At 45.0% G+C, this 72,089-nt stretch overlaps 1 pseudogene; it reads left to right on the top strand.

Moving 5' to 3' along the window:
• Positions 1–17,003: 17,003 nt before the first annotated feature.
• Positions 17,004–30,382, top strand: LOC120022263 (annotated as a pseudogene).
• The last annotated feature ends 41,707 nt before the right edge of the window (positions 30,383–72,089 follow it).

Genomic DNA, 72,089 nt, shown 5'->3' with positions numbered 1-72,089 from the left:
TCCATTGTACACCACAGTCAGCAGTCTCCTGATTCACCCCCCTCCTGTGTCTTTCTAAGATTAGCACAGTCTCGGTCACACAGTACAGCGCCCACAGCGCCCTTTTTAACACACACACATTTCACACTGCTGTTCATATCTTATGCTCCGATACATTTGTTGCATACACACATATTTCATACACACACATATTTCAGGCTGTGGCCTCATGGTTAGACAGAGCACTGGTAAGAGTGAGAACAATGGAAAATGCAGGTTCACATGAGTCAGTAATTCAAACTTTAATGCATGAGAAGCCCTACTAGCTTATAGTTAGTTAAGCATGTCAAAAAAAAACTTATAAAACCCCACACTAGCTACTCTACCAGCAGCATCCTAGTTATCCTAGCTAGTCGGTACAGCTAGGTAAGCTAGCTACTCTACCAGCACCATCCTAGTTATCCTAGCTAGTGGGTACAGCTAGGTAAGCTAGCTAGCTACTCTACCAGCAGCATCCTAGTTATCCTAGCTAGTCGGTACAGCTAGGTAAGCTAGCTAGCTACTCTACCAGCAGCAGCCTCGTTATCCTAGCTAGTCGGTACAGCAAGGTAAGCTAGCTAGCAACTCTACCAGCAGCATCCCAGTTATCCTAGCTAGTCAGTACAGCTAGGTAAGCTAGCTAGCTACTCTATCAGCAGCATCCCAGTTATCCTAGCTAGTCAGTACAGCTAGGTAAGCTAGCTAGCTACTCTACCAGCAGCATCCTAGTTATCCTAGCTAGCCGGTACAGCTAGGTAAGCTAGCTACTCTACCAGCAGCATCCTAGTTATCCTAGCTAGTCGGTACAGCTAGGAAAGCTAGCTAGCTACTCTACTAGCAGCATCCTAGTTATCCTAGATAGTCGGTACAGCTAGGTAAGCTAGCTAGCTACTCTACCAGCAGCAGCCTCGTTATCCTAGCTAGTGGGTACAGCTAGGTAAGCTAGCTAGCTACTCTACCAGCAGCATCCTCGTTATCCTAGCTAGTCGGTACAGCTAGGTAAGCTAGCTAGCTAGTCTACTAGCAGCATCCTAGTTATCCTAGCTAGTCGGTACAGCTAGGTAAACTAGCTACTCTACCAGCAGCATCATAGTTATCCTAGCTAGTCGGTACAGCTAGGTAAGCTAGCTAGCTACTCTACCAGCAGCATCCTCGTTATCCTAGCTAGTCAGTACAGCTAGGTAAGCTAGCTACTCTACCAGCAGCATCCTAGTTATCCTAGCTAGTGGGTAAAGCTAGGTAAGCTAGCTAGCTACTCTACCAGCAGCATCCCAGTTATCCTAGCTAGTCAGTACAGCTAGGTAAGCTAGCTAGCTACTCTACCAGCAGCATCCTAGTTATCCTAGCTAGTCAGTACAGCTCGGTAAGCTAGCTACTCTACCAGCAGCATCCTAGTTATCCTAGCTAGTCGGTACAGCTAGGAAAGCTAGCTAGCTACTCTACTAGCAAGATCCTAGTTATCCTAGCTAGTCGGTACAGCTAGGTAAGCTAGCTAGCTACTCTACCAGCAGCAGCCTCGTTATCCTAGCTAGTGGGTACAGCTAGGTAAGCTAGCTAGCTACTCTACCAGCAGCATCCTCGTTATCCTAGCTAGTCGGTACAGCTAGGTAAGCTAGCTAGCTACTCTACTAGCAGCATCCTAGTTATCCTAGCTAGTCGGTACAGCTAGGTAAACTAGCTACTCTACCAGCAGCATCATAGTTATCCTAGCTAGTCGGTACAGCTAGGTAAGCTAGCTAGCTACTCTACCAGCAGCATCCTCGTTATCCTAGCTAGTCAGTACAGCTAGGTAAGCTAGCTACTCTACCAGCAGCATCCCAGTTATCCTAGCTAGTCAGTACAGCTAGGTAAGCTAGCTACTCTATCAGCAGCATCCCAGTTATCCTAGCTAGTCAGTACAGCTAGGTAAGTTAGCTAGCTACTCTACCAGCAGCATCCTAGTTATCCTAGCTAGTCGGCACAGCTAGGTAAGCTAGCTAGCTACTCTACCAGCAGCATCCTCGTTATCCTAGCTAGTGGGTACAGCTAGGTAACCTAGCTAGCTACTCTACCAGCAGCAGCCTCGTTATCCTAGCTAGTCGGTACAGCAAGGTAAGCTAGCTAGCAACTCTACCAGCAGCATCCCAGTTATCCTAGCTAGTCAGTACAGCTAGGTAAGCTAGCTAGCTACTCTATCAGCAGCATCCCAGTTATCCTAGCTAGTCAGTACAGCTAGGTAAGCTAGCTAGCTACTCTACCAGCAGCATCCTAGTTATCCTAGCTAGCCGGTACAGCTAGGTAAGCTAGCTACTCTACCAGCAGCATCCTAGTTATCCTAGCTAGTCGGTACAGCTAGGAAAGCTAGCTAGCTACTCTACTAGCAGCATCCTAGTTATCCTAGATAGTCGGTACAGCTAGGTAAGCTAGCTAGCTACTCTACCAGCAGCAGCCTCGTTATCCTAGCTAGTGGGTACAGCTAGGTAAGCTAGCTAGCTACTCTACCAGCAGCATCCTCGTTATCCTAGCTAGTCGGTACAGCTAGGTAAGCTAGCTAGCTAGTCTACTAGCAGCATCCTAGTTATCCTAGCTAGTCGGTACAGCTAGGTAAACTAGCTACTCTACCAGCAGCATCATAGTTATCCTAGCTAGTCGGTACAGCTAGGTAAGCTAGCTAGCTACTCTACCAGCAGCATCCTCGTTATCCTAGCTAGTCAGTACAGCTAGGTAAGCTAGCTACTCTACCAGCAGCATCCTAGTTATCCTAGCTAGTGGGTAAAGCTAGGTAAGCTAGCTAGCTACTCTACCAGCAGCATCCCAGTTATCCTAGCTAGTCAGTACAGCTAGGTAAGCTAGCTAGCTACTCTACCAGCAGCATCCTAGTTATCCTAGCTAGTCAGTACAGCTCGGTAAGCTAGCTACTCTACCAGCAGCATCCTAGTTATCCTAGCTAGTCGGTACAGCTAGGAAAGCTAGCTAGCTACTCTACTAGCAAGATCCTAGTTATCCTAGCTAGTCGGTACAGCTAGGTAAGCTAGCTAGCTACTCTACCAGCAGCAGCCTCGTTATCCTAGCTAGTGGGTACAGCTAGGTAAGCTAGCTAGCTACTCTACCAGCAGCATCCTCGTTATCCTAGCTAGTCGGTACAGCTAGGTAAGCTAGCTAGCTACTCTACTAGCAGCATCCTAGTTATCCTAGCTAGTCGGTACAGCTAGGTAAACTAGCTACTCTACCAGCAGCATCATAGTTATCCTAGCTAGTCGGTACAGCTAGGTAAGCTAGCTAGCTACTCTACCAGCAGCATCCTCGTTATCCTAGCTAGTCAGTACAGCTAGGTAAGCTAGCTACTCTACCAGCAGCATCCCAGTTATCCTAGCTAGTCAGTACAGCTAGGTAAGCTAGCTACTCTATCAGCAGCATCCCAGTTATCCTAGCTAGTCAGTACAGCTAGGTAAGTTAGCTAGCTACTCTACCAGCAGCATCCTAGTTATCCTAGCTAGTCGGCACAGCTAGGTAAGCTAGCTAGCTACTCTACCAGCAGCATCCTCGTTATCCTAGCTAGTGGGTACAGCTAGGTAACCTAGCTAGCTACTCTACCAGCAGCAGCCTCGTTATCCTAGCTAGTCAGTACAGCTAGGTAAGCTAGCTAGCTACTCTACTAGCAGCATCCTAGTTATCCTAGCTAGTCGGTACAGCTAGGTAAGCTAGCTACTCTACCAGCAGCATCATAGTTATCCTAGCTAGTCGGTACAGCTAGGTAAGCTAGCTAACTACTCTACCAGCAGCATCCTCGTTATCCTAGCTAGTTGGTACAGCTAGGTAAGCTAGCTAGCTACTCTACCAGCAGCATCCTAGTTATCCTAGCTAGTCAGTACAGCTAGGTAAGCTAGCTACTCTACCAGCAGCATCCTAGTTATCCTAGCTAGTGGGTACAGCTAGGTAAGCTAGCTAGCTACTCTACCAGCAGCATCCCAGTTATCCTAGCTAGTCAGTACAGCTAGGTAAGCTAGCTAGCTACTCTACCAGCAGCATCCTAGTTATCCTAGCTAGTCAGTACAGCTCGGTAAGCTAGCTACTCTACCAGCAGCATCCTAGTTATCCTAGCTAGTCGGTACAGCTAGGTAAGCTAGCTAGCTACTCTACCAGCAGCATCATCGTTATCCTAGCTAGTGGGTACAGCACAGTAAACTAGCTAGCTACTCTACCAGCAGCGTCCTAGTTATCCTAGCTAGTCGGTACAGCTAGGTAAGCTAGCTAGCTACTCTACCAGCAGCAGCCTCGTTATCCTAGCTAGTCGGTACAGCACAGTAAACTAGCTAGCTACTCTACCAGCAGCGTCCTAGTTATCCTAGCTAGTCGGTATAGCTAGGTAAGCTAGCTAGCTACTCTACCAGCAGCATCCTAGTTATCCTAGCTAGTCGGTACAGCTAGGTAAGCTAGCTAGCTACTCTACCAGCAGCATCCTAGTTATCCTAGCTAGTGGGTACAGCTAGGTAAGCTAGCTAGCTACTCTACCATTAGCATCCTCGTTATCCTAGCTAGTCGGTACAGCTAGGTAAGCTAGCTAGCTACTCTACCAGCAGCATCCTCGTTATCCTAGCTAGTCGGTACAGCTAGGTAAGCTAGCTAGCTACTCTACCAGCAGCATCCTAGTTATCCTAGCTAGTCGGTACAGCTAGGTAAGCTAGCTACTCTACCAGCAGCATCATACACTGCTCAAAAAAATAAAGGGAACACTTAAACACAATGTAACTCCAAGTCAATCACACTTCTGTGAAATCAAACTGTCCACTTAGGAAGCAACACTGATTGACAATAAATTTCACATGCTGTTGTGCAAATGGAATAGACAAAAGGTGGAAATTATAGGCAATTATCAAGACACCCCCCAAAACAGGAGTGATTCTGCAGGTGGTGACCACAGACCACTTCTCAGTTCCTATGCTTCCTGGCTGATGTTTTGGTCACTTTTGAATGCTGGCGGTGCTCTCACTCTAGTGGTAGCATGAGACGGAGTCTACAACCCACACAAGTGGCTCAGGTAGTGCAGTTCATCCAGGATGGCACATCAATGCGAGCTGTAGCAAAAAGGTTTGCTGTGTCTGTCAGCGTAGTGTCCAGAGCATGGAGGTGCTACCAGGAGACAGGCCAGTACATCAGGAGATGTGGAGGAGGCCAACAGGCCAAGTAGGAGGGCAACAACCCAGCAGCAGGACCGCTACCTCCGCCTTTGTGCAAGGAGGTGCACTGCCAGAGCCCTGCAAAATGACCTCCAGCAGGCCACAAATGTGCATGTGTATGCTCAAAAAAACAGAAACAGACTCCATGAGGGTGGTATGAGGGCCCGACGTCCACGGGTGTGGGTTGTGCTTACAGCCCAACACCGTGCAGGACGTTTCGCATTTGCCAGAGAACACCAAGATTGGCAAATTCGCCACTGGCGCCCTGTGCTCTTCACAGATGAAAGCAGGTTCACACTGAGCACATGAACACATGTGACAGACGTGACAGAGTCTGGAGACGCAGTGGAGAACGTTCTGCTGCCTGCATCATCCTCCAGCATGACCGGTTTGGCGATGGGTCAGTCCTGGTGTGGGGTGGCATTTCTTTGTGGGGCCGCACAGCCCTCCATGTGCTCGCCAGAGGTAGCCTGACTGCCATTAGGAACCGAGATGACATCCTCAGACCCCTTGTGAGACCATATGCTGACACAAAAAAAAAAAAAAAAAAACTCCTACCACCATAGGGAGAGTGCGTGGAGGAGGAACAGGGCTCTGGAAACGCACTGGAAGCCTGGTGCGTGGTGTAGGCACTGGTGGTACTGAGCTGGGGCGGGAAGGTGGCGCCGGATATACCGGACCGTGCAGGCGTATTGGCTCCCTTGAGCACTGAGCCTGCCCAACCTTACCTGGCTGAATGCTCCCCGTCGCCTGACCAGTGCGGGGAGGTGGAATAACCCGCACCGGGCTATGTAGGCGAACCGGGGACACCATGCGTAAGGCTGGTGCCATGTAAGCCGGCCCAAGGAGACGTACTGGTGGCCAGATATGTAGAGCCGGGCTTCATGGCACTTGGCTCAATGCTCAATCTAGCCCTACCAGTGCGGGGAGGTTGAATAACCCGCACCGGGCTATGCACACGTACAGGAGACACCGTGCGCTCTACTGCGTAACACGGTGTCTGCCCGTACTCCCGCTCTCCACGGTTAGCCTGGGAAGTGGGCGCAGGTCTCCTACCTGCCCTTGACCCACTACCTTTTAGCCTCCCCCCCCAATAAATTTTTGGGGTTTCTTCACAGGCTTCCGTGCTAGCCGCATACCTTCATATCTCCAGTCTTGAGCTTGATTCTCCGGCTTCCAGCCACGTCTCATTGCTGCCTCCTCATACCATGCTCCTGGGCTGTGGCTGCCTCCTTCCACTCACGAGAGCGGCGATATTCTCCAGTTTGCGCCCAGGGTCCCTTTCCGTCCAATATTTCCTCCCATGTCCACGAGTCCTGGTTCTTTTGTTGCGCTCTCCCACGCCGCTTGGTCGTATTGTGGTGGGTGGTTCAGTAACGGCTTTCCTCCTCCTCTTCATCCGAAGAGGAGGAGCAGGGATTCGACCAAAACGCAGCGTTTTGAAATGACATGATTTTAATGAACAAGACGAAAAAAACACGAAACGAAATACACTTGAATAATTAACAAAATAACAAAACGGAGTAGACAGACCTGGACATGGAACTTACATAAAACACGAAGAACTCACAAACAGGAACAGACTACATAAACCGAGACAGTCCCGTGTGGCGCGACAAACACTGACACAGGAGACAACCACCCACAAACAAACAGTGTGAAAACACCTACCTTAATATGACTCTCAATCAGAGGAAATGAAAACCACCTGCCTCTAATTGAGAGCCATATCAGGTCACCCTGTTACAAACATAGAAACACATAACATAGACTACCCACCCAAACTCACGCCCTGACCGTCAAAAACATACTAAATAACAGAAAACCGGTCAGGAACGTGACAGAGGCAGATATATATTACTACTGTTTAAAACCTAGCAGTACTACTGATTTCTCTGAGAGTGAGGCAGATATATATTATTACTGTGTAAAACCTAGCAGTACCACTGATTTCACTGAGAGTGAGGCAGATATATATTATTACTGTGTAAAACCTAGCAGTACTACTGATTTCACTGAGAGTGAGGCAGATATATATTATTACTGTGTAAAACCTAGCAGTACTACTGATTTCTCTGAGAGTGAGGCAGATATATATTATTACTGTGTAAAACCTAGCAGTACTACTGATTTCTCTGAGAGTGAGGCAGATATATATTATTACTGTGTAAAACCTAGCAGTACTACTGATTTCTCTGAGTGAGGCAGATATATATTATTACTGTATAAAACCTAGCAGTACTACTGATTTCTCTGAGAGTGAGGCAGATATATATTATTACTGTGTAAAACCTAGCAGTACTACTGATTTCTCTGAGAGTGAGGCAGATATATATTATTACTATGTAAAACCTATCAGTACCACTGATTTCTCTGAGAGTGAGGCAGATATACAGCATTTTGCAAAAAACATGAATATTTGTCTCTCTGAAATGAAGCCATCAAGGGATAGTTTAAAAAAAAAATACATCTTTGTCATTGAACAACCCCATGAGATGATTAGATAGTGATAAAACACCAATCTCTTTAAACATTTAACAAAACAATAAAAGCTAATTTACAACATTTCTGAAAATGGATATATAGCGTTTTGGAATGAAACTCTTCATATGTTTCCACATCTGAGCTCAGAGTAGATGAGAGATGTAATGTTTGTCTCTGTTGTGTTGAAGTCCAATCAAGCAGGAGAGACCAGCCTCCCCTGTACCCAGCTGTGTGTCCATGAAGAGTGGCCTGTCTATGGCTGAACCTATATACTTTAGAGAGGGAGACTTTTCTACTGAACAAAGGTAAGAAGAACTCATGGGTCATGGTCAGTGAGTTAAACAACACATTCCCTCCCTGTGTGTGTGTGTGTGTGTGTGTGTGTGTGTGTGTGTGTGTGTGTGTGTGTGTGTGTACTCCCTGGATGAGGATATGTAACCTGGTCCCCCTGCACATTGACTCAGTAGTGGTACTCCTTATAGTCTCATTATTACCTCAACTACCTGGTACCCCTGTACATTGACTCAGTACTGGTACTCCTTATAGTCTCATTATTACCTCAACTACCTGGTACCCCTGCACATTGACTCAGTACTGGTACTCCTTATAGTCTCATTATTACCTCAACTACCTGGTACCCCTGCACATTGACTCAGTACTGGTACTCCTTATAGTCTCATTATTACCTCAACTACCTGGTACCCCTGCACATTGACTCAGTACTGGTACTCCTTATAGTCACATTATTACCTCAACTACCTGGTACCCCTGCACATTGACTCAGTACTGGTACTCCTTATAGTCTCATTATTAACTCAACTACATGGTACCCTGCACATTGACTCAGTACTGGTACTCCTTATAGCCTCATTATTACCTCAACTACCTGGTACCCCTGCACATTGACTCAGTACTGGTACTCCTTATAGTCTCATTATTACCTCAACTACCTGGTACCCCTGCACATTGGCTCAGTACTGGTACTCCTTATAGTCTCATTATTACCTCAACTACCTGGTACCCCTGCACATTGGCTCAGTACTGGTACTCCTTATAGTCTCATTATTACCTCAACTACCTGGTACCCTGCACATTGACTCAGTACTGGTACTCCTTATAGTCTCATTATTACCTCAACTACCTGGTACCCTGCACATTGACTCAGTACTGGTACTCCTTATAGCTTCATTATTACGGTCGGTCACATTTGAGAGTCAGGCAGATATATAGCATTTTGCGGGAAAAAAACATGATTATTTGTCCCTCTGAAATGAAAACATCAAGTGATTTTTAAACAAATACATGTCTGTCATTGAACAACCCCATGCCATGATTAGATAGTGGAAAAATACACCAATCTCTTTCAGAAATGCTTTAAACAATAAAAGCTAATTTACTAACATTTCTGAAAATGGATATATAGCTTTTTGGAATGAAACTCTTCTTATGTTTCCCCATCTGAGCTCAGAGTAGATGAGAGATGTAATGTTTGTCTCTGTTGTGTTGAAGCCCAATCAAGCAGGAGAGAAGAGCCTCCCCTGTACCCAGCTGTGTGTCCATGAAGAGTGCCGGGTCTATGGCTCGTCCTATATCCTTTAGAAAGGGAGACTTTTCTACTGAACAAAGGTAAGAAGAACTCATGGGTCATGGTCAGTGAGTTAAACAACACTGTCTCTAGTCATTTCTCCTCTCCCAATTTTTTGTTGTTGTTTTCACAATCAATTGCTAATCCTTTTGTCCATTTTCATAGTCCTTAAACAATATTAAACAAACACAACATTTCCTCCCTGTGTGTGTGTGTGTGTGTGTGTGTGTGTCTCCCTGGATGAGGAGATGTAATCTCTATCCTGATAGTCACTTTTACCCCTACCTACATGTACACTACTGTTCAAAAGTTTGGAGTCACCTAGAAATGTCCCTGTTTTTGAAAGAAAAGCTATTTTTTTGTCCTTAAACAATATTAAACAAACACAACATTCATGGTGTGTCTGTCTCTGATCCTTCCATATTTATTACCGTGTGTTTATTTACAAACACGCGGTAATGGGGGGAGCAGGAAAAGGGGCTGAGCTGGACCCAAGGAAAGAAATAATAAGTATCCACAAACACCCCTAAGCTAGACTAGCCTACTTCACCAACAGCTAACTAACCAAAAATACAGGGGGTGGTCCAGCCAGTTCTAACTAGTGTTTATATACAAAGTATTCCTACGGGTAATGTATGCCCATGGGCGACTTATCTAGTTACCCCCTTTTCCCACCATCAAACAAACACTCAAACACCATCTCTGATCCAAGATGGCGTAGCAGTGTTTCGTTTCGTCCTCTTGTGTACTTTTGTATTTTTCGTATTTTTTGTATATATTTTTTAAAAAATCTATCTCTTTTCGATTTTTAATTCGATTATACCTTCCGGTAACCTACCTCACCGAATGTGATACGGAATCGCTATTATTTTTTTTACTTTGGAACACATCAAAGAATCACCAGTATCTAACCAGCTAATCAGCTACAAGCTATTTAGTCATTTTTAGCCACTGCTAGCAGCTTTTACCTTCTGCACAGACACCAGCCCTGTTATTAGCCTGGATATTACTCACCAATTTACCAGCATCGGACTGTCTTTCCACAACAACGCCGGATTCCTGCCGTAATCCCTGAGCCACTACTTCTGATCCTCACAGCTAGCTTGCAGCTAGCGCCACTGCCACGAAGCTAGCACCAGTTAGCAAACAAAATTCTACAATACCTCTTTCGCCATCTGGCTTGGATTCTCTGTCGACACGGCGCCCCGCCGCACCACCACGTCTGGTCTGCCAACGAATACCCCATCCGCTTTGCCCTCAACCGGCCTCCGTCTGAGCAGACCCCCTCCGTCTGAGCAGACCACCCCCGGGCTACTAACTTTAAACGCCGCGTGCTAGCGTAGTGGCGGCTTCCCTGCTCCATCTACAGCTGCCCCCTGGACACTATGATCACTTGGCTACATAGCTGATGCCTGCTGGACTGTCCATTAATTCACGGTACTCCATTCTGTTTATTTGTGTTTTATCTGTCGGCTCTGTGTTTTATCTCAGGCTCTGTGTGTAGTTAATCCGACCCTCTCTGCCTAGTCATCGCCATTTTACCTGCTGTTGCTGTGTTAGCTGACTAGCTGCTGTTATCTCACCTGTTGTTTTAGCTAGCTCTCCCAATCAAGGCCTGCAATTACTTTATGCCTTACTGTATGTCTCTCTCAAATATCAATATGCCTTGTATACTGTTGTTCAGGCTAGTTATCATTGTTTTGGTTTGCAATGGAGCCCGTAGTTCCACTCCCCGTACCTCTGAATTCTCCTTTGTCCCACACATGCGGTGACCTCACCCATTGTGACCAGCATGTCCAGAGATACAACCTCTCTTATCATCACCCAGTGCCTGGGCTTGCCTCCGCTGTACCCGTGCCCCACCATACCCCTGTCTGCACATTATGCCCAGAATCTATTCTACCACGCCCATAAATCTGCTCCTTTTATTCCTTGTGATGTGGAGGTAAACCCAGGCCCTGCATGTCCCCAGGCACCCTCATTTGTTGACTTCTGTGATCGAAAAAGCCTTGGTCTCATGCATGTCAACATCAGAAGCCTCCTCCCTAAGTTTGTCTTACTCACCGCTTTAGCACACTCTGCCAACCCTGATGTCCTTGCCGTGTCTGAATCCTGGCTTAGGAAGGCCACCAAAAATTCTGAGATTTCCATACCCAACTATAACACTTTCCGTCAAGATAGAACTGCCAAAGGGGGAGGAGTTGCAATCTACTGCAGAGATAGCCTGCAAAGTCTGTCATACTTTCCAGGTCTATGCCCAAACAGTTCGAACTTCTAATTTTAAAAATTAATCTCTCCAGAAATAAGTCTCTCACTGTTGCCGCCTGCTACCGACCCCCCTCAGCTCCCAGCTGTGCCCTGGACACCATTTGTGAATTGATCGCCCCCCATCTAGCTTCAGAGTTTGTTCTGTTAGGTGACCTAAACTGGGATATGCTTAACACCCTGGCAGTCCTACAATCTAAGCTAGATGCCCTCAATCTCACACAAATCATCAAGGAACCCACCAGGTACAACCCTAAATCCGTAAACATGGGCACCCTAATAGACATTATCCTGACCAACTTGCCCTCCAAATACACCTCTGCTGTCTTCAATCAAGATCTCAACGATCACTGCCTCATTGCCTGTATCCGCTACGGGTCCGCGGTCAAACGACCACCCCTCATCACTGTCAAACGCTCCCTAAAACACTTCTGCGAGCAGGCCTTTCTAATCGACCTGGCCCGGGTACCCTGGAAGGATATTGACCTCATCCCGTCAGTTGAGGATGCCTGGTCATTCTTTATTAAAAGTTACTTCCTCACCATATTAGACAAGCATGCTCCGTTCAAAAAATGCAGAACTAAGAACAGATATAGCCCTTGGTTCACTCCAGACCTGACTGCCCTCGACCAGCACAAAAACATCCTGTGGCGAACTGCAATAGCATCGAAGAGCCCCCGCGATATGCAACTGTTCAGGGAAGTCAGGAACCAATACACGCAGTCAGTCAGGAAAGCAAAGGCCAGCTTTTTCAAGCAGAAATTTGCATCCTGTAGCTCTAACTCCAAAAAGTTCTGAGATACTGTAAAGTCCATGGAGAACAAGAGCACCTCCTCCCAGCTGCCCACTGCACTGAGGCTAGGTAACACGGTCACCACCGATAAATCCGTGATAATCGAAAACTTCAACAAGCATTTCTCAACGGCTGGCCATGCCTTCCTCCTGGCGACTCCAACCTTGGCCAACAGCTCCGCCCCCCCCCCGCTGCTACTCGCCCAAGCCTCCCCAGCTTCTCCTTTACCCAAATCCAGATAGCAGATGTTCTGAAAGAGCTGCAAAACCTGGACCCATACAAATCAGCTGGGCTTGACAATCTGGACCCCCTATTTCTGAAACTGTCCGCCGCCATTGTCGCACCCCCTATTACCAGCCTGTTCAACCTCTCCCTCGTATCATCTTTGATCCTCAAGGATTGGAAAGCTGCCGCGGTCATCCCCCTCTTCAAAGGGGGAGACACCCTGGACCCAAACTGTTACAGACCTATATCCATCCTGCCCTGCCTATCTAAGGTCTTCGAAAGCCAAGTCAACAAACAGATCACTGACCATCTCGAATCCCACCGTACCTTCTCCGCTGTGCAATCCGGTTTCCGAGCCGGTCACGGGTGCACCTCAGCCACGCTCAAGGTACTAAACGATATCATAACCGCCGTTGATAAAAGACAGTACTGTGCAGCCGTCTTCATCGACCTGGCCAAGGCTTTCGACTCTGTCAATCACCATATTCTTATCGGCAGACTCAGTAGCCTCGGTTTTTCTAATGACTGCCTTGACTGGTTCACCAACTACTTTGCAGACAGAGTTCAGTGTGTCAAATCGGAGGGAATGTTGTCCGGTCCTCTGGCAGTCTCTATGGGGGTACCACAGGGTTCAATTCTCGGGCAGACTCTTTTCTCTGTATATATCAATGATGTTGCTCTTGCTGCGGGCGATTCCCTGATCCACCTCTACGCAGACGACACCATTCTGTATACTTCTGGCCCTTCCTTGGACACTGTGCTATCTAACCTCCAAACGAGCTTCAATGCTATACAACACTCCTTCCGTGGCCTCCAACTGCTCTTAAATGCTAGTAAAACCAAATGCATGCTTTTCAACCGTTCGCTGCCTGCACCCGCACGCCGGACTAGCATCACCACCCTGGACGGTTCCGACCTAGAATATGTGGACATCTATAAGTTCCTAGGTGTCTGGCTAGACTGCAAACTCTCCTTCCAGACTCATATCAAACATCTCCAATCCAAAATCAAATCTAGTCGGCTTTCTATTTCGCAACAAAGCCTCCTTCACTCACGCCGCCAAACTTACCCTGGTAAAACCGACTATCCTACCGATCCTCGACTTCGGCGATGTCATCTACAAAATAGCTTCCAATACTCTACTCAGCAAACTGGATGCAGTTTCTCACAGTGCCATCAATTTTGTTACTAAAGCACCTTATACGACCCACCACTGCGACCTGTATGCCCTAGTCGGCTGGCCCTCGCTACATGTTCGTCGTCAGACCCACTGGCTCCAGGTCATCTACAAGGCTATGCTAGGTAAAGTGCCGCCTTATCTCAGTTCACTGGTCACAATGGCTACACCCACCCGTAGCACGCGCTCCAGCAGGTGTATCTCACTGATCATCCCTAAAGCCAAAACCTAATTTGGCCGCCTTTCATTCCAGTTCTCTGCTGCCTGCGACTGGAACGAATTGCAAAAATCTCTGAAGTTGGAGACTTTTATCTCCCTCAACAACTTTAAACATCTGCTATCTGAGCAGCTAACCGATCGCTGCAGCTGTACATAGTCCATCGGTATATAGCCCACCCAATTTACCTACCTCACCCCCATACTGCTTTTATTTATTTACTTTTCTGCCCCTTTGCACACCAGTATCTCTACTTGCACATGATCATCTGATGATTTATCACTCCAGTGTTAATCTGCTAAATTGTAATTATTCGATTTATCGCCTACCTCCTCATGCCTTTTGCACACATTGTATATAGATTCTCTTTTTTTTCTACCATGTTATTGACTTGTTTATTGTTTACTCCATGTGTAACTCTGTGTTGTTGTCTGTTCACACTGCTATGCTTTATCTTGGCCAGGTTGCAGTTGCAAATGAGAACTTGTTCTCAACTAGCCTACCTGGTTAACCTGTCTAGCCCCGGGGTGCCGCTAGCGGCACACCCCCCCCACCCCCACTGAAAAGGCAGAGCCGCGAAATTCAAAAAAAATATATTTTTTAAATATTTAACTTTCACACATTAAAGTCCAATACAGCTAATGAAAGACACAGATCTTGTGAATCCAGCCAACATGTCCGATTTTTAAAATGTTTTACAGGGAAGACACAATATGTAAAGATGTAAATCTATTAGCTAAACACATTAGCATAATCCACCATTTTTTCTTTGTCCACCAACACCAGTAGCTATCACCAATTCGGCTAAACTAAGATATTGATAGCCACCAACCAAGAAAAAACCTCCTCAGATGACAGTCTGATAACATATTTATGGTATAGGATAGGTTTTGTTAGAAAAATGTGCATATTTCAGGTAGATGTCATAGTTTACAATTGCACCCACCGTCACAAATGGACTAGAATAATTACAATGAGCAACGTGTTTACCTAACTACTAATCATCAAACATTTCGTAAAAATACACAGCATACACTAATCGAAAGACACAGATCCTGTGAATACAGACAATATTTCAGATTTTCTAAGTGTCTTACAGCGAAAACACAATAAATCGTTATATTAGCATAGCACATGTGCAAACATTACCCCAGCATTGATTCTAGCCAAAGAGAGCGATAACGTAAACATCGCCAAAATATATTAATTTTTTCACTAACCTTCTCAGAATTCTTCAGATGACACTCCTGTAACATCAACTTACAACATACATATACAGTTTGTTCGAAAATGTGCATATTTAGCCACCAAAATCATGGTTAGACAATGAGAAAAGTAGCCCAGCTGGTCAGAAAATGTCGTGCGCCATATTAGACAGTGATCTAGTCGTATACATAAATACTCATAATTGTGACTAAAAAATATAGGGTGGACAGCGATTGATAAACAATTTAATTCTTAATACAATCGCGGAATTACATTTTTTAAATTATCCTTACTTTTCAATACAGTTTGCGCCAAGCGAAGCTAAGTCAAAAAAGATGGCGTCCTAAGCCACTAACATTTTTCGACAGAAACACGATTTATCATAATAAATTGTTCCTACTTTGAGCTGTTCTTCCATCAGAATCTTGGTCAAAGAATCCTTTCTTGGGTCTAATCGTCTTTTGGTCGAAAGCTGTCCTCTTGCCATGCAGAAATGCACATTGCGTTCGGCATGAACTGGAACGGTGCCCAGAGATTCACAGTGGCTCAGAAATAAATGTCCCAAAATCGCACTAAACGGATATAAATTGCTATAAAACGCTTTAAATTAACTACCTTATGATGTTTTTAACTCCTATAACGAGTAAAAATGTGACCGGAGAAATATAACTGGCTACACTAATGCTTGGAAAAACAGTAGGTCGGTATCCTTCGCGCGCATGACGCACCTAGAAAAGAGCTCCTACCTACAGGATTTTTTCATTTATAGTGGCTGTGATTGGGCAATCGATACCATTCAAAGCGTCATCACGTAAAGGCATCCAGGGGAAGACGTAAGCAGTGTCCGTATACTCATAGGAATAACAGTGGCCTTAAAACTGACTCCAGAACAGGGGCCAAAATGTGTGAAATCTGACTCCATGTCAGGGAAATTGCTGTAGAATGAGTTCTGTTCCACTTAGAGACAAAATTTCAACGGCTATAGAAACTATAGACTGTTTTCTATCCAATAATAATAATAATATGCATATTGTACGATCAAGAAGTTTGTACGAAGCCGTTTCAAAAATTACACGATTTCCATAAATAGTGACAACAGCACCCCCTAGCCTTAACAGGTTTTAAATAAAGGTGAAATAAAATAAATAAATAAATAACCAAAACCAAAACTCACAGGTGGGGACAAAGTGACATGTAGTTGCAAACCAAACAAGAGATAGACAGAGAGATCTACAGATGACAGAGAGATTGAGCTCTAGAGAAAACAACTGATAGGGTTTTTAAACCAAGGGAAAGGGAATGTGATTGGGTAGGAGAAAAGGAGCAGGTGTCTTTTGATTAGCGACTGATTGATGACTGATTGGGGAATGATGATTGTCACCTGTGAGTAGGGGAGAAAGAGAGAAAATAAATACACACAGAACACTTGTATCCGTAACAGTCCTATTTCAGTATTTAAAAAGTGTGTGTGTGTGTGTGTGTGTGTGTGTGTGTGTGTGTGTGTGTGTGTGTGTGTGTGTGTGTGTGTGTGTGTGTGTGTGTGTGTGTGTGTGTGTGTGTGTGTGTGTGTGTGTGTGTGTGTGTGTGTGTGTGTGTGTGTGTGTGTGTGTGTGTACTCCCTGGATGAGGAGATGTAATCTCATGTTTTGTCCACAGAAACCAACAGGAGAGATCAGAGTCAGAGATTCTCAGTGGTCAGTCTTCCCAGAGTCATCACACAGACCTGGCCTCCATATTCAGTGTATGTGGTCCTGTTATGTACATTTGTTTTGGTTTCGCTCAAGTAAAGTTGATCTGTCAATCATTTATTAATGTGTTAATGAGAAAGAATTTCTTCTCGTTTAACTTATTTACTTGATTTATTTCAGTTGCTTGAAGAGAAAATGATGACATTTGTGAAGAACGAGCTGAAGATGTTCAAGAGGATTCTTAGTCCAGAACTCCCAGAAGGCTTTGAGAGTCAGAAGCAGGATAAGGAAGTGGTGGATGCTGAAGATGAGAAGCAGGAGAGCAGTGCCAGAGAGGGGGCTCTGAAGATCACACTGCACGTCCTGAGGAAAATGAACCAGAAGGAGCTTGCTGACACACTGGAGAAATGTAAGATCTGTCTGCCTCATGTTGAATGCTGTTTTATAACATTTAAAAGCTGTAGCTAAAGTACAGCTAAAGTAGCTGTGTAACTTAATGATATTGTAGCAGCCTTAACACAACACTCAGTGACCTCATCAAGTAGCAGCAGGGATTTGTTGTGGTGATTAATTTAGAGGGAGAATAATATTTAAATAATAAAATAAAATAAAATAAAAATTTATTTAGAGAGAGAGAGAGAGAGAATTAACAATACCATCAATAATAACAATATTAATATAATCAGTCACACCAGTCTGTAATACATTATGAAAACATTTACACATTTATACAGTCATTTAAGAGAATCAATGATTACATGTTAAACTTTACAACAGTCCTACAATACTGTAGGCATTAAAACAGACGTAATATTAATATCCTCTGTGTTATTTCTTCATTCAGATGAGCTTGCTGTGATTTGCCAACGTGAACTCAAATCTAATCTAAAGAAGAAGTTTCAATGTGTATTTGAGGGGATCGCTAAACAAGGAAACCCAACACTTCTCAATAAGATCTACACAGAGCTCTACATCACAGAGGGTGGAACAGGAGAGGTCAATAATGAACATGAACTGAGACAGATTGAGACAACAACCAGGAAACAAGCAAGACCAGAGACTGCAATCAAATGTAACGACATCTTCAAACCCTTAACTGGACAAGACAAACCTATCAGAACTGTGCTGACAAAGGGAGTCGCTGGCATTGGAAAAACAGTCTCTGTGCAGAAGTTCATTCTGGACTGGGCTGAAGGAAAAAGCAAATCAGGATGTCCAATTTGTATTTTCATTCCCTTTTCGGGAAGCTGAATTTGATGAAAGAGGAAAAACTCACTTTCGATTGAACTTCTCAATCACTTCTCAATGGAAACCAAACAATCAAGAATCTCCAACTTACGACAAGTACAAAGTTCTGTTCATCTTTGATGGTCTGGATGAGTGCCGACTGCCCCTAGACTTCAAGAATAACAAGAGTCTGTTGGGACGTCACAGAGTCAACCTCAGTGGATGTTCTGCTGACAAATCTCATCAAGGGAAATCTGCTTCCCTCTGCTCTCCTCTGGATAACTACCCGACCTGCAGCAGCCAATAAGATCCCTTCAGAGTGTGTTGACCAGGTGACAGAGGTACGAGGCTTCAAGTGACCCACAGAAGGAGGAGTACTTCAGGAAGAGATTCAGTGATGATGACATGGCCAGCAGAATCATCTCACACATAAAGACATCAAGGAGCCTCCACATCATGTGCCACATTCCAGTCTTCTGTTGGATTTCTGCAACAGTCCTTGAACACATGCTGAAACATAAGAGAGAAGAGATGCCCAAGACTCTGACTGAGATGTACACACACCTTGTGGAGTTTCATACCAAACAGAAGAATGAAAAGTATCTTGGGAAAGAAGAGACAGGTCCACACTGGAATAAAGAGAGCATTCTGTCACTGGGAAAACTGGCTTTTCAACAGCTTGTGAATGGCAATCTGATTTTCTATGAAGAAGACCTGAAAGAGGCTGGCATTGATGTCAGTGAAGCCTCAGTGTACTCAGGATTGTGCACACAGCTCTTTAAAGAGGAATGTGTGCTGTACCAGGACAAGGTGTACTGCTTTGTTCATCTGAGCATTCAGGAGTTTCTGGCTGCTGTATATGTGTTCCTCTCATTCATCAACAACAAAGAGAATCTAATGGCCGAACCGCAATCAAAGTCCAGGAACCTTTCTGCACTGTTCAGAGACAAGCCTAAAGTTACTGTCTACAAGAGTGCTGTGGATAAAGCCTTACAAAGTGAGACGGGAAACCTGGACCTTTTCCTCCGCTTCCTTCTGGGCCTCTCACTGGAGTCCAATCAGAAGCACTTACAAGGTCTTCTGACAAAGACAAGAAGCAGCTCAAAGACCCATGAAGAAACAGTCAAGTACATCAAGGAGAAGATCAGGGAGAATCCCTCTCCAGAGAGGTGCATCAATCTGTTCCACTGTCTGAATGAACTGAATGACCATTCTCTAGTGGAGGAGATCCAAAGCTTCCTGAACTCAGGAAGTCTCTCAAAACCCAACCTGTCACCTGCACAGTGGTCAGCTCTGGTCTTTGTGTTGCTGACTTCAGAAAAGGAGCTGGATGTGTTTGACCTGAAGAAATACTCCAGATCAGAGGAAGGTCTTCTGAGGCTGCTGCCAGTGGTCAAAGCCTCCAGAGCTGCTCTGTGAGTAAATAAAATGACATATAAGAACTAATCATCAGGAAGCAATATTCAGTTCAGAGAAAAATATGCATAATAATATGTGTATAATATTATATTGAAAAACATATTGAATAAATGCATTGATGTTCACATTAGTATAACATTTTGACCATACAATTCTAGGAGATGGAAGATGAATCTATATGTTGTTTGAGAGAATAAACCAAATGCATCTGCCATTATACTTCTACACTACTCGTTAAAGTAACAGTGTGTTTGTGAAGTCATGATGATCTCTTTGTCAGGCTGTCAGGCTGTGGAGTCACAGAGGAAGGCTGTGCTTCTCTGGTCTCAGCTCTGATGTCAAACCCCTCACACCTGAGAGAGCTGGACCTGAGTAACAATGACCTGAAGGATTCAGGAGTGAAGCTGCTCTCTGCTGGACTGGGGAATCCCCACTGTAAACTGGAGACTCTGAGGTCAGTATTCCTGTAGTTGGTCAACAAGTGATAACTGTTCACCAGATCCACATGTGTTTACCGGGCACACACAGTCCACACCAAATGTGTTTGGACAGTGAAGCTTACAGTTTTACATTTGGTGCTATGCTCCAGCATTTTGGATTTGAGATAGAATGTTTCATATTAGGTGACAGTACAGAATGTCACCTTTTATCTGAGGTTAAAGGTGAGAGGTTAGCATGTTTTGTTAGCATGTTTTGTTGTAGCCTCTGTTATTGGTAATGGTGAGAGGTTAGTATGTTTTGTTGTAGCCTCTGTTATTGGTAATGGTGAGAGGTTAACATGTTTTGTTGTAGCCTCTGTTATTGGTAATGGTGAGAGGTTAGTATGTTTTGTTGTATCCTCTGTTATTGGTAATGGTGAGAGGTTAGCATGTTTTGTTGTAGCCTCTGTTATTGGTAATGGTGAGAGGTTAGCATGTTTTGTTGTAGCCTCTGTTATTGGTAATGGTGAGAGGTTAGTATGTTTTGTTGTATCCTCTGTTATTGGTAATGGTGAGATGTTAGCATGTTTTGTTGTAGCCTCTGTTATTGGTAATGGTGAGAGGTTAGCATGTTTTGTTGTAGCCTCTGTTATTGGTAATTGTGAGAGGTTAGCATGTTTTGTTGTAGCCTCTGTTATTGGTAATGGTGATAGGTTAGTATGTTTTGTTGTAGCCTCTGTTATTGGTAATCGTGAGATGTTAGCATGTTTTGTTGTAGCCTCTGTTATTGGTAATGGTGAGAGGTTAGTATGTTTTGTTGTAGCCTCTGTTATTGGTAATGGTGAGAGGTTAACATGTTTTGTTGTAGCCTCTGTTATTGGTAATGGTGAGAGGTTAGTATGTTTTGTTGTATCCTCTGTTATTGGTAATGGTGAGAGGTTAGCATGTTTTGTTGTAGCCTCTGTTATTGGTAATGGTGAGAGGTTAGCATGTTTTGTTGTAGCCTCTGTTATTGGTAATGGTGAGAGGTTAGTATGTTTTGTTGTATCCTCTGTTATTGGTAATGGTGAGATGTTAGCATGTTTTGTTGTAGCCTCTGTTATTGGTAATGGTGAGAGGTTAGCATGTTTTGTTGTAGCCTCTGTTATTGGTAATTGTGAGAGGTTAGCATGTTTTGTTGTAGCCTCTGTTATTGGTAATGGTGATAGGTTAGTATGTTTTGTTGTAGCCTCTGTTATTGGTAATCGTGAGAGGTTAGTATGTTTTGTTGTAGTCTGTTATTGGTAATGGTGAGAGGTTAGCATGTTTTGTTGTAGCCTCTGTTATTGGTAATGGTGAGAGGTTAGCATGTTTTGTTGTAGCCTCTGTTATTGTTAATGGTGAGAGGTTAGCATGTTTTGTTGTAGCCTCTGTTATTGGTAATGGTGAGAGGTTAGCATGTTTTGTTGTAGCCTCTGTTATTGGTAATGGTGAGAGGTTAGCATGTTTTGTTGTAGCCTCTGTTATTGGTAATGGTGAGAGGTTAGCATGTTTTGTTGTAGCCTCTGTTATTGGTAATGGTGAGAGGTTAGCATGTTTTGTTGTAGCCTCTGTTATTGGTAATGGTGAGAGGTTAGCATGTTTTGTTGTAGCGTCTGTTATTGGTAATGGTGAGAGGTTAGCATGTTTTGTTGTAGTCTCTGTTATTGGTAATGGTGAGAGGTTAGTATGTTTTGTTGTAGCCTCTGTTATTGGTAATGGTGAGAGGTTAGCATGTTTTGTTGTAGCCTCTGTTATTGGTAATGGTGAGAGGTTAGCATGTTTTGTTGTATCCTCTGTTATTGGTAATGGTGAGAGGTTAGCATGTTTTGTTGTAGTCTCTGTTATTGGTAATGGTGAGAGGTTAGCATGTTTTGTTGTAGCCTCTGTTATTGGTAATGGTGAGAGGTTAGCATGTTTTGTTGTACCGTAATTTCCGGACTATAAGCCGCTACTTTTTTCCCACGCTATGAACCTCGCGGTTTATACAATGACGTGGCTAATTTATTTATTTATTTATTTTTCTCACAAGATTCATGCCGCCAAAAAACTGAGCACCGTCACATAATGTGACGTAAATCGAGCGCGCTCAAACTTGCCATCATTCTGATTACGGTAGTCATTTTGTCACCCTCATCATGGCAAAGACACGGAGAAATGCAATAGATGCAGCTTTCAAGTTGAAGGCGATCGATCTGGCTGTTGGAAAAGGAAATGAAGCTGCTGCACGGGAGCTTGGCCTTAATGAGTCGATGATAAGACGTTGGAACTGTGCAGATCCGACTGAAAGCCAAAACAATCGCCACCGCAATGAAGTTTGACTTTCTTGGTAGGCTACTGTTTACTGCTATTTATTTTTTATTTTTGTTACAAGCCGTGTTTCGTTTAAAAGCCTATTTATTTTTGTTACAAGCCGTGTTTCGTTTAAAGGCTGTGTAAAGTTCATTTGTTTCAATGTACCGGTAGGCACCTGCGGCTTATAGACATGTGCGGTTTATTTATGTACAAAATACATATTTGTAAAAGAATTCAGTGGGTACGGCTTATATTCAGGTGCGCTTAATAGTCCAGCAATTACGGTAGTCTCTGTTATTGGTAATGGTGAGAGGTTAGCATGTTTTTTTGTATCCTCTGTTATTGGTAATGGTGAGAGGTTAGCATGTTTTGTTGTAGCCTCTGTTATTGGTAATGGTGAGAGGTTAGCATGTTTTGTTGTAGCCTCTGTTATTGGTAATGGTGAGAGGTTAGTATGTTTTGTTGTAGTGTCTGTTATTGGTAATGGTGAGAGGTTAGCATGTTTTGTTGTATCCTCTGTTATTGGTAATGGTGAGATGTTAGCATGTTTTGTTGTAGCCTCTGTTATTGGTAATGGTGAGAGGTTAGCATGTTTTGTTGTAGCCTCTGTTATTGGTAATTGTGAGAGGTTAGCATGTTTTGTTGTAGCCTCTGTTATTGGTAATGGTGATAGGTTAGTATGTTTTGTTGTAGCCTCTGTTATTGGTAATCGTGAGAGGTTAGTATGTTTTGTTGTAGTCTGTTATTGGTAATGGTGAGAGGTTAGCATGTTTTGTTGTAGCCTCTGTTATTGGTAATGGTGAGAGGTTAGCATGTTTTGTTGTAGCCTCTGTTATTGGTAATGGTGAGAGGTTAGCATGTTTTGTTGTAGCCTCTGTTATTGGTAATGGTGAGAGGTTAGCATGTTTTGTTGTAGCCTCTGTTATTGGTAATGGTGAGAGGTTAGCATGTTTTGTTGTAGCCTCTGTTATTGGTAATGGTGAGAGGTTAGCATGTTTTGTGATAGCCTCTGTTATTGGTAATGGTGAGAGGTTAGCATGTTTTGTTGTAGCCTCTGTTATTGGTAATGGTGAGAGGTTAGCATGTTTTGTTGTAGCGTCTGTTATTGGTAATGGTGAGAGGTTAGCATGTTTTGTTGTAGTCTCTGTTATTGGTAATGGTGAGAGGTTAGTATGTTTTGTTGTAGCCTCTGTTATTGGTAATGGTGAGAGGTTAGCATGTTTTGTTGTAGCCTCTGTTATTGGTAATGGTGAGAGGTTAGCATGTTTTGTTGTATCCTCTGTTATTGGTAATGGTGAGAGGTTAGCATGTTTTGTTGTAGCCTCTGTTATTGGTAATGGTGAGAGGTTAGTATGTTTTGTTGTAGTGTCTGTTATTGGTAATGGAGAGAGGTTAGCATGTTTTGTTGTCTCTGTTATTGGTAATGGTGAGATGTTAGCATGTTTTGTTGTAGCCTCTGTTATTGGTAATGGTGAGAGGTTAGCATGTTTTGTTGTAGCCTCTGTTATTGGTAATTGTGAGAGGTTAGCATGTTTTGTTGTAGCCTCTGTTATTGGTAATGGTGATAGGTTAGTATGTTTTGTTGTAGCCTCTGTTATTGGTAATGGTGAGAGGTTAGTATGTTTTGTTGTAGTCTGTTATTGGTAATGGTGAGAGGTTAGCATGTTTTGTTGTAGCCTCTGTTATTGGTAATGGTGAGAGGTTAGCATGTTTTGTTGTAGCCTCTGTTATTGGTAATGGTGAGAGGTTAGCATATTTTGTTGTAGTGTCTGTTATTGGTAATGGTGAGAGGTTAGCATGTTTTGTTGTAGTCTCTGTTATTGGTAATGGTGAGAGGTTAGTATGTTTTGTTGTAGCCTCTGTTATTGGTAATGGTGAGAGGTTAGCATGTTTTGTTGTAGCCTCTGTTATTGGTAATGGTGAGAGGTTAGCATGTTTTGTTGTATCCTCTGTTATTGGTAATGGTGAGAGGTTAGCATGTTTTGTTGTAGCCTCTGTAACTTTCTCCCTCATTATTATCATGATTCATTCATTATCTTTTTTAATCATGGCATCATATGGATTAATTTAGTAGTGTTTAGAGACATGTTATCTACTCACTTATAAAGAATATTTCTCCAGTCATCATCCACCATTCAGTTACTAATTGACAAAACACAACCCAAAACACATCCAAAACAAACTATGAATACATTAATGTCACCTCATATGAAACATTTGATTTCAAATCCATTAATCCATTAATTTATTGAGTTGGTGTGGGCATTCTATGTTGTTTTTTCTATGTTTTGTTCTATTGTTCTATTTCTATGTGTTTGGCCTAGTATGGTTCTCAATCAGAGGCAGCTGTCAGTCGTTGTCTCTGATTGGGAGCCATATTTAGGTAGCCTGTTTTCTATTGTGTTTTGTGGGTGATTATTTTCTGTTCTGTGTTTTTGCTTCACCGTACAGAACTGTTTGTTTTGTCGTTTTGTTCAGTATTCCTATTAAATCAATATGGACACTTACCACGCTGCGCATTGGTCCTCCTCTTCTTCCACCCACGACGAGCGTTACAGTCCTTCTACATGAACATTCTACTTGTGAATTAACAGTGTGTTTGAAGTCATGATGATCTCTTTGTCAGGCTGTCAGGCTGTGGAGTCACAGAGAAAGGCTGTGCTTCTCTGGTCTCAGCTCTGGAGTCAAACCCCTCACACCTGAGAGAGCTGGACCTGAGTAACAATGACCTGAAGGATTCAGGAGTGAAGCTGCTCTCTGCTGGACTGGGGAATCCCCACTGTAAACTGGAGACTCTGAGGTCAGTATTCCTGTAGTTGGTTAACAAGTGATAACTGTTCACCAGATCCACATGTGTTTACCAGACACACATAGTCCTCACCATATGTGTTTGGACAGTGAAGCTTACAGTTTTAAGTTTCACCTTTAGCTTAAAGGTATTCATACATATATTTTACAGTTGATAAATTACAGCACTTCATGTATCTAGTTCTCCCATTTAAAGAAGTCTTCATTATTTGGACTATTTACTTATATTGTATTAAATTAGTCATAAATTTAGTATTTGGCCCCATATTCCATGCCTGCAGTGATTACATAAAGCTTGTGATTCTACTAACTTATTGAATTCATTTGCAGTTTGTCTTGGTTGTGTTTTGGATGTTTTTCCTAATAGAAACTGAATGGTGAACAATGTCCTGTCATTTTGGAGTCACTTCACTTGTATTGTTAGTAAGAATAGAAGATGTTTCTGAACACTTCTACATTCATGTGGATGCTACCATGATTATGAATAATCATGAATGAATCGGGAATGATGAGGAATGAGAAAGTTACAGAGGAACAAATATCATACCCCCTCTGTTATTGAGAGCCACATTTAAAATGTTTTCTTCACTGTCATTATAGATATGGTGTGGACTGTTTACTCAATACAATCTAAATCTGATACCTCACTGTCATTATAGATATGGTGTGGACTGTATACTCAATACAATCTAAATCTGATACCTCACTGTCATTATAGATATGGTGTGGACTGTTTACTCAATACAATCTAAATCTGATACCTCACTGTCATTATAGATATGGTGTGGACTGTTTACTCAATTCAATCTAAATCTGATACCTCACTGTCATTATAGATATGGTGTGGACTGTATACTAAATACAATCTAAATCTGATACCTCACTGTCATTATAGATATGGTGTGGACTGTTTACTCAATACAATCTAAATCTGATACCTCACTGTCATTATAGATATGGTGTGGACTGTATACTCAATACAATCTAAATCTGATACCTCACTGTCATTATAGATATGGTGTGGACTGTATACTCAATTCAATCTAAATCTGATACCTCACTGTCATTATAGATATGGTGTGGACTGTATACTCAATTCAATCTAAATCTGATACCTCACTGTCAAAAATAGATATGGTGTGGACTGTTTACTCAATACAATCTAAATCTGATACCTCACTGTCATTATAGATATGGTGTGGACTGTTTACTCAATACAATCTAAATCTGATACCTCACTGTCATTATAGATATGGTGTGGACTGTTTACTCAATACAATCTAAATCTGATACCTCACTGTCTGTCTTTTGACTAATACTGCTTTTTAAACTGGTCTGGTCAGTCTACTCAAATATTTGTACTATACATTTTTCTCTCTGCAGTCAATACTTTAATAATTTGTAATTTATAATAATGAAACATTAATTTATGAGTAGATATGGCAGGTTTCAGAACACTGATATATCTGAATATGTTGAAAAAATATACTGCCACTGTTTTCACCACCAGAGAATATCAGTGTGGTTTTAATATGATTTGACTCTTTGCAGGCTGTCAGGCTGTCTAGTCACAGAGGAAGGCTGTGCTTCTCTGGTCTCAGCTCTGAGGTCAAACCCCTCACACCTGAGAGAGCTGGACCTGAGCTACAATCACCCAGGAGACTCAGGAGTCAGACTGCTCTCTGCTGGACTGGAGGATCCACACTGCAGACTGGAGAAACTCAAGTATGTAGAGGGTTTATGTCAATGTTCATATCAGACATGTTTGACTTATCAGGCTGGTTAAGACAAACATTCTTACACTTGGACAAAGTTATGTGTGTGTCCAGTGTGTCCAGTGTATGTGTGTGTGTCCTCTCAAACACAGAATGGACACACACAATAGACACACACACACAATAGACACACACGCTGGACTCACACACACACACACACACACAAACACTGGACAAGAGCTGTTGCCCAATACCTTGCACAGCAGTCGTTTCACCACAGGAAGCTGGAGTTGTTACAGTTAATGAACTGGATATTCTATGTTCATTATCACATATCAATCACACTTACAAAAGGGTTCATTGATTATTATATTGAATAACATATTGAATCAGTGCATTGGTTTTCACATTGAGTTTCTATTGGTCAAAACACAACCCAAAACAAACTGCAAATGTGTCAATGTCACCTCATATGAAACATTTGATCTGAAATCCAAAATGTTGGAGTATAGAGACACATTTAAAATGTTAGCTTCACTGTCAAAATAGATATGATGTGGACTGTATACTCAATACAATCTAAATCTGATACCTCACTGTCATTATAGATATGGTGTGGACTGTTTACTCAATACAATCTAAATCTGATACCTCACTGTCATTATAGATATGGTGTGGACTGTTTACTCAATACAATCTAAATCTGATACCTCACTGTCATTATAGATATGGTGTGGACTGTTTACTCAATTCAATCTAAATCTGATACCTCACTGTCATTATAGATATGGTGTGGACTGTTTACTCAATACAATCTAAATCTGATACCTCACTGTCTGTCTTTTGACTGATACTGCTTTTTAAACTGGTCTGGTCAGTCTACTCAAATATTTGTACTATACATTTTTCTCTCTCCAAGCAACACTTTGATCATTTGTCATTTCTAATAATGAAACATCCATTTATGAATAGATATGGCAGGTTTCAGGACGCTGATGTATCTGAAAATGTTAAAACGTTATACTGCCACTATTTTCACCACCAAAGAATAGCAGTGTGATTTTAATATGATTTGACTCTTTGCAGGCTGTCAGGCTGTGGAGTCACAGAGGAAGGCTGTGCTTCTCTGGTCTCAGCTCTGATGTCAAGCCCCTCACACCTGAGAGAGCTGGATCTGAGTAACAATGACCTGAAGGATTCAGGAGTGAAGCTGCTCTCTGCTGGACTGGGGAATCCCCACTGTAAACTGGAGACTCTGAGGTCAGTATCCCTGTAGTTGGTCAACAAGTGATGACTGTTCACCAGATCCACATGTGTTTACCAGACACACATAGTCCACAACATATGTGTTTGGACAGTGAAGCTTACAGTTTTACATTTGGTGCTATGCTCCAGCATTTTGGATTTGAGGGAGAATGTTTTATATTAGTTGACAGTACAGAATGTCACCTTTTATTTGAGGTTAATGGTGAGAGGTTACTATGTTTTGTTGTAGCCAAATGTTGGAGTATAGAGCCACATTTAACATGTTAGCTTCACTGTCATTATAGATATGGTGTGGACTGTTTACTCAATACAATCTAAATCTGATACCCTACTGTCATTATAGATATGGTGTGGACTGTTTACTCAATACAATCTAAATCTGATACCTCTCTGTCATTATAGATATGGTGTGGACTGTATACTCAATACAATCTAAATCTGATACCTCACTGTCATTATAGATATGGTGTGGACTGTATACTCAATACAATCTAAATCTGATACCTCACTGTCATTATAGATATGATGTGGACTGTTTACTCAATACAATCTAAATCTGATACCTCACTGTCATTATAGATATGATGTGGACTGTTTACTCAATACAATCTAAATCTGATACCTCACTGTCATTATAGATATGGTGTGGACTGTATACTCAATACAATCTAAATCTGATACCTCACTGTCTGTCTTTTGAATGATTCTGCTTTTTAAACTGGTCTGGTCAGTCTACTCACATATTTGTACTATACATGTTTCTCTCTACAAGTAATATTATGATCATTTGTCATTTCTAATAATGAAACATTAATTTATGAATAGATATGGCAGGTTTCAAGACACTGATATATCTGAAAATGTTTAAAAAATATACTGCCACTATTTTCACCACCAAAGAATAGCAGTGTGATTTTAATATGATTTACTCTTTGCAGGCTGTCAGGCTGTCTAGTCAGAGAGGAAGGCTGTGCTTCTCTGGTCTCAGCTCTGAGGTCAAACCCCTCACACCTGAGAGAGCTGGACCTGAGCTACAATCACCCAGGAGACTCAGGAGTCAGACTGCTCTCTGCTGGACTGGAGGATCCACACTGCAGACTGGAGAAACTCAAGTATGTAGAGGGTTTATGTCAATGTTCATATCAGACATGTTTAACTTATCAGGCTAGTTAAGACAAAAATTCTTACACTTGGACAAAGTCATATGCTGACTGTGTGTGTGTGTGTCCAGTGTGTGTGTGAGTTCAGGTGTATCCCTCAATGACTGTCTGTTCTTCTGCTTACCGCTACAGTGTGGAACATGGTGGAGAGAACAGAATGAAACCTGGGATTAGAAAATGTGAGTGTTGACTGCTGTGAAGAATATGACTAAGAATAAGTCTTAATTCAAGTTAAGTCAAAGTCAAAGACCACCATCATTACTTACTTGGTCATATTAAATATCAGCTGTAGTTCTACAGAAGCAGAAATCAGGGACACCAACGTTTACAAAGAGTTGATTTGACAATGTGTGTGTGTGTGTGTGTGTGTGTGTCCAGTGTTCGTCCAGTGTGTGTGTGTGTTTGTCCAGTGTGTGTGTGTGTGTCATGTTCGTGTTACATAAGAAATGTGTGTTTGTGTTCATGATACATACAGCTGAGTGTGTGTGTGTGTGTGTGTGTGTGTGTGTGTGTGTGTGTAATTAATGTGAATAAGTGTGTTTTATATTACCATACAGTTTAACATATGATCATTCAACAAGTCTCAAGTTACCTTAACTTCTCCTTTTGATACCTAGAAACATCTACATTAAATGAATTAGTGAAAAGTGAGTTAACATTCTAATGTGAATGATGATGATTTCTAATATTGTGTCTGGTTTCATCCATCAGATGTCTGTGATCTCACACTGGACCTAAACACAGTAAACAGACACCTCTCTCTGTCTGAGGAGAACAGAAAGGTGACATGGAGGAGAGAGGAGCAGCCGTATCCTGATCACCCAGAGAGATTTGAGTACTGGGGACAGGTGCTGTGTAGAGAGGGTCTGACTGGGCGCTGTTACTGGGAGGTAGAGTGGAGTGGGAGTGGGGCTGATATAGGAGTGACATATAAAGGAATCAGCAGGAGAGGAGGGGGTGATGACTGTTGTCTTGGACACAATGACAAGTCCTGGAGTCTGATCTGCTCTGACGACAGTTACATTGCCTGTCACAATAATAATCCCACTCCCATAGACGTCCCCTCCTCCAGCTCCCACAGAGTAGGAGTGTATCTGGACTGGCCAGCCGGCACTCTGTCCTTCTATAGAGCCTCCTCTGACACACTGACCCACCTGATCACATTCACCTCCACATTCACTGAGCCCCTCTATCCAGGGTTTAGGGTTTGGGGTGAAGGCGACTCAGTGTCCCTGAAATAATAACCTGACACACACACACACACACACATTGGACACACACACACACACTGGACACAGACACACACGCTAGACACACACACACACACACTTTGAAATAATAACCTGACACACATACACCAGACACACACACACACACACCGGACACACAGACTGGACACACACACACTGGACACACACACACTCACACTGGACACACACACACACACACTGGACACACACACACACACACTCACACTGGACACACACACACACTCACACTGGACACACACACACTCACACTGGACACACACACACTCACACTGGACACACACACACTCACACTGGACACACACACACACACACTGGACACACACACACACACACACTGGACACACACACACACACACTGGACACACACACACACACACACACTGGACACACAGACTGGACACACACACACTGGACACACACACACTCACACTGGACACACACACACACACACTGGACACACACACACACACACTGGACACACACACACACACACTCACACTGGACACACACACACACTCACACTGGACACACACACACTCACACTGGACACACACACACTCACACTGGACACACACACACACTGGACACACACACACACACACACTGGACACACACACACACACACACTGGACACACACACACACACACACACTGGACACACACACACACACACACACACACACACTGGACACACACACTGGACACACACACACACACACACACACACACACTGGACACACACACACACACACACACACACTGGACACACACACACACTGGACACACACACACACACACACTGGACACACACACACACACACACACACACTGGACACACACACACACACACTGGACACACACTCACACTGGACACACACACACACACACACACACACACACACACACACTGGACACACACACTCACACTGGACACACTCACACACACTCACACTGGACACACACACACACACACACTGGACACACACACACACACTGGACACACACACACACACTGGACACACACACACACACTCACACTGGACACACACACACACTCACACTGGACACACACACACACTCACGCTGGACACACACACACACTCACGCTGGACACACACACACACTCACACTGGACACACACACACTCACACTGGACACACACTGACTGGACACACTCACACACAGTGGACACACGGGACACACACACACACATGCGTGTCTTCCTATAATTGTGACAATAACACCGTTAAAATACCAATGTGATCATTTGTTGTCTTTTATGTTGAATAACAAATTGTATAATTATATATGGACATACGCTCCATAGTTGTACAAGTATACAAGGATATATTGTACTTTTCATAATAAAACAGACTTGAAACAAGGAAAGCATGTTAATTGTGAAAACAGTTTGGTTATTGATGTTACGTTTCCTCTGTCAGGTTGACGTTAACCTGCGACTGGTTGAAACATGAAACTAATATGAAATGAAATACAAAACAATTAAATATGTGAAATTGAATTAAACAAATTGTACAACAGAGTGTTGTGATGCAGGGTTACTATAGCAACAGAGTTCTCTCTCCCTCTGCTCTCTCTCTGCTCTCTCACTCTCTTTTATTTCTCAGCCTGCTCTCTGCTGTCCGCTCTCTCTGCTCTCTATTGCTCTCTCTTCTCTCTGCCCTCTCTCTTCTCTCTGCTCTATCTCTCACTCTCTGCTCTCTCTCTCTGCTCTCTCCCTCCCTGCTCTCTCTCGCTCTCTGCTCTCTCTTCTCTCTCAGCCTGCTCTCTGTCTGCTCTGCTGTTCTCTCTTTTCTCTGCTTTCTTTCTGCTCTCTATTGCTCTCTCAGCACTCTCTCTGCTCTCTCTCTCTCTGCCCTCTCTGTTCTCTCTCTCTGCTCTCTCTACTCTCCCTCTGCCCTCTGCTCTCTCTCTGCTTTTTCTATCTGCTCTCTTTCTCTTCTCTCTGCTCTCCCTGCTCTCTCTCTCTGCTCTCACTTTTCTCTATGCTCTCTATGCTCTGCTCTATGCTCTGCTCTCTCTGCTTGCTCTCTCTCTGCTCTCGCTCTCTGTTCTCTCTGCTCTCTCTGCTCTCTCTGCTGTCTATCTCTGCTCTCTCTGTCCTCTCTGCTCTTTCTCTCTGCTCTCTCTTTTCTCTCTCTCTGCTCTCTCTCCCTCTGCTCTTTCTGCTCTGTTCTCTCTGCTCTCTCTCTTTTTTCTTCTCTCTCTGCCCTCTCTCTTCTCTCTGCTCTCTCTTTGCTTTCTCAGCCTGCTCTCTCTCTGTTCTCTGCTCTCTCTCTCTGCTCTCTCAACCTGCTCTCCCTCTGCTCTGTCAGCCTGCTCTCAGCCTGCTCTCTCTTTTCTCTGCTCTCTCTCTGCTCTCACTCTATGCTCTCTCACTCTCTCTTTGCTTTCTCAGCCTGCTCTCTCTCTGCTCTCTCTCTCTCTGCTTTCTCAGCCTGCTCTCTGCTCTCTCTCTGGTCTCTGCTCTCTCTCTCACTCTGCCCTCTCCCCTCTCTCTCTCTCTCTGCTCTCTCTCTATGCTCTCTCTGTGCTCAGCTCGCTCAGCTCTCTCTGCCTTCTGCTCTCTCTGCTCTTTCTCTCTGCTCTCAGTCTCTGCTCTCTCTTTTCTCTATGCTCTGCTTTCTCTCTGTCTGCTCTCGCTCTCTCTTCTCTCTCAGCACTCTCTGTTCTCTCTCTGCTCTCTCTCTGCTCTCTCTCTGCCTTCTCTGTTCTCTCTCACTCTGCTGTCTATCTCTGCTCTCTCTATCCTCTGCTCTCTCTGCTCTCGCTCTGCTCTCTCTGCCCTCTCTTTTCTCTCTCTCTGCTCTCTCTCTCTCTGCTGTCTCTCTGCTGTCTATCTCTGCTCTCTCTATCCTCTGCTCTCTCTGCTCTCGCTCTGCTCTCTCTTTTCTCTCTCTTCTCTCTGCTCTCTCTCCCTCTGCTCTTTCTGCTCTGTTCTCTCTGCCCTCTCTCTTCTCTCTGCTCTCCCTTTGCTTTCTCAGCCTGCTCTCTCTCTGCTCTCTCTCTCTGCTCTCTCAGCCTGCTCTCTCTCTCTCTGCTCTCTCTCTCCCTCTGCTCTCTCAGCCTGCTCTCTCTGCTCTCTCTCTCTCTGCTCTCTCAGCCTGCTCTCTCTCTCTCTGCTCTCACTCTATGCTCTCTCACTCTCTCTTTGCTTTCTCAGCCTGCTCTCTGCTCTCTCTCTGGTCTCTGCTCTCTCTCCCTCTGGTCTCTCTCTCACTCTCCCCTCTCTCTCTCTCTCTCTCTCTCTTTGCTCTCTCAGCCTACTCTCTGCTCTCTCTCGCTCAGCTCTCTCTGCTCTCAGCTCTCTCCCTCTGCTCTCTCTGCTGTCTCTCTCTGCTCTCTCTCTCTCACCCTGCTCTCTCTCCCTCTCTTCTCTCTCTCTCTGTTCTCTGATCTATCTCTCCCTCTGCTCTCTCTGCTCTCTTTTCTCTGCTCGCTCTCTGCTCGCTCTCTGACCTCTCTGCTCTCTGCTTTCTCTCTCTCTGCTCTCTCTCTTTGCCCTCTGCTCTCTCTGCTCTCTCACTCTGCTCTCTGCTATCTCACTCTGCTCTCTCCCTCTCTTGCTCTGCTCTCTCAGCCTGCTCTCTGCTCTCTCTCTGTTCTCTGATCTCTTTCCCTCTGCTCTCTCTTCTCTGCCCTCTCTGCTCTCTCACTATCTTTGCTTTCTCAGCCTGCTTTCTGCTCGCTCTCTCTCTCTGCTCTCTCTGCTCTCTCAGCCTGCTCTCTGCTCGCTCTCTCTGCTCTCTCTGCCCTCACTCTTCTCTCTGCTCTCTCTCTCACTCTGCTCTCTCTGCTCTTTTTCTGCTCTGTTCTCTGCTCTCTGCTCTCTCTCTGCTCTCTCTCTCTGCTCTCTCAGCCTGCTTTCTGCTCTCTCTCTACTCTCTCTTTCTGCTCTCTGCTCTCTCTCTCCCACTCTGCTCCCTCTCTCCCACTCTGCTCCCTCTCTCCCTCTGCTCTATCTGCTCTCTGCCCTCTCTCTATCTCTCTCCCTGTTTTCTGCTCTCTGCTCTCTCTCTGCTCTCTCTCTCTGCTCTCTCAGCCTGCTTTCTGCTCTCTCTCTCTACTCTCTCTTTCTGCTCTCTGCTCTCTCTCTGCCCTCTCTGCTCTCTCTCCCACTCTGCTCTCTCTCTCCCTCTGCTCTATCTGCTCTCTCTTCTCTCTGCCCTCTCTCTCTCTCTCTCCCTGCTCTCTGCTCTCTCTCTCCCTCTGCTCTCTCTCTCCCCCTCTGCGCTCTCTCTCTCTGCTCTTTCTCTGCTCTCTCTGCTCTCTCTCTCTCTCTTCTCTCTGTTCTCTGCTCTCTCACTCCCTCTGCTCTCTCTGTTCTCTGCTCTCTCTCTCTGTTCTCTGCTCTCTCTGCTCTGCTGCGCTCTCTGATCTCTCTCTTTCTGTTGTCTGCTCTCTACCCTCTCTCTCTCTCTGCTCTCTCAGCCTGCTCTCCGGTCTCTCCCTCTCTCTCTAATGCTCTCTGCTCTCTCCTCTCTAATGCTCTCTGCTCTCTCAGCCTGCTCTCTCTCTGCTTTCTCTCTTTTCTCTGCTTTCTCTTTTCCCTGCTCTCTGCTCTCTCTCTCTCTGCTCTGCTCTCTTCTCTCTGCTCTCTCAGCCTGCTCTCTGCTCTCTCGCTCTCTGTGGTCTTCTCTCTCTCTCTCTCTGCATCTCTCGCTTTTAATACTACTAATACTAATACCTAGAATATGTGGACATCTATAAGTACCTAGGTGTCTGGCTAGACTGCAAACTCTCCTTCCAGACTCATATCAAACATCTGCAATCCAAAATCAAATCTAGAGTCGGCTTTCTATTTCGCAACAAAGCCTCCTTCACTCACGCCGCCAAACTTACCCTAGTAAAACTGACTATCCTACCGATCCTCAACTTCGGCGATGTCATCTACAAAATAGCTTCCAATACTCTACTCAGCAAACTGGATGCAGTTTATCACAGTGCCATCCGTTTTGTTACTAAAGCACCTCATACGACCCACCACTGCGACCTGTATGCCCTAGTCGGCTGGCCCTCGCTACATGTTCGTCGTCAGACCCACTGGCTCCAGGTCATCTACAAGGCTATGCTAGGTAAAGTGCCGCCTTATCTCAGTTCACTGGTCACGATGGCTACACCCACCCGTAGCACGCGCTCCAGCAGGTGTATCTCACTGATCATCCCTAAAGCCAAAACCTCATTTGGCCGCCTTTCATTCCAGTTTTCTGCTGCCTGCGACTGGAACGAATTGCAAAAATCTCTGAAGTTGGAGACTTATCTCCCTCAACAACTTTAAACATCTGCTATCTGAGCAGCTAACCGATCGCTGCAGCTGTACATAGTCCATCTGTAAACTACCCACCCAATTTACCTACCTCACCCCCATACTGCTTTTATTTATTTACTTTTCTGCTCTTTTGCACACCAGTATCTCTACTTGCACATGATCATCTGATGATTTATCACTCCAGTGTTAATCTGCTAAATTGTAATTATTCGATTTATTGCCTACCTCATGCCTTTTGCACACATTGTATATAGATTCTCTTTTTTCTACCATGTTATTGACTTGTTTATTGTTTACTCCATGTGTAACTCTGTGTTGTTGTCTGTTCACACTGCTATGCTTTATCTTGGCCAGGTCGCAGTTGCAAATGAGAACTTGTTCTCAACTAGCATACCTGGTTAAATAAAGGTGAAATAAAAAAAATAAAAAAATCTTCACAGGGGTGCAGTTTGGACAATCACCACTTGATGGCAGTGTTAAACCAGAAGTGATGAAAACAACATCACTGCAGAGAGAGAGAGAGTCTAATATACTGATATACAGGGCATTCAGAAAGTATTCAGACCCCTTGACTTTTTACACATTTTGTCACGTTACAGCCTTATTCTAAAATGGATTACATTGTTTTTTCCCCTCATCAATCTACACACAATAACCCAGAATTACAAAGCAAAAACTGTTTATTTTATGTGTGCAAATGTATATTTAAAAAAAAACTTAGATATCACATTCACATAAGTATTCAGACCCTTTACTCAGTACTTTGTTGAAGCACCTTTGGCAGTGATTACAGCCTTGAGTCTTCTTGGGTTTGACGCTACAAGCTTGGCACACCTGTATTTGGGGAGTTTCTCCCATTCTTCTCTGCAGATCCTCTCAAGCTGTCAGGTTGGATGGGGAGCGTCGCTGCACTGCTTTTTTCAGGTCTCTCCAGAGATGTTCGATCGGGTTCAAGTCCGGGCTTAGGATCATTGTCCTGTTGTCCAGTCTGTGTATACTATACTGGGAGGGTAGAGAGTCAGAACTGATAGAGGATCTGGAGCCCTGAGGGGGAGAGAGAGAGGGAAGGTAGAGAGTCAGAACAGAGGGAAAGAGAGAGAGAGGGAGGGTAGAGAGTCAGAACAGAGGGAAAGAGAGAGGGGGGAGAGTCAGAACAGAGGGAAAGAGAGAGGGAGGGTAGAGAGTCAGAACAGAGGTAAGAGAGAGGGAGGGTAGAGAGTCAGAACAGAGGGAAAGAGAGAGGGGGGAGAGTCAGAACAGAGGGAAAGAGAGAGAGGGAGGGTAGAGAGTCAGAACAGAGGGAAAGAGAGAGAGGGAGGGTAGAGAGTCAGAACAGAGGTAAGAGAGAGGGAGGGTAGAGAGTCAGAACAGAGGGAAAGAGAGAGAGGGAGGGTAGAGAGTCAGAACAGAGGGAAAGAGAGAGAGGGAGGGTAGAGAGTCAGAACAGAGGGAAAGAGAGAGAGGGAGGAGAGAGAGTCAGAACAGAGGGAAGAGAGAGAGGGAGGGGAGAGAGTCAGAACAGAGGGAAAGAGAGAGAGGGTAGAGAATCAGAACAGAGGGAAAGCGAGAGAGAGAAGGAGGGTAGAGAGTCAGAACAGAGGGAAAGAGAGAGAGGGAGGGGAGAGAGTCAGAACAGAGGGAAAGAGAGAGAGGGAGGGTAGAAAGTCAGAACAGAGGGAAAGAGAGAGAGGGTAGAGAATCAGAACAGAGGGAGAGAGGGAGGGGGGAGAGTCAGAACAGAGGGAAAGAGAGAGAGGGAGGGTAGAGAGTCAGAACAGAGGGAGAGAGGGAGAGAGGGAGGGGAGAGAGTCAGAACAGAGGGAAAGAGAGAGAGGGAGGGTAGAGAGTCAGAACAGAGGGAAAGAGAGAGAGGGAGGGTAGAGAGTCAGAACAGAGGGAAAGAGAGAGAGAGAGGGGGGGTAGAGAGTCAGAACAGAGGGAAAGAGAGAGAGAGGGAGGGTAGAGAGTCAGAACAGAGGGAAAGAGAGGGAGGGTAGAGAGTCAGAACAGAGGGAAAGAGAGAGAGGGAGGGTAGAGAGTCAGAATAGAGGGAAAGAGAGAGAGAGAGGGGGGGTAGAGAGTCAGAACAGAGGGAAAGAGAGAGAGAGGGGGGGTAGAGAGTCAGAACGGAGGGAAAGAGAGAGAGAGAGGGGGGGTAGAGAGTCAGAACAGAGGGAAAGAGAGAGAGAGGGGGGGTAGAGAGTCAGAACAGAGGGAAAGAGAGAGATATGGAGGGTAGAGGGTCAGAACAGAGGGGAAGAGAGAGAGAGGGAGGGTAGAGAGTCAGAACAGAGGGAAAGAGAGAGAGATGGAGGGTAGAGGGTCAGAACAGAGGGGAAGAGAGAGAGAGGGAGGGAGAGAGTCAGAACAGAGGGAAAGAGAGAGAGAGGGAGGGAGTCAGAACAGAGGGAAGAGAGAGAGAGAGGGAGGGGGGAGAGTCAGAACAGAGGGAAAGAGAGAGAGATGGAGGGTAGAGGGTCAGAACAGAGGGAAAGAGAGAGAGAGGGAGGGGAGAGAGTCAGAACAGAGGGAAAAAGAGAGGGAGGGAAGGGAGAGAGTTAGAACAGAGGGAAAGAGAGAGAGGGAGGGTAGAAAGTCTGAACTGCTTCAAGGTCAGAACTTGGTCAGGATGTTTCTCTGAATCACAGAACACTAAAGTTGGTCATGATGTTTATCTGAAACACAGAACACTAAAGTTGGTCATGATGTTTCTCTAAAACAGTAAAGACTAAAGTTGGTCATGATGTTTCTCTAAAACACAGAACACTAAAGTTGGTCATGATGTTTCTCTAAAACACAGAACACTAAAGTTGGTCATGATGTTTCTCTAAAACACAGAACACTAAAGTTGGTCATGATGTTTCTCTAAAACAGTAAAGACTAAAGTTGGTCATGATGTTTCTCTAAAACACAGAACACTAAAGTTGGTCATGATGTTTCTCTAAAACACAGAACACTAAAGTTGGTCATGATGTTTCTCTAAAACACAGAACACTAAAGTTGGTCATAATGTTTCTCTAAAACAGTAAAGACTAAAGTTGGTCATGATGTTTCTCTAAAACACAGAACACTAAAGTTGGTCATAAGCAGAGGTCTAGCAGAGCCAACGTGCAGTTGTATATTTCAACAAGCTGTTCCTGTGTCACATACCGAATAGCCGATACCATGAATGTCCTTTACAAAAAAAGACTCAGCTACATAGATCCTGCCAAGATGAAGATATTGGACCATATTGCAGATGTTCTCTTTGCACAAAGGATGCTAAACAATGGAGAGTTGGACAGTATCCAGTCTATAGGAGGTACTCGTGACAAGGCCCGGGCCCTGATTGACACTGCCAGAAGAAAGGGAGGTATTACTAGTAATAGCTTGATGGCAACATGGGACAATTACCCTGGATCATCCTCAGTAGGTAATGGTAATGTTATGTCACCTAAGGAAATAGTCTCAATTTTTTGGGACAATATAACTCGTGATGATATTAAGAAAATGAAGTTTGTTATGAGCGAGATAGAGATCACGCATCGACACCGCATCAGTGGACCTGCAATATGTGACAGATAGAACCGGGTTAGCAGATGTTATGGCATTACGGAGCTGCAGCACGGGCAGGGTTGAACACCCTGCTCAAGAAAATCGGTCGCAATGACCTGGTGAAGCGAGTCAAAGACAGTGACTGTACTCACACCTCAAGTCAGCTACAACCTGTGGCCTGGACTGCCATGGACTGCCAACTCGGTACAACAAACGGCCACAAAACGTTTGTTATGCTCCTACTACAGCAACGGTGAAACGCCGTATACCTCCGGAATGGATACTGCAACCCTGTAAAGGACAACCTGCCAAAACAAAACGCAAGACTGGTGAGAGACACGGATATCATGACAATGTCAGCAGCCGGCCCCAGCCCACCAGGGGCAGCAGTCGGTCCCACCCCCCAAGGGACAGCGTCGGGGCCCAGTCTCCCAGGGACCACAGCCGAGCTCACACCACCAGCGGCAGCAGAGACATGACCCATAGTTCTGTCAACCGTAGGCGAAGCAAAGAACCCAATACAGGCCTTAATGCTCAAAGGTTGTGTCCCGAAGTCTCCTGTAGCAGCGGCCGCAATGGTGGTCTTGGTAGCAGCGTCACATCAGCAAAGATTGGCAGATATGAAAACAGGTTTGCTTCACAAAGCCGCAGCATGCCTAGATCACATAGACCGTCCACTGGCCCACATCAGAAACCTGTGACTGTGGACAATATTAAGAAGAGATCGGTCGACATGTCCTACAATCAGCCTGGTTCTCAGTCGAGCGTTAAAAGTGGTTGCAGAAAGAGGGCCTGGATGTTCAACAGGAGACCAAACAACAGTGAAGAAGTAGACAATAGCACATCAGCGGTTCTACACCATGTCACGGATACCAATGAGGAGGCTAACCTACCTAGAGAACCCGGTACAGATGATAGCGGAGATGAAAGCGATGACTCCAGCAGTGGAATCGGGGCTAAAGTACCGACAGAACCCGGTACAGATGATAGCGGAGATGATAGCGGAGATGAAAGCGATGACTCCAGCAGTGGAATCGGGGCTAAAGTACCTACAGAACCTGGTACAGATGATAGCGGAGATGAAAGCAACACAAGTTCCTCCAGTGACTCTGTTCACACTAGCGACGATGACAAGGAGGACTGTCACAATTCTGTACCCAAACATGTCGCGGAAAGGGTATCCTCTCCAGTCAAACATAGTGTACCTATCAAACAAAAAAGTACCCGAGTGGCTGGAGTCCAACAAGACCCTGATACTGAACCATGTGTATCTGCTGAGCCAGAGTACCAGTATACAGAGGATGCTGTCTGTTCTGGGACGGTATGCACTGTGCCTAATTCCCCCACCACAGATGACACAGAGCCTGTGTCGGCCCCAGCCGGGGCTACCTCTGCTGAGACGCAGACCCAGGAGCCAGACTCTGCTGAGACGCAGACCCAGACCCCAGACTCTGATGAGACTCAGACCCAGGAGCCAGACTCTGATGAGACTCAGGCCAATGATGTAGTGTCTGCTGAGACTGTGTCTGCAGAGACTCAGACCCCAGACTCTGATGAGACGCAGACCCAGGAGCCAGACTCTGATGAGACTCAGGCCAATGATGTAGTGTCTGCTGTCTGCTGAGACTGTGTCTGCAGAGACTCAGACCCCAGAATCTGCTGAGAGACAGACCCAGGAGCCAGACTCTGATGAGACTCAGGCTAATGATGTAGTGTCTGCTGAGACTGTGTCTGCAGAGACTCAGACCCCAGACTCTGATGAGACTCAGGCCAAGGAGCCAGACTGATGAGACTCAGACCAAGGAGCCAGACTCTGATGAGACTCAGGCCAATGATGTAGTGTCTGCTGAGACTGTGTCTGCAGAGACTCAGACCCCAGACTCTGATGAGACTCAGGCCAATGATGTAGTGTCTGCTGAGACTATGTCTGCAGAGACTCAGACCCCAGAATCTGCTGAGACACAGACCGAGGAGCCAGACTCTGATGAGACACAGACCGAGGAGCCAGACTCTGCTGAGACTCAGGCCAATGATGTAGTGTCTGCTGTCTGCTGAGACTGTGTCTGCAGAGACTCAGACCCCAGAATCTGCTGAGACACAGACCGAGGAGCCAGACTCTGATGAGACTCAGACCAAGGAGCCAGACTGATGAGACTCAGACCAAGGAGCCAGACTCTGATGAGACTCAGGCCAATGATGTAGTGTCTGCTGAGACTGTGTCTGCAGAGACTCAGACCCCAGACTCTGATGAGACAGGCCAATGATGTAGTGTCTGCTGTCTGCTGAGACTCAGACCCCAGACTCTGATGAGACTCAGACCGAGGAGCCAGACTCTGATGAGACTCAGACCAAGGAGCCAGACTGATGAGACTCAGACCAAGGAGCCAGACTCTGATGAGACTCAGACCAAGGAGCCAGACTCTGATGAGACTCAGACCAAGGAGCCAGACTCTGATGAGACTCAGACCAAGGAGCCAGACTCTGATGAGACTCAGACCAAGGAGGTAGTGGTTCAGTCTACAACTGAACCATCGTTCCAACAACCTATTGGTGAAACATGTGAAATGTCTCACAATGTGCCTGAATGTAGAGTTGACCATGCAATTGTATTAGATGCGCCTGGGTATCAAGATAGGGCTGATGAAGTTGTCTCTGCGACAGAGCACGTAAACAGGGCCGGATGTGCTACCTCAAAGGAGCTTCAGACTGCCTTGGATAGCATCACAGCCATGTCTGGGTGTGATACATCAGAGGAGGTTACTGCTGCCCTGGATAGCATCACAGCCATGTCTGGGTGTGATACATCAGAGGAGGTTACTGCTGCCCTGGATAGCATGACATGTGTCACGTAAGTGTAACTATTACACACATTGGGTTATTACTGAATAGTAATCTATTGCCTTTGGGTAGAGGGGTGACTTGTTTCCGCCTTGTGTTATTACTGAATAGTAATCTATTACCTTTGGGTAGAGGGGTGACTTGTTTCCGCCTTGTGTTATTACTGAATAGTAATCTATTACCTTTGGGTAGAGGGGTGACTTGTTTCCGCCTTGTGTTACAGGGGTACCGAGAGAGTTCCGGATGATATGCTAACCGATGTGGAATATGCAAACGCCTTTCAAGAGAGTGAAGTGTCCCAAGCATCCGAGCCACATTTCAGTAGGCCACAGTGGAACGTTGACTCTTGTCCAGGTTCAATATTTTCTCCTACAACCGATCCCCTTCCCACTATGAAACCACCTTCAAGCGCCATCTGTAATGAGGTAACCCAGCTTACAGATGTGGAACTCAGCACCTTCAACGCCTGTATTGGTGACATGGCCCCTCTCGGGTACCCAGAGAACTCCATGGCTGCTCTTGAGAGGGTCTGTGGTGAATATGTCTTTCAACAACAACAGTCGGCACAGCCTCTAGAGCCCCAGCAGGTTGAGGTGCATCTGGAAACGTTTCATCAAGTGCCGCAGCAGGAGGCCCGGGTCCTACATCCCCAACAACCAGCATCTCAAGTGCCTGAAACTCCACAGCAGACCGTTGATATACGAGGGTTCAACGTGTGCAAACCCAAGCCAGTGACATCTTTACAGTCGCAAAGGACATTGTTCCCCACACCACCACAATCCGAAGCAGCTGTCACCTATGAAGAATCCGTGCCTGGTCCCAGCCAATATAACCTGTACAGCGACGGGGCTACCGTGTCGTCCATTGCGATGATAATCCCTGTGATGAAACAGTTGATTATATGTGCCACGTGTAAAAAGAAGTTCAACAGAGCGTTCATCTGTAACAACTACTTGATTCAGCTGAACAGACCCGTGCAATGTGCTTGGGGCTGTGTATTGTGCAGACTGTGTTACAGTGAACAAAGTGGTTGTCACCTACACAATATATCGTCCACAAGGAGAGAGAGAGAGACAGAGAGAGAGAGAGACAGAGAGAGAGAGAGAGACAGAGAGAGAGTGAGTGAGAGAGAGAGAGAGACAGAGAGAGAGGGGGGGGAGATAGAGGAGAGAGATAGAGAGAGAGAGAGAGAGAGAGTGAGAGAGAGAGAGAGAGGATATTATATATTGTATATATATATTATATATATATTATATTATAGAATGCTATTTGGCCCTAAACAGAGAGTACACAGTGGCAGAATACCTGACCACTGTGACTGACCCAAACTTAAGGAAAGCTTTGACTATGTACAGACTCAGTGAACATAGCCTTGCTATTGAGAAAGGCCGCCGTAGGCAGACATGGCTCTCAAGAGAAGACAGGCTATGTGCACACTGCCCACAAAATGAGGTGGAAACTGAGCTGCACTTCCTAACCTCCTGCCCAATGTATGACCATATTAGAGAGACATATTTCCCTCAGATCACACAGATCCACAAAGAATTTGAAAACAAATCCAATTTTGATAAACTCCCATATCTACTGGGAGAAATTCCACAGTGTGCCATCACAGCAGCAAGATTTGTGACCTGTTGCCACAAGAAAAGGGCAACCAGTGAAGAACAAACACCATTGTAAATACAACCCATATTTATGCTTATTTATTTTAACTTGTGTGCTTTAACCATTTGTACATTGTTACAACACTGTATATATATAATATAACATTTGTAATGTCTTTATTGTTTTGAAACTTCTGTATGTGTAATGTTTACTGTTAATTTGTATTGTTTATTTCACTTTTGTATAATATCTACCTCACTTGCTTTGGCAATGTTAACACATGTTTCCCATGCCAATAAAGGCCCTTGAATTGAATTGAGAGAGAGAGTGAGAGAGAGAGAGAGAGACAGATAGAGAGTGAGAGGAGAGAGAGAGAGAGAGAGAGGGGGGGGGATAGAGGAGAGATAGAGAGACAGAGAGAGGGGGGGAGATAGCGAGAGAGAGGGGGGGGAGATAGAGGAGAGAGAGAGAGGGGGGGGATAGAGGAGAGAGAGAGAGACAGAGAGAGATAAATAGAGAGAGAGATACCACTCTAAGCACCACACCCTTGCCAATTTCCCTGCTCTGGAGAATGTAGGAGACTGGGATCTGGAACTCAACATAGATGATAAGTTCAAGACTGACAAGGAGGTCAACGTCCATGTGCAGCTGATTATGAATGAGGAGCAATCCTCTGGAGTTGACACCCTGCCAAGAGGTATGTATATTACCATGTGCAGCTGATTATGAATGAGGAACAATCCTCTGGAGTTGACACCCTGTGAAGAGGTATGTATATTACCATGTGCAGCTGATTATGAATGAGGACCAATCCTCTGGAGTTGACACCCTGCGAAGAGGTATGTATATTACCATGTGCAGCTGATTATGAATGAGGAGCAATCCTCTGGAGTTGACACCCTGCGAAGAGGTATGTATATTACCATGTGCAGCTGATTATGAATGAGGAGCAATCCTCTGGAGTTGACACCCTACGAAGAGGTATGTATATTACCATGTGCAGCTGATTATGAATGAGGACCAATCCTCTGGAGTTGACACCCTGCCAAGAGGTATGTATATTACCATGTGCAGCTGATTATGAATGAGGAGCAATCCTCTGGAGTTGACACCCTGCCAAGAGGTATGTATATTACCATGTGCAGCTGATTATGAATGAGGAGCAATCCTCTGGAGTTGACACCCTGCCAAGAGGTATGTATATTACCATGTGCAGCTGATTATGAATGAGGAGCAATCCTCTGGAGTTGACACCCTGCGAAGAGGTATGTATATTTCCATGTATAGATATATCTGTCTATGTCTATGTTATACTACAATGACGAGCCCTGATCATGTAGCTGGACTGACAGTGTTCTCTTCCCACGCAGCGTTCAACCATCTCATCACAGTGAATGACACCATGTCCTTCAGGTACTGGGTAAGCAAAGCAATGCCAGAAGAGGTGGCCTACAGATATGTCTGTATCCCTCATGTACCTGGGTTCTGGGATCAGGTTGTGGTGGGAACCCGTCCCCTTCCCAGAACGGAGAAGCTGATCGGACCTGATGACTCCTTACCGAGATTGTTCAATGTGTCACTTGGGTCCTACAGGTTTCATTGGTGCTGTTTTGTCTTGAAGAAACAGATCATTTTGACTATGTGGTGCACTTCGTTGCCCAGGAGAGGGCAGTCTAAGGTAGTCACAGTTGTTGACAACACACTGAGAAACCTCACCTCGAGCATAGAGTTTAGAAGAATGGTATTCTATCTTTGTAGGTGGTTTACAGCTCAGTACGTGTCACCACAAGACAGGCGGCTTAACCTTGTGTTAGATTGTAAACCCAGTGAAGGTGCTACTTTGGTCCATGTCATAGCTTTGTTGGCTTCCAGGATTGGGATGGAAACAGTAACACCTCACCTGGCCCAGCAACGGGCCAAAGATGATAGTAATTACTGTTTCAATGGCAGGAATGCCAACAGCATGTTCACATGCCCCTCAGACGGTAATTCAGGAGGTAATTACATCGATATTGTTGAGGAGTTTAGCTCCTACCACAACAGTGGCGATGATGTTATTGGTCTCACTCACATGTCCACAACCACAGAGTGTTACAGCTTCCTTTAAAGTAGAGCAATGATGTTTGTATAGTGTTACCTCAGCCTACAAGAGTCTACATGTGGGACCGTGTGGTGACATGAGGCCTAAAGGTTATTTTAGGTCTTGTTTGACAACACACATTTTACTAGTCACATTTATTTATTATGCAGTTTATATATTTTTATTAATCAATTAATTAAACAAGTGTCCCCCCTACCTCCTCTCCTCCCCATCTGACAAATAACAAAGTGTCCGCAGCAGCAGGCCTCTACGCTCATTGAGAGTGGGCTCCTGAATCCCCCTGTGGTTGGCGGTTGCAGTAAAACATAAATATATACGACATACTGTATATTTTTTTATTTCTCCGGGGCCCAGGGGCAATAGCTCAGGTAAGCCAACCCTTCCTATGTCAGAAAATAGCCAAGGCCTATTGACCTTATTCCTATGTGTTTCTGGATCAATCAATACAATTTCTGAATCCTTAAAATGTACATTTTGGTGTCTTGAAGTTTCCTATGACCTATAGGCCTAGGGAAATGCATTCATTTTGCAATGTATTAGCCTATTTCTTAGGTCTATAGAATATTTACTACACAACTGAAATATCAACATCAGTCATGTCGATTGTATAGGATTCCAGCGCCTTGACAGATGCACACACACCACTGTGGTGACACGTCCCCTATATGACTCTCTCTGTCCCCACGTTGTGATTCCCCTCCCCCACTCCACTTTACCGCGCAGAGCCAGAGAGGGAAAATCACTTTCATCTGGAGAAGCTCGTCCGTTAACACGGGGCGGCCCATCTGCAGGTCCCCGCTCTTCCTAAAAGAAAGGTGAGCAATATCATATTTTCAAGAATTGAAATGATATGGAAAGTTATTTTCATGCTGTAGTACAATTCCACCACCATAAATCGTTGTATTGGTTTATGAACTATGTTAGCCTAGTTAGCTTGTTTGTTGCTAGTGCTAATGTTCGCTCACTATCTAGCTAATGCACTAGTGAGCCAATTTGGTTGACATTTGGGCGGGTAGCTTGATTAGTTAACATAACTGTTGATAAAGAGACTGATATTTTATGGCTATTTCAGTCAATTCTATCAGTGTGGTTATAAGTAACATGCATAGACAGCTAAATGGGACACGTGATCCCCATAGATGAACTTGAGTAGGTAGCAGTTTGATAACATTAGATGGTGTTAGTTTAGCGAGCTAAAGTTGGCTGGCTGGAAACCAGGTGTTGTGCACCCCACCTTGCATCTCATAGCAGAGTGGAAGAGGGAAAGTCACAGATGGAATTTTTTACTGCTTCTAACATGCTTGTTTTGTAGTCATCTAACAAACATACATTATGTCTCTTATAAATTGTAGGTTAAGCCATGAATGTTGATTGTCTGACAGCCTTGGTATATAGTTAAGCAGTAAAGCACAAGGAAAGGTTGAGGACTGTTCTTACGTAAGAGGCAACGCGGAGTGCCTGCCTGGTTACAGCCCTTAACCTTGGTATATTGGCCATATACCACAAACCCCCGAGGGGCCTTATTTCTTAAATATACCACAGTTTCAGCCAATCAACATCCAGGACCCAAACTACCCAGTTTATAATGTCTGCTTTATTCCACAGATTAAGGATAGATTTGAGTTGGCCTGACGGAGAGATCTTCCAGGCGACTCCGGCCCATGGAGGATGCAGAGCATCTGTCACGTTCCTGACCGGTTTTCTGTTATTTTGTATGTGTTTGACGGTCAGGGCGTGAGTTTGGGTGGGTAGTCTATGTTATGTGTTTCTATGTTGGTTAAAGGGTGACCTGATATGGCTCTCAATTAGAGGCAGGTGGTTTTCATTTCCTCTGATTGAGAGCCATATTAAGGTAGGTGTTTTCACATTGATTGTTGTGGGTGGTTGTCTCCTGTGTCAGTGTCTGTGTATGTTACGCCACACAGGACTGTTTTCGGTTTTGTTTGTTTGTTCGTTTTATGTAGTCATTTTTCCTGTTCATGCGTTCTTCGTGTTTCATGTAAGTTTGTCGTCCAGGTCTGTCTACATCGTTTATTATTTTGTAAATTGTTCAAGTATATTTTCGTGTTCGTTTTCGTCCTTGTGAAATAAATATAATGTCAAGTTACAACGCTGCGTCTTGGTTCAATCCATGCTCCTCCTCTTCGGATGAAGAGGAGGAGGAATTCCGTTACAGAACCACCCACCGAACCAGAACCAAGCAGCGTGAGTTCGAGCAGTGGCCTACGAAACAGGAATCCTGGACATGGGAAGAAATATTGGACGGAAAAGGTCCATGGGCACAGCCGGGAGAATATCGCCGTCCCAAAGCTGAGCTGGAGGCAGCGAAAGCAGAGAGGCGGCGATATGAGGAGGCAGCAAGGAGACGTGGCTGGAAGCCGGAGAATCAAGCTCAAGACCGGAGATATGAAGGTACGCGGCTAGCAAGGAAGCCCGAGAAGAAACCCCAAAAATTTCTTGGGAGGGGGCTAAGAGGTAGTGGGCCAAGGGCAGGTAGGAGACCTGCGCCCACTTCCCAGGCTAACCGTGGAGAGCGGGAGTACGGGCAGACACCGTGTTACGCAGTAGAGCGCACGGTGTCTCCTGTACGTGTTCATAGCCCGGTGCGGGTTATTCCACCTCCCCGCACTGGTAGGGCTAGATTGAGCGTTGAGCCGGATGTCATGAAGCCGGCCCTACATATCTGGCCACCAGTACGTCTCCTCGGGCCGGCTTACATGGCACCAGCCTTACGCATGGTGTCCCCGGTTCGCCTACATAGCCCGGTGCGGGTTATTCCACCTCCCCGCACTGGTCGGGCGACGGGGAGCATTCAGCCAGGTAAGGTTGGGCAGGCTCAATGCTCAAGGGAGCCAGTACGCCTGCACGGTCCGGTATTTCCGGCGCTACCTCCCCGCCCCAGCCCAGTACCACCAGTGCCTACACCACGCACCAGGCTTCCAGTGCGTTTCCAGAGCCCTGTTCCTCCTCCACGCACTCTCCCTATGGTGCGTGTCTCCAGCCCAGTGCCTCCAGTTCCGGCACCACGCACTAAGCCACCTGTGCGTCTCCAGAGCCCTGTACACACTGTTCCTTCTCCCCGTACTCGTCCTGATGTGCGTGCCCTCAGCCCGGTACCACCAGTTCCGGTACCACGCACCAGGCCTATAGTGCGCTTCGAGAGGTCAGTGTGCCCTGTCCCTGCTCCCCGCACTAGCCTTGAAGTGCGTGTCTCCAGTCCGGTGCCTCCAGTTCCGGCACCACGCACCAGGCCTACAGTGCGCTTCAGTCGGCTAGAGTCTGTAGTCTGCCCAACGCCGTCTGAGCCATCCGTCTCCTCAGCGCCATCTGAGCCATCCGTCTCCTCAGCGCCATCTGAGCCATCCGTCTCCCCAGCGCCATCTGAGCCATCCGTCTCCCCAGCGCCATCTGAGCCATCCGTCTCCCCAGTGCCGTCTGAGCCATCCGTCTGCCCAGTGCCGTCTGAGCCATCCGTCTGTCCCGAGCCATTAGAGCCGCCCGTCTGTCCCGAGCCGTCAGAGCCGTTCGTCAGTCAGGAGCCGCTAGAGCCATTCGTCAGACAGGATCTGCCAGAGCCGCCAACCAGACAGGATCTGCCAGAGCCGCCAACCAGACAGGATCTGCCAGAGCCGCCAACCAGACAGGATCTGCCAGAGCCGCCAGCGAGCCATGAGCGTCCAGAGCCGTCAGCCAGCCATGAGCGTCCAGAGCCGTCAGCCAGCCATGAGCGTCCAGAGCCGTCAGCCAGCCATGAGCGTCCAGAGCCGTCAGCCAGCCATGAGCGTCCAGAGCCGTCAGCCAGCCATGAGCGTCCAGAGCCGTCAGCCAGCCATGAGCGTCCAGAGCCGTCAGCCAGCCATGAGCGTCCAGAGCCGTCAGCCAGTCATGAGCTGCCCCTCAGCCCAGAGCTGCCATTGCTCCAGAACTGTCCCTCAGTCCAGAGCTGTCTCTCTGTCCGGAGCTGCCCTTCAGTCCGGAGTTGCCCCTCTATCCTGAGCTACCTCTCTATCCTGACCTACCTCTCGGTCCTGAGCTATCTCTCTGTCCTGAGCTACCTTATCCCGGTGCTGCCCCTTGTCCTGGTGCTGCCCCTTATCTTAAGGTTAACATTTAAATTAAGTGGGTGTAAGATGAGGGTGGTCATTCTAAGGGGGAGACGTAAGCTGGGATTGACTATGGTGGGGTGGGGACCTCGCCCAGAGCCTGAGCCACCACCGTGGTCAGACGCCCACCCAGACCCTCCCCTAGACTTTTTGGTGGTGCGTTCGGAGTACGCACCTTGAGGGGGGGGTTATGTCACGTTCCTGACCGGTTTTCTGTTATTTTGTATGTGTTTGACGGTCAGGGCGTGAGTTTGGGTGGGTAGTCTATGTTATGTGTTTCTATGTTGGTTAAAGGGTGACCTGATATGGCTCTCAATTAGAGGCAGGTGGTTTTCATTTCCTCTGATTGAGAGCCATATTAAGGTAGGTGTTTTCACATTGATTGTTGTGGGTGGTTGTCTCCTGTGTCAGTGTCTGTGTATGTTACGCCACACAGGACTGTTTTCGGTTTTGTTTGTTCGTTCGTTTTATGTAGTCATTTTTCCTGTTCATGCGTTCTTCGTGTTTCATGTAAGCTCGTCGTCCAGGTCTGTCTACATCGTTTATTATTTTGTAAATTGTTCAAGTATATTTTCGTGTTCGTTTTCGTCCTTGTGAAATAAATATAATGTCAAGTTACAACGCTGCGTCTTGGTTCAATCCATGCTCCTCCTCTTCGGATGAAGAGGAGGAGGAATTCCGTTACAGCATCACATCAGATCAAACATTGATAAACCAGTACTTTACCAGCGTTTTATCAATATCTTTAAAGGTAAGGTGAAGATTGAATATATTTCTGACAGTCCTAAATATGACAGCTATGAATTAGATGAATCAGATGTACATTTTAGAGGTTAGTGGTTAACAGTGAATTGGGATATATGGGCACAGCCACCCAGGAAAAAAGGTTTAAAGGAATAGTTTGGTCATAGGATTCTTAAAGGTCCACTACAGTCACACGATGCTCCATCTGAAATCTCCTTCCACCTTGAAAACCAATCATTGGTTTAGAAGACAAAGTAAGAGTGACAACTGAATCTAGCCTCTTGAAAGACAGAGCAGCGCATCCCCCTCCCTAAACCCCCTGCTGCACACCTGAACCTCATTTTGATTGGCAGTGATATGTGTGAGATCACTTTTAGACCGTGTGAGGTCATTTTATGAGAACAGTTGTTTTTGGAGAAGCTTGGCAAGTTGAATGGGGTGATCATGTGACCGGAGTGGACCTCCAGACAGTGATTATTCTCTGTAATAATTGACAAGCACAATGCAATATCTCCTAATGTTTGTATTTTGTGTCTGCTAAGGACGGGGAGTTTTTGCCACTGAATTCATATCCAAAGGAGACTTTGTTGTGGAGTACCGAGGTGAACTGCTTACACAACAGGGGGGCAAGGTCCGAGCTGATCAGTACAATGATTCTGCAAAGGTGTTTCTTTTCGATTTCCAATGGAAAGGAAGAACATGGTGGTAAGTAGGATTGATGAGAACAAAATAAACATATTAATGCCTTTTGAGATCTAAAAAAAGCAACAACATTAAAATGGAGACAGACATTTAAATGGTTGGTGGCACAATATGCACTGTAGGCCTATCTCAGGCCCAGATACTAATTTGACCTTGTCCCTGACCTAAACAGTAAGGAACAATATTAGTCTTCAAACCAACTGGTTCGCTATCAGAGCATCTGCACTCCTTTTTTAAACAACGCGTTAGGGACTTTTCGGCCCCTTTTCTGAAATAGAAACCCTGTGCTGCAATATCTTCATTAAACTGTGACATGTTATGTTTCTATGCAGCATTGATGCATCTGAAGAAGACTCCTCCCTTGGGAGACTCGTTAATGATGATCACTAAAGACTCAATCTCAAAATGAAGGCCATACAAGCAAACGATGAGCCACACTTGTGCCTCTTCGCGACTCGAGATATTGCAGCTGGCGAAGAGTTGACTTATAGTTACGGTGATTCAGACTGGCCATGGAGAACACAGGTGAGGAACTTTTTCTTTTAAGATGAAATTACCACCCATCTTGGAAGAGCTGGGAGGATGAGCAATTCACTACCCTGTCATGCAATATGTTGTGATGCAGACAGTGTCTCTTAACTACTAAGATGTAATTGATGTCTAATTGTTGTCTTGGATCACTTATTTCAGGTCTTCAAAGCTGATGTCGTCCAGCCCAAAACCTGGTAAGAACTTTACTAAAGATCAATATGAGTTTCTATCTTCACATTTACTATTTCCCTGTCACAAATACACATTTATAGTCTAACATCAATTGCACTGGAATGCAGTGCACTTGTTACATACATCAAGAGTTAACGAAATATACAATACATTCAAGTATATGAAATAAAAACCTTAGCAATAAGAACTCAGTAGTTAGGCTCTTGTGGGCTCATTTAGTAGCCCAACTAATGAGGGTATTGCTCTTCTCCTGAAAAGTTCAGTCCTGCATCTGATCAGAATAGGATGTTCAAAACTAAACGCTACACCGTTGGCATTTCCTGTGGGCTTTCTTATACAGTAGGTCCCCAGATGTATACAATGCATTAGGTCACATTTTTGGCCAAAACCTGAGTTGATTTGAGGGGATTTTTCAGTGTTTTAAACATGTTGATTATGTGTCAGCATCCAGGGGTGTGTCAGTTTCTACAAACACAGTCTCTTACTGCAGAGATGTCTGACTGTTCTGCCTGTTGGTCACAGGCTGGGAGCATCCAGGGGTTTGTCAGTTTCTACAAAAACAGTCTCTTAGTGCAGAGATGTCTGACTGTTCTGCCTGTTGGTCACAGGCTGGGAGCATCCAGGGGTGTGTCAGTATCTACAAACACAGTCTCTTAGTGCAGAGATGTCTGACTGTCCTGCCTGTTGGTCACAGACTGGGAGCAGCACAGGGGCTGTGGCAGAGCAGAGCACCTGGAGCACTTAGGGGTGAAGTCCCTTGCTCAAAGGCAAAACAGCAGTAGGTAGTACACAGGGATACACCGGTAACCCACCGGCTTCAATATCCCCGTATACTACCTATTACCGTTGTGCCCATCAGCAAGGCACTTTACAACACACACATCACAGGCTGATAGCAGGACAGGGGCTGTGGCAGAGCATCAGAGCCCATCAGCAAGGCACTTTACAACACACACATCACAGGCTGATAGCAGGACAGGGGCTGTGGCAGAGCATCAGAGCCCATCAGAAAGGCACTTTACAACACACACATCACAGGCTGATAGCAGGACAGGGGCTGTGGCAGAGCATCAGAGCCCATCAGAAAGGCACTTTACAACACACACATCACAGGCTGATAGCAGGACAGGGGCTGTGGCAGAGCATCAGAGCCCATCAGAAAGGCACTTTACAACACACACATCACAGGCTGATAGCAGGACAGGGGCTCCATAAAGTGATTGTTCTCTGTAATAATTAACTAGCACAATGCAATAACTCCTAATGTTTGTATTTTTGTGTCTGCTAAGGACGACAAGTTTTTGCCAATGAATTCCTGTATACAGTAGGCCCCCAGATGTAAACAATGCATTAGATCAGGGGTCAGCAACTAGGTTTGGCCTTGGGCCAATTTCTTTCTGAGCTAATAGTCGGCAGACCAGAACATAATTAGTATAATAACAGCCCAATTCATAGACCTATACAACGCTACAAATTATACACAATTTAACACCTGCTGGTTAGTATATTAATTCAATGTCAATAACATCACAATTTCCATCTGATTACACTGATAAAATCACCAGTCTATTAAATTTGTATTTTTTAATTCTCTGTGCATTCTTATCATATTTCTTGTTTCACAAAACTGTTGCTGTTAGCAAATGATTCGATCTTAGACGTGCTTATGAATCAAAGCATGGTACTTTCAAAAGTTACCTTTCCACTCAGAGGCCTGACTGACACAGAGAAATGTATGTGTCAACTGCTGGCTACTCGTCCGTTGTTTAACCCAACAACAGAAGGTCACAACTGCTGGCTACTCGTCCGTTGTTTAACCCAACAACAGAAGATCACAACTGCTGGCTACTCGTCCGTTGTTTAACCCAACAACAGAAGGTCACAACTGCTGGCTACTCGTCCGTTGATTAACCCAACAACAGAAGGTCACAACTGCTGGCTACTCGTCCGTTGTTTAACCCAACAACAGAAGATCACAACTGCTGGCTACTCGTCCGTTGATTAACCCAACAACAGAAGGTCACAACTGCTGGCTACTCGTCCGTTGTTTAACCCAACAACAGAAGGTCACAACTGCTGGCTACTCGTCCGTTGTTTAACCCAACAACAGAAGGTCACAACTGCTGGCTACTCGTCCGTTGTTTAACCCAACAACAGAAGGTCACAACTGCTGGCTACTCGTCCGTTGTTTAACCCAACAACAGAAGGTCACAACTGCTGGCTACTCGTCCGTTGTTTAACCCAACAACAGAAGTTCACAACTGCTTCCCTAAAAGCTGTCAGGGTTTAAACATCTTATCTTTTCAGAAAGGGAATAGCAAATTCCATTTTATGTCTCCTCGAATATAGAAGGCTGCAGCTCAGCCTCACAGTCATAGAGACGATCCTTATGGAGGCAGAACGGCAAAGACCGGCCTTGGCTGTAGGTCAGCCTCACAGTCATAGAGACGATCCTTATGGCGGCAGAACGGCAAAGACCGGCCTTGGCTGTAGGTCAGCCTCACAGTCATAGAGACGATCCTTATGGAGGCAGAAGGGCAAAGACCGGCCTTGGCTGTAGGTCAGCCTCACAGTCATAGAGACGATCCTTATGGCGGCAGAACGGCAAAGACCGGCCTTGGCTGTAGGTCAGGGAGTATTATACACTATTCGGATGAGATTTGATTTACTGGGGGAAGTTGGGTAATGTAATTATGTGCACGAGCTCGAAACACCATATCTGTCATTTTTGTCCTGTCTAAATCTGCCATGTCGGTCATCTTTAATTCCAACCAGAATAACCTCATGTTTTTTGGTCACCTGAAAGTACTAGTCCCGTGAGAATCAACATCAAGTTTTATTTGTCACATGGTCCGAATACAACAGGTGCTGACTTACAAGCCCTTAACCAACAATGCAGTTCAAGAAATAGAGTTAAGAAAATATATACTAAATAAAATAAGTCAGCTTTTGCAGACACGTCTCGCCCCGCATCAGTATAGAAAGGGTCCCTAGCAAACTGCATTAAACTGCATTGGGGCGGCAGGTAGCCTAGTGGTTAGATCGTTGAACTAGTAACCGAAAGGTTGCTAGATCAAATCCCCGAGCTGACAAGGTAAAAATCTGTTGTTCTGCCCCTGAACAAGGCAGTTAACCCACTGTTCCTAGGCTGTCATTGAAAATAAGAATTTACTTTTAACTGACTTGCCTAGTTAAATAAAGGTTAAATAAGAAAGTCACCTTTGTGGGTTAACTAACCTCATCAAATCTTGTTGCAAAGTTCAGTTTAACTGAAAACGGACAGCTTAGCCAACGTGCCTTGACCTTTTCTACTGTCCAGCCAGCCTTCTATAGTTACCCACTGTAGGGAAAATGTTTTGGGGGCTCATATCAGAGGAGAAAAGAAAAGCAGTCAATATTGAATCATGTCAATAACTGTTTTATCCTCCCTGTAGTCCCACGTTAAGTCCAAGTGATTGATGATGTCACTGAAAAACCAAACCTCAGCTACAAACTCCTCATCAAGCATTTACACCAGTATGTGTTGGGTTTGTTGTGTCTCCTCCCTAAACTCTCATACTCTCTTGAGAGCTTTATCCCTACCCTTACTTAGCTACCTAACATCATGATGTAGAGTTTACACCAGTATGTGTTGGGTTTGTTGTGGCTCCTCCCTCTTTATCCCTACCCTTACTTAGCTACCTAACATCATGATGTAGAAGTAGATCACGATGCTCAGCAGACTACGAAACAAGCCATGTTGAAGGACAAATGTTAGTCATCGCTGAGTCCAATGTTCTTTAAGTCACAGCTGAGTCCAATGTTCTTTAAGTCACAGCTGAGTCCAATGTTCTTTAAGTCACAGCTGAGTCCAATGTTCTTTAAGTCACCGCTGAGTCCAATGTTCTTTAAGTCACAGCTGAGTCCAATGTTCTTTAAGTCACAGCTGAGTCCAATGTTCTTTAAGTCACCGCTGAGTCCAATGTTCTTTAAGTCACAGCTGAGTCCAATGTTCTTTAAGTCACCGCTGAGTCCAATGTTCTTTAAGTCACAGCTGAGTCCTATGTTCTTTAAGTCATAGCTGAGTCCAATGTTCTTTAAGTCATAGCTGAGTCCAATGTTCTTTAAGTCACAGCTGAGTCCAATGTTCTTTAAGTCACAGCTGAGTCCAATGTTCTTTAAGTCACCGCTGAGTCCAATGTTCTTTAAGTCACCGCTGAGTCCAATGTTCTTTAAGTCACAGCTGAGTCCAATGTTCTTTAAGTCACAGCTGAGTCCAATGTTCTTTAAGTCACAGCTGAGTCCAATGTTCTTTAAGTCATCGCTGAGTCCAATGTTCTTTAAGTCACCGCTGAGTCCAATGTTCTTTAAGTCACAGCTGAGTTTAGCCAAAGCATGTTCAGGCAGTGTGGTCTATCCGCGTTGAAAGAGCCAATAGGCAGGCAGACAGACCCTTGTACCCCTGTTAGCAGCTCTGATTGGCAGTAACTGGTATGTTACTGATATTGATTGACAGCACCTAATGGGCAGGACTATAGGAAAATAAATTCTCCCATTGGATAATATTGAGCAATGCTGATTCTAACCCTATTGCTGATTCTATCCCTAAGCCCCCTAGAAATAGCCATACTCTTTGTCTGGACCTGCAAAATGTCCCCAGTTGGTCGAATTTTTGTTAGTTTGCTATTCTTGCAGGGACTTCTGGTCCCCACAAGTATAGTTAATCATGTCCACTCTCACACTCGAACACACACAATCTACACACACAATTCTTTAGGTATATTGTTGTATTTAATATTTGTGTGAATGTTTTTGGCTATTACTGTGCTTGGTTACTTATCATGTTTTAAGGTCATTTCTGTTGTATTGTACCTTATCTTTAAAGGAACTAGTAGTATTTAAGTATTTCTGTTGTATTGTACCTTCACTTTAAAGGAACTAGTAGTATTTAAGTATTTCTGTTGTATTGTACCTTAACTTTAAAGGAACTAGTAGTATTTAAGTATTTCTGTTGTATTATACCTTAACTTTAAAGGAACTAGTAGTATTTAAGTATTTCTGTTGTATTATACCTTAACTTTAAAGGAACTAGTAGTATTTAAGTATTTCTGTTGTATTGTACCTTAACTTTAAAGGAACTAGTAGTATTTAAGTATTTCTGTTGTATTGTACCTTAACTTTAAAGGAACTAGTAGTATTTAAGTATTTCTGTTGTATTGTACCTTAACTTTAAAGGAACTAGTAGTATTTAAGTATTTCTGTTGTATTGTACCTTCACTTTAAAGGAACTAGTAGTATTTAAGTATTTCTGTTGTATTGTAACTTTAAAGGAACTAGTAGTATTTAAGTATTTCTGTTGTATTGTACCTTAACTTTAAAGGAACTAGTAGTATTTAAGTATTTCTGTTGTATTATAGCTTAACTTTAAAGGAACTAGTAGTATTTAAGTTTCTGTTGTATTATACCTTAACTTTAAAGGAACTAGTAGTATTTAAGTTTCTGTTGTATTATACCTTAACTTTAAAGGAACTAGTAGTATTTAAGTATTTCTGTTGTATTATACCTTCACTTTAAAGGAACTAGTAGTATTTCTGTTGGATTATACCTTAACTTTAAAGGAACTAGTAGTATTTAAGTATTTCTGTTGTATTGTACCTTAACTTTAAAGGAACTAGTAGTATTTAAGTATTTCTGTTGGATTATACCTTAACTTTAAAGGAACTAGTAGTATTTAAGTATTTCTGTTGTATTATACCTTAACTTTAAAGGAACTAGTAGTATTTAAGTATTTCTGTTGTATTATACCTTAACTTTAAAGGAACTAGTAGTATTTAAGTATTTCTGTTGTATTGTACCTTCACTTTAAAGAAACTAGTAGTATTTAAGTTTCTGTTGTATTATACCTTAACTTTAAAGGAACTAGTAGTATTTAAGTATTTCTGTTGTATTATACCTTAACTTTAAAGGAACTAGTAGTATTTAAGTATTTCTGTTGTATTATACCTTAACTTTAAAGGAACTAGTAGTATTTAAGTATTTCTGTTGTATTGTACCTTCACTTTAAAGAAACTAGTAGTATTTAAGTATTTCTGTTGTATTGTACCTTCACTTTAAAGGAACTAGTAGTATTTAAGTATTTCTGTTGTATTATACCTTAACTTTAAAGGAACCAGTAGTATTTAAGTATTTCTGTTGTATTATACCTTAACTTTAAAGGAACTATTAGTATTTAAGTATTTCTGTTGTATTATACCTTTAAAGGAACTAGTAGTATTGAAGTATTTCTGTTGGATTATACCTTAACTTTAAAGGAACTAGTAGTATTTCTGTTGTATTATACCTTAACTTTAAAGGAACTAGTAGTATTTCAGTATTTCTGTTGTATTATACCTTTAAAGGAACTAGTAGTATTTAAGTATTTCTGTTGTATTGTACCTTAACTTTAAAGGAACTAGTAGTATTTAAGTATTTCTGTGTTCTGATTGTTATGGTTTCAGCTCAACAAACAGATTATTTGATTCTGACGACTCAATCAGCAGAAACAACAGAAGAAGAATATGTGCCAGGGGCAGAAAGTGACGACTCAATCAGCAGAAACAACAGAAGAAGAATATGTGTCAGGGGCAGAAAGTGAGAGCAGTTTGGAGGACTTTAACGCATTGATGGACAAATGCCCCACTAAGCCAGATCTGCAACAGACGATGGTTCTGCAGGTAAGACATGAGGAGACAGTTTAATAGATCCTGTACATGCAGACATCATAGGATACCAGAGATGGTTCTACAGGTGAGACATATGAGGAGACAGTTTAATAGATCCTGTATATGCAGACATCATAGGATACCAGAGATGGTTTTACAGGTGAGACATATGAGGAGACAGTTTAATAGATCCTGTATATGCAGACATCATAGGATACCAGAGATGGTTTTACAGGTGAGACATATGAGGAGACAGTTTAATAGATCCTGTATATGCAGACATCATAGGATACCAGAGATGGTTTTACAGGTGAGACATATGAGGAGACAGTTTAATAGATCCTGTATATGCAGACATCATAGGATACCAGAGATGGTTCTACAGGTGAGACATATGAGGAGACAGTTTAATAGATCCTGTATATGCAGACATCATAGGATACCAGAGATGGTTTTACAGGTGAGACATATGAGGAGACAGTTTAATAGATCCTGTATATGCAGACATCATAGGATACCAGAGATGGTTTTACAGGTGAGACATATGAGGAGACAGTTTAATAGATCCTGTATATGCAGACATCATAGGATACCAGAGATGGTTTTACAGGTGAGACATATGAGGAGACAGTTTAATAGATCCTGTATATGCAGACATCATAGGATACCAGAGATGGTTCTACAGGTAAGACACATGAGGAGACAGTTTAATAGATCCTGTATATGCAGACATCATAGGATACCAGAGATGGTTTTACAGGTAAGACATGAGGAGACAGTTTAATAGATCCTGTATATGCAGACATCATAGGATACCAGAGATGGTTTTACAGGTAAGACATGAGGAGACAGTTTAATAGATCCTGTATATGCAGACATCATAGGATACCAGAGATGGTTCTACAGGTAAGACATGAGGAGACAGTTTAATAGATCCTGTACATGCAGACATCATAGGATACCAGAGATGGTTTTACAGGTAAGACATATGAGGAGACAGTTTAATAGATCCTGTATATGCAGACATCATAGGATACCAGAGATGGTTTTACTGGTCAGACATGAGGAGACAGTTTAATAGATCCTGTATATGCAGACATCATAGGATACCAGAGATGGTTTTACTGGTCAGACATGAGGAGACAGTTTAATAGATCCTGTATATGCAGACATCATAGGATACCAGAGATGGTTTTACAGGTAAGACATATGAGGAGACAGTTTAATAGATCCTGTATATGCAGACATCATAGGATACCAGAGATGGTTCTACAGGTAAGACATGAGGAGACAGTTTAATAGATCCTGTATATGCAGACATCATAGGATACCAGAGATGGTTCTGCAGGTGAGACATGAGGAGACAGTTTAATAGATCCTGTATATGCAGACATCATAGGATACCAGAGATGATATGGGAGGCAGTGGCAGGAAGATCAGGTAAGGAACCTGCCCAGGTAAATCTTATTGATGTGTTTGTTCCTGTCTCCACTTGCCGACTCTCTATTCTCTGCTATTCTGAATTCTTGAAAACTCACTAAAGGGTCTGAAACAAAACATTTTGTAAGGAAAATTCACAGAGAAAATGTTGATATTTTAACCATTTTATTTAATCAAATATAAATGGCAATATTGTTCTCTGCTCCTTTTGGAATTCTCCCTAACGCAAAAGCATCATAACAAAGTCCACAATGAAACTAACCAATGGGTAGGTAATGTAATCATCTACATTCCCCATGGAGATAGAACAGACACAAAGCAGGTGGAGGCGGCAGAACAAAAAGGGAGGCAAGTAGCCTAGCGATTATAGCGTTGGGCCAGTAAGCAAAAAGTTCCTAGTTCGAATCCGAGCCGACAAGGTGAAAAAATATTGTGTGCCGTCTGCCCGACTAAACCCCAAAATGCTCCTGTAAGTCGCACTGGATAACAGCGTCTGCTAAATTACTAAAATGTATAAATAATAATTAGCATTTAGTATCCAGTTTGTAAATTCAGCATGGTATGGTGAGGCAGTAGCAGCATGGTACGGTGAGGCAGTAGCAGCAGTAGCAGCATGGTACGGTGAGGCAGTAGCAGCATGGTACGGTGAGGCAGTAGCAGCATGGTATGGTGAGACAGTAGCAGCATGGTACGGTGAGGCAGTAGCAGCATGGTACGGTGAGGCAGTAGCAGCATGGTACGGTGAGGCAGTAGCAGCATGGTACGGTGAGGCAGTAGCAGCATGGTACGGTGAGGCAGTAGCAGCATGGTACGGTGAGGCAGTAGCAGCATGGTACGGTGAGGCAGTAGCAGCATGGTACGGTGAGGCAGTAGCAGCATGGTAGGGTGAGGCAGTAGCAGCATGGTACGGTGAGGCAGTAGCAGCATGGTACGGTGAGGCAGTAGCAGCATGGTACGGTGAGGCAGTAGCAGCATGGTACGGTGAGGCAGTAGCAGCATGGTACGGTGAGGCAGTAGCAGCATGGTACGGTGAGGCAGTAGCAGCATGGTACGGTGAGGCAGTAGCAGCATGGTACGGTGAGGCAGTAGCAGCATGGTACGGTGAGGCAGTAGCAGCATGGTACGGTGAGACAGTAGCAGCATGGTATGGTGAGACAGTAGCAGCATGGTATGGTGAGGCAGTAGCAGCATGGTATGGTGAGACAGTAACAGCATGGTACGGTGAGACAGTAGCAGCATGGTATGGTGAGACAGTAGCAGCATGGTACGGTGAGGCAGTAGCAGCATGGTACGGTGAGGCAGTAGCAGCATGGTATGGTGAGGCAGTAGCAGCATGGTACGGTGAGACAGTAGCAGCATGGTATGGTGAGGCAGTAGCAGCAGTAGCAGCATGGTACGGTGAGGCAGTAGCAGCATGGTATGGTGAGGCAGTAGCAGCATGGTATGGTGAGGCAGTAGCAGCATGGTACGGTGAGGCAGTAGCAGCATGGTACGGTGAGGCAGTAGCAGCATGGTACGGTGAGGCAGTAGCAGCATGGTACGGTGAGGCAGTAGCAGCATGGTATGGTGAGGCAGTAGCAGCATGGTATGGTGAGGCAGTAGCAGCATGGTATGGTGAGGCAGTAGCAGCATGGTATGGTGAGGCAGTAGCAGCATGGTATGGTGAGGCAGTAGCAGCATGGTATGGTGAGGCAGTAGCAGCATGGTATGGTGAGGCAGTAGCAGCATGGTACGGTGAGGCAGTAGCAGCATGGTATGGTGAGGCAGTAGCAGCATGGTACGGTGAGGCAGTAGCAGCATGGTACGGTGAGACAGTAGCAGCATGGTACGGTGAGACAGTAGCAGCATGGTATGGTGAGGCAGTAGCAGCATGGTACGGTGAGGCAGTAGCAGCATGGTATGGTGAGGCAGTAGCAGCATGGTACGGTGAGGCAGTAGCAGCAGTAGCAGCATGGTACGGTGAGGCAGTAGCAGCATGGTACGGTGAGGCAGTAGCAGCATGGTACGGTGAGACAGTAGCAGCATGGTACGGTGAGGCAGTAGCAGCATGGTACGGTGAGGCAGTAGCAGCATGGTACGGTGAGGCAGTAGCAGCATGGTACGGTGAGACAGTAGCAGCATGGTACGGTGAGGCAGTAGCAGCATGGTACGGTGAGGCAGTAGCAGCATGGTACGGTGAGGCAGTAGCAGCATGGTACGGTGAGGCAGTAGCAGCATGGTACGGTGAGGCAGTAGCAGCATGGTATGGTGAGGCAGTAGCAGCAGAAAGGAAGTGCATGGTCAAGCAGCAGCTATTAAATGCTTCAGGAATAATGATTCATTATCCACTCCAGAGATACTCCAGGGAAAGCAGACTGTCTTGTATCAAGGCAGCACCACCAGCCCTCAGAGAGCAGACTGTCTTCCATCAAGGCAGCACCACCAGCCCTCAGAGAGCAGACTGTCTGCATCAAGGCAGCACCACCAGCCCTCAGAGAGCAGACTGTCTGCATCAAGGCAGCACCACCAGCCCTCAGAGAGCAGACTGTCTTCCATCAAGGCAGCACCACCAGCCCTCAGAGAGCAGACTGTCTTCCATCAAGGCAGCACCACCAGCCCTCAGAGAGCAGACTGTCTTGCATCAAGGCAGCACCACCAGCCCTCAGAGAGCAGACTGTCTTCCATCAAGGCAGCACCACCAGCCCTCAGAGAGCAGGACTGTCTGCATCAAGGCAGCACCACCAGCCCTCAGAGAGCAGGACTGTCTCGCATCAAGGCAGCACCACCAGCCCTCAGAGAGCAGACTGTCTGCATCAAGGCAGCACCACCAGCCCTCAGAGAGCAGGACTGTCTTCCATCAAGGCAGCACCACCAGCCCTCAGAGAGCAGACTGTCTTGCATCAAGGCAGCACCACCAGCCCTCAGAGAGCAGACTGTCTGCATCAAGGCAGCAAAACCAGCCCTCAGATAGCAGACTGTCTTCCATCAAGGCAGCACCACCAGCCCTCAGAGAACAGACTGTCTGCATCAAGGCAGCACCACCAGCCCTCAGAGAGCAGGACTGTCTTACATCAAGTTAGCACCACCAGCCCTCAGAGAGCAGACTGTCTTCCATCAAGGCAGCACCACCAGCCCTCAGAGAGCAGACTGTCTGCATCAAGGCAGCACCACCAGCCCTCAGAGAGCAGACTGTCTTCCATCAAGGCAGCACCACCAGCCCTCAGAGAGCAGACTGTCTTCCATCAAGGCAGCACCACCAGCCCTCAGAGAGCAGACTGTCTTCCATCAAGGCAGCACCACCAGCCCTCAGAGAGCAGGACTGTCTGCATCAAGGCAGCACCACCAGCCCTCAGAGAGCAGACTGTCTCGCATCAAGGCAGCACCACCAGCCCTCAGAGAACAGACTGTCTGCATCAAGGCAGCACCACCAGCCCTCAGAGCAGACTGTCTCGCATCAAGGCAGCACCACCAGCCCTCAGAGAGCAGACTGTCTTGCATCAAGGCAGCACCACCAGCCCTCAGAGAGCAGACTGTCTTGTATCAAGGCAGCACCACCAGCCCTCAGAGAGCAGACTGTCTTCCATCAAGGCAGCACCACCAGCCCTCAGAGAGCAGACTGTCTGCATCAAGGCAGCACCACCAGCCCTCAGAGAGCAGACTGTCTTCCATCAAGGCAGCACCACCAGCCCTCAGAGAGCAGACTGTCTGCATCAAGGCAGCACCACCAGCCCTCAGAGAGCAGACTGTCTTACATCAAGGCAGCACCACCAGCCCTCAGAGAGCAGACTGTCTGCATCAAGGCAGCACCACCAGCCCTCAGAGAGCAGACTGTCTGCATCAAGGCAGCACCACCAGCCCTCAGAGAGCAGACTGTCTTCCATCAAGGCAGCACCACCAGCCCTCAGAGAGCAGACTGTCTGCATCAAGGCAGCACCACCAGCCCTCAGAGAGCAGACTGTCTTGCATCAAGGCAGCACCACCAGCCCTCAGAGAGCAGACTGTCTGCATCAAGGCAGCACCACCAGCCCTCAGAGAGCAGACAGTCTCGCATCAAGGCAGCACCACCAGCCCTCAGAGAGCAGACAGTCTTCCATCAAGGCAGCACCACCAGCCCTCAGAGAGCAGACTGTCTCGCATCAAGGCAGCACCACCAGCCCTCAGAGAACAGACTGTCTGCATCAAGGCAGCACCACCAGCCCTCAGAGAGCAGACTGTCTTTTTTTTATTTTATTTTATTTTTATAAATAATGTTTTGTTGGTAACTACTGGTAATTACCAGTTGGAGGGCCATTCAAGAGGATTCTCCCCAGTGGTATGTAATAAATTACCACTAGTAATTACCAGTTGGAGGGCCATTCAAGAGGATTCTCCCCAGTGTTATGTAATAAATTACCACTAGTAATTACCAGTTGGAGGGCCATTCAAGAGGATTCTCCCCAGTGTTATGTAATAAATTACCACTAGTAATTACCAGTTGGAGGGCCATTCAAGAGGATTCTCCCCAGTGTTATGTAATAAATTACCACTAGTAATTACCAGTTGGAGGGCCATTCAAGAGGATTCTCCCCAGTGTTAAGCCTTGCCCCCACTAAGCCAAGCCTCCTAAATCATTTCCCAGTGTGTCTTGACTTTTCTAGTGAATTGTAACGTTACCACCCATGACTGTATCTGTTAGTGACAGAGACACGTTGTTGAAGTCGTTCATTTTCAGTCCTGTGGCCTTAACCAGGTGTATATTATCATCATTAAGTCTTTGACATTACGTATCTCTGAAGGTACTTTGTGTTTTTTGATATTTATGTACTCCAGGGAACTATACTGTACCCATATTTCTAAGTGTGTATACCTGCTTCCTGTCTGTCCCCCTGCCAGCCCGTCTGTTTGTCCCCCTGCCGGCCCGTCTGTTTGTCCCCCTGCCGGCCCGTCTGTCTGTCCCCCTGCCGGCCCGTCTGTCTGTCCCCCTGCCGGCCCGTCTGTCTGTCCCCCTGCCGGCCCGTCTGTCTGTCCCCCTGCCGGCCCGTCTCTCTGTCCCCCTGCCGGCCCGTCTGTTTGTCCCCCTGCCGGCCCGTCTGTCTGTCCCCCTGCCGGCCCGTCTGTCTGTCCCCCTGCCGGCCCGTCTGTCTGTCCCCCTGCCAACCCGTCTGTCTGTCCCTCTGCCGGCCCGTCTGTCTGTCCCCCTGCCGGCCCGTCTGTCTGTCCCCCTGCCGGCCCGTCTGTCTGTCCCTCTGCCGGCCCGTCTGTCTGTCCCCCTGCCGGCCCGTCTGTCTGTCCCCCTGCCGGCCCGTCTGTCTGTCCCCCTGCCGGCCTGTGTCTGTCCCTCTGCCGGCCCATCTGTCTGTCCCCCTGCCGGCCCGTCTGTCTGTCCCCCTGCCGGCCCGTCTGTCTGTCCCCCTGCCGGCCTGTGTCTGTCCCTCTGCCGGCCCATCTGTCTGTCCCCCTGCCGGCCTGTCTGTCTGTCCCCCTGCCGGCCTGTCTGTCTGTCCCCCTGCCGGCCCGTCTGTCTGTCCCCCTGCCGGCCCGTCTGTCTGTCCCCCGGCCAACCCGTCTGTCTCTGTCCCTCCGCCTCCCTGTTTGTTTGTTTTTGTAAATAAAAAAATCTGTCCCCCAAAAATCTGTCCTGGTCCTTCCCTGACTTTTCCTGAATGTTTGTATTTTACACTTGTCAGAATTTTGAAATCACAAAAGTATTCAGAGCCTTCGTACCCATTTTATTTCACACCTATTCCATACTTAACCCGCCAAGACAATGTCCTGTAGGACATTGGTACCCAGCCAGGTGCTAATGCATCTCTCTCTCCTCACTGAATGAATGACGAATGTGCGATAATTGTGCACCTTCACAATTTAATTTAAATGAGGCCTAACTGAGTGATGAGGAGGGTGAAGAGGTTGATGTAATTTAAATGAGGCCTAACTGAGTGATGAGGAGGGTGAAGAGGTTGATTTAATTTAAATGAGGCCTAACTGAGTGATGAGGGGGAAGAGGTTGATGTAATTTAAATGAGGCCTAACTGAGTGATGAGGAGGGTGAAGAGGTTGATGTAATTTAAATGAGGTCTAACTGAGTGATGAGGAGGGTGAAGAGGTAGATTTAATTTAAATGAGGCTTAACTGAGTGATGAGGAGGGTGAAGAGGTTGATGTAATTTAAATGAGGCTTAACTGAGTGATGAGGAGGGTGAAGAGGTTGATGTAATTTAGAAAGTGTAAGGATGAGTTTATTATGCATGTTGATACCATAACTTTTACATTTTACTTAGTAATAATCAGCTGTTATGGGACTGTTTTATTTACTATAACTCTTTAATAATTATCACATTTATTGTAAGGGAAATAAGAACATGCTAAATGAATAATGAATAATGAATAATAATGAATAAACCAGGCCTTCTGAATAATGCATATTGAGCAGGAAACAAACGATGCCAGACAACCTGATCGGCCGGCGCATCCAAACTACACCTAAAACTATACCACAACTACTTTCACACATAATAAGAGTTTGCCAATGTAATCTTGTCTATAGGCTATCTGATGGGAGACAATATTAGGCCTATTTGTCAAATTGTACATCAAGAGATGGGCGCGTCTTGTAATTGGCCGATGCAGGGAAAGGAGCATCGCTTTATCACCTGGCTGGTTATAGTATTATTATTAATGACTATAACTCTATAACTAATCACCTGGCTGGTTATAGTGTTATTATTAATGACTATAACTAATCACCTGGCTGGTTATAGTATTATTATTAATGACTATAACTCTAATACTAATCACCTGGCTGGTTATAGTGTTATTATTAATGACTATAACTAATCACCTGGCTGGTTATAGTATTATTATTAATGACTATAACTAATCACCTGGCTGGTTATAGTATTATTATTAATGACTATAACTCTATTACTAATCACCTGGCTGGTTATAGTATTATTATTAATGACTATAACTAATCACCTGGCTGGTTATAGTATTATTATTAATGACTATAACTAATCACCTGGCTGGTTATAGTGTTATTATTAATGACTATAACTATATAACTAATCACCTGGCTGGTTGTAATGTCATTATTAATGACTATAACTCTATTACTAATCGAACCTATAAATAAAGCTGATCAAATGGATTCCACTGTAGTGTTTTATTGTCAGGGAAGCAGAAACAGGCTGTAGGCCTTTGTGTAGAATTATACAAAACATATCCTTGACTCTCTAAACAAATAACTATTGTTATTTTTACTGATATATTCCCATTAATATTTCTTTATGCTGTTAATAATTTACAATAGTTTATGTACTATTTATTAAGCATTTATTTATCAAATATGTTTTCACACCTTGTAGGTTGATATGCATCTGATGCTAAAGAGGCCCGGCAACATTCTATAGTGGTTCTGATATGCTGAAAGGCCATTCAAACTGATCTAGATTAGAATCCATTCTCTAGTGGTTCTGATATGCTGAAAGGCCATTCAAACTGATCTAGATTAGAATCCATTCTCTAGTGGTTCTGATATGCTGAAAGGCCATTCAAACTGATCTAGATTAGAATCCATTCTCTAGTGGTTCTGATCTGCTGAACGGCCATTCAAACGGATCTAGATTAGAGTCCATCTTCCCCTTGTCCATCTTCCCCCCTAAACAACAGCCGACACTATTGTCCCCAGATGGTACTAGTTGGTCGGAACTTGGTCCCCAGATGGGACTTCCTGTTGACGCCAAATAAGGAGTTTCCTCTTGTGTCCCCACATTGATCACCTTCCCAGTCCCCACAATGTCATCTACCCTGAATTCAATGAATCAGTTACATTAGAAGGGTGTATTTATTATAGATGTTGTTTAAGATTTGTTGATGTTTTCATCTTGTCTCCAGGTTGTCAGGAAAGTGGTGTCCCCAGAATGTGGTGTGAGAACAGGTGTCCCCAGAATGTGGTGTGAGAACAGGTGTCCCCAGAATGTGGTGTGAGAACAGGTGTCCCCAGAATGTGGTGTGAGAACAGGTGTCCCCAGAATGTGATGTGAGAACAGGTGTCCCCAGAATGTGGTGTGAACAGGTGTCCCCAGAATGTGGTGTGAGAACAGGTGTCCCCAGAATGTGGTGTGAGAACAGGTGTCCCCAGAATGTGGTGTGAGAACAGGTGTCCCCAGAATGTGGTGTGAGAACAGGTGTCCCCAGAATGTGGTGTGAGAACAGGTGTCCCCAGAATGTGGTGTGAGAACAGGTGTCCCCAGAATGTGGTGTGAGAACAGGTGCCCCCAGAATGTGGTGTGAGAACAGGTGTCCCCGGAATGTGGTGTGAGAACAGGTGTCCCCAGAAGGTGATATAAACACGTGTTTGTCCTTTATCTTCCTCAGTGGGGAAAGAGAGAAATAAAGAAGTACATTTAAAGACGAACGTCGTCCTGAATAATGTCTGCTGACTAATCTCTCCCTTTCTCTCTCTCTCTCTCTCTACCTCTCTCTCTCTCTCTCCCTCTCTCTCCCTCTCTCTCTCCCTCTCTCTCTTGCTCTCCCTCCACAGCAACTCATACCTCTCAGTGAGTCACTGATATCACCCAGCCCATCAGGGATCAAAGGCCCCCAATAACCAAATATAAAGCAACTTCACTCCCTATCTCTCTCTTTCCCTCTGTTCTGACTCTCCCCCCTCCCTCTCTCTCTCTTTCCCTCTGTTCTGACTCTCTACCCTCCATCTCTCTCTCTTTCCCTCTGTTCTGACTCTCTACCCTCCCTCTCTCTCTCTTTCCCTCTGTTCTGACTCTCTACCCTCCCTCTCTCTCTCTTTCCCTCTGTTCTAACTCTCTACCCTCCCTCTCTCTCTCTCCCCCTCAAGGTCTCCAGATCCTCTATCTGTTCTGACTCTCTACCCTCCCAGTATAGTATACACAGACTGGACAACAGGACAATGATCCTAAGCCCGGACTTGAACCCGATCGAACATCTCTGGAGAGACCTGAAAATAGCTGTGCTCCCCATCCAACCTGACAGAGTTTGAGAGGATCTGCAGAGAAGAATGGGAGAAACTCCCCAAATACAGGTGTGCCAAGCTTGTAGCGTCAAACCCAAGAAGACTCAATGCTGTAATCGCTGCCAAAGGTGCTTCAACAAAGTACTGAGTAAAGGGTCTGAATACTTATGTAAATGTGATATCTAAGTTGTTTTTAAATATACATTTGCACACATAAAATAAACAGTTTTTGCTTTGTAATTATGGGTTATTGTGTGTAGATTGATGAGGGAAAAAAACAATGTAATCCATTTTAGAATAAGGCTGTAACGTGACAAAATGTGTAAAAAGTCAAGGGGTCTGAATACTTTCTGAATGCACTGTATATCAGTATATTAGACTCTCTCTCTCTGCAGTGATGTTGTTTTCATCACTTCTGGTTTAACACTGACATCAAGTGGTGATTGTCCAAACTACATCTACCTGTTAAGATATAAAAAGCGAGAGCGATTGGGGGAGAGAGATAGAGAGAGGAGAGAGCAGAGAGAGGAGAGCGAGAGAGCAGAGCGAGTGGAGAGCAGAGAGAGAGAGCAGAGCACAGAGCAGAGGGAGAGAGAGAACAGAGAGCAGAGAGAGAGAAGAGAGGGCAGATAGAGGAGAGAGAGAGAGAGCAGAGAGAAAGCAGAGAAAACAGAGAGAGCAGCAGAGCAGAGAGAGAGCAGAGAACAGAGAGAGAGAGAGCAGAGCAGAGGGAGAGAGAGCAGAGGGAGAGAGAGCAGAGAGCAGAGAGTGATAGAGCGGAGAGAGAGCAGAGAGTGTAAGAGAGCAGAGAGAGAGAGCAGAGAGCAGAGAGTGATAGAGCGGAGAGAGAGCAGAGAGTGTAAGAGAGCAGAGAGAGAGAGCAGAGAGTGATAGAGCGGAGAGAGAGCAGAGAGTGTAAGAGAGCAGAGAGAGAGAGCAGAGAGTGATAGAGCGGAGAGAGAGCAGAGAGTGTAAGAGAGCAGAGAGAGCAGAGCAGGAAGCAGAGGGAGAGAGAGAGCAGATGTCAGAGAGCAGAGAGCAGAGGGAGAGAGAGCAGAGAGCAGATAGAGCAGAGAACAGAGAGAGAGCAGAGAACAGAGAGAGTGAGCAGAGAGCGAGCAGAAAGCAGAGAGTGATAAGAGAGCAGAGAGATTTGAGAGCAGAGAGAGAGACGAGAGAGGGCAGAGATCAGAGAGCAGAGAGAGAGAGAGCAGAGAGAGAGATCAGAGAGGGAGAGAGAGCAGAGAACAGAGCAGAGAGAGAGAGCAAAGAGAGAGAGAAGAGCAGAGAGAGATTCCACCGGGGCCGCATTACAACACTCTGTTGCTATAGTGACCCTGCATCAAAACACTCTGTTGCTATAGTGACCCTGCATCACAACACTGCGTTGCTATAGTGACCTTGCATCACAACACTCTGTTGCTATAGTGACCCTGCATCACAACACTCTGTTGCTATAGTGACCCTGCATTACAACACTCTGTTGCTATAGTGACCCTTTGTCACAACACTATGTTGCTATAGTGACCCTGCATTACAACACTCTGTTGCTATAGTGACCCTGCATTACAACACTATGTTGCTATAGTGACCCTGCATTACAACACTGCGTTGTTATAGTGACCCTACATCACAACACTCTGTTGCTATAGTGACCCTGCATTACAACACTGTTGCTATAGTGACCCTGCATCACAACACGGTGTTGCTATAGTGACCCTGCATCACAACACGGTGTTACTATAGTGACCCTACATCACAACACTCTGTTGCTATAGTGCCCCTGCATCACAACACTATGTTGCTATAGTGACCCTGCATTAAAACAATATGTTGCTATAGTGACCCTGCATCACAGCACGCTGTTGCTATAGTGACCCTGCATCACAACAATGCATTGCTATAGTGACCCTGCATCACAGCACTCTGTTGCTATAGTGACCCTGCATTACAACACTCTGTTGCTATAGTGACCCTGCATCACAACACTCTGTTGCTATAGTGACCCTGCATCACAACACTCTGTTGCTATAGTGACCCTTGATCACAACACTCTGTTGCTATAGTAACCTTGCATCACAAAACTCTTGTTGTACAAATGGTTTAATTCAATTTCACATATTTAATTGTTTTGTATTTAATTTCATATTTGTTTCATGTTTCAACCAGTCGCAGGTTAACGTCAACCTGACAGAGGAAACGTAACATCAATAACCAAACTGTTTTCACAATTAACATGCTTTTCTTGTTTCAAGTATGTTTTATTATGAAAAGTACAATATATCCTTGTAAACTTGTACAACTATGGAGCGTATGTCCATATATAATTATACAATTTGTTATTCAATATAAAAATCATACAAAAATTATGACATTGGTATTTTAACGGTGTTATTGTCACAATTATAGGAAGACACGCATGTGTGTGTCCTGTGTGTGTATGTCCAGTGTGTGTATGTGTGTGTGTGTTTGTTGAGTGTGTGTGTGTGTGTGTCCAGTGTGTGTTTGGGTGTGTGTGTGTTTGTTTGTCCAGTGTGTGTGTGTTTGTTTGTGTGTGTGTGTGTTTGTTTGTTTGTCCAGTGTGTGTTGTCGAGTGTGTGTGTGTGTGTGTGTCCAGTGTGTGATTGTTGTGTGTGTGTGTTTGTCCAGTGTTTGTCCAGTGTGTGTGTGTGTGTCCAGTGTCTGTGTCTGTGTGTGTGCCCAGTGTGTGTGTGTGTGTGTGTGTGTGTGTGTGTGTGTTCAGTGTGAGTCCTTTGTGTGTGTGTGTCCAGTGTGAGTGTGTGTGTGTGTGTCCAATGTGTGTGTGTGTCCAGTGTGTGTGTGTGTGTCCAGTGTGTGTGTGTATCCAGTGTGTGTGTGTGTGTCCAGTGTGTGTGTGTGTGTGTCCAGTGTGTGTGTCCAGTGTGTGTGTGTGTGTGTCCAGTGTGTGTGTGTGTGTGTTTGTCCAGTGTGTGTGTGTGTGTGTGTG

Source organism: Salvelinus namaycush, chromosome 2, assembly GCF_016432855.1.
Source record: "Salvelinus namaycush isolate Seneca chromosome 2, SaNama_1.0, whole genome shotgun sequence".
Classification (NCBI taxonomy): Eukaryota; Metazoa; Chordata; class Actinopteri; order Salmoniformes; family Salmonidae; genus Salvelinus; species Salvelinus namaycush.
The sequence above is the reverse complement of the archived record's forward strand: the minus strand, read 5'-3'. Positions and strand labels throughout refer to the sequence as shown.